Raw genomic sequence first — 64,391 nt, 5'->3', positions numbered from 1 at the left:
GCCCATTGATTTAACCAAAAATTATGCTGTAATTATTTGGGGAAAATTGGAGAGGGTGTCTGTGTGTGCGGGTGTGTGTGTGTGTGAGTGTGTGTGTGTAGAGAGAGAGAGAGGAAAACTAAGTTCTTATTCTCCATTGCTGTAAGTTAATAGAAAAGCCGAAAATTTAAAAATCTTGGAAGTGCTGCCATAAACGGGTTTGAAGAGACGACCACAAAATGAGTTACTGCTTCATGGATGAGACTTGGAGGTGGCATTCTTCTTATAAGCCTTGTCATAGGATCTGGTTTGTAGTACTCACTCTTAACCACTATGTATATTTATTACTTGGATTAAAATCAAAATTAAAAATGAAAGTGGGTGAGGGATTTAGCTACCACTAAGGCAGCCTGTCCTCTTGGTGGCGCTGTTCAGCTTCCGGCTCTGACGCCCACCTGTTGTCCTTTTATTACCTAAAGCATCGCAAGAGCCGCAAGTAGTTAAGTACTCAAATCACCATCCTGGGGACACGGCGCGCTGGAGACATCCGGTCCCCAGCAAGACTCCGCAAAGGTGGCCTCTTGTCTCTTTAACGAGGGTCCAAGTCACAGAAAACAAAGATGCAAGCAGATACCGGCACCCGGTTTCCCAAACTTAATGGATTGTTCTAATTTCATTTGTTCTTCCTATTGGCCTCCAAAAAGGCTCAGGAATTCCAACCTTGCTTCCTCTCCCGTCTGGGAATAGTATAAAACTTCTCCGCCAGGCTATATACCTGAACATTTGCTGCAGAAAATTGGTTGTTAGGTTCTTAGGAGTTGTTGATGGTTTGATAAGGGAGTATAATGCAGAAGTAGCAGGGCGAAGTCCCTGATTCTGTTAACAACCTGGACATTCAAAAGAAACGGTTGGGGAATCTGGCTGAAGTGTATACAGCCACAAGGCAACAAAGTACACTCGCTGATCAAAGTGTAAAGGATACAGCCTTTTAGGAAGGCAGTTTGATAACTCATTGTTTATTCGTATAGTTAAAAATTCATGCACTCGGATCCAGCAGTCCCATTTCTAGAACTTATCCTCTTCCCCAAGGGTGGAGCAATATGTGTGCAATGAGGATTTTTATTGTAGTTATTTGTAATAGTAAAATGTTAGAAATACTCAGGTAGCAGACAGGGATTAGTTACATACGCATTTGAATATAACATAGCCATCAAAAAGAAGGAATTAGCTCTGTATGTACTAGCACGAACCGTCACAACATGCTGTTACATAAAAAAAAAAAAGGAAATGTAAACTAGGATCTATAATGGGACTTCATATTTTGTCTTAATATATATTTGTAAGTTCATAACTGCTAGTCTTCACGGAGTTGTTTCTCTGTGTTTGTCGCTAGCCTAAGTGCTCTGTTTAGACCGCAATAAGCCTAGAGGGAGGGCTTCATCATCTCCATTTTTCCGTAGAATCGGGAGTGTCTGGGTGGCTCAGTTGGGGTTAAGCGTCTGCCTTCCTTTTGGCTGGGGTCATGATCGCAGAGTTCTGTGATCAAGCCCTACGTGGGGCTCCCTGCTCAGCGGGGAGCCAGCTTCTCCCTCTCCCTCTGCAGAGCTCTCTCTCACACAAATAAATAAATAAAAAGAAAAAGAAACTGAGGCACGGAGAGGGGTGATTTTCTCAAGGCCATGCCACTAAATAGGTGGAGCTTGATTTTAAACCCGGGCATATCTGATTTGTGGTCTGAAACCATCACATGATAAGCCCATGTGTACTTACATGTTAGTTTCATGCATCCATAAAGGAATGTTTAGATAAATAATACTCTAGATGCCAAGAAGAATTCCTTCCAGACGATTCTTCTACTTTTAACATTTTTGTATAATTTAAACTTTCAATGTATATTTTTTGGGATTTTTTTTTTTTGAAGATTTTATTTTTTATTTGTCAGAGAGAAGAGAGAACACACAAGCAGGGGGAGCAACAGGCAGAGGGAGAAGCAGGCTCTTGGCCGAGCATGGAGCCTAATGTGGGACTCGATCCCAGGACCCTGGGATCATAACTTGAGCCAAAGGCAGACACTTAACTCAACTGAGCCACCCAGGCATCCCTGGGTTATTGATTTTTAGGCACTTTTTTATCGAGATGAATAAAACAATAAAATTCAGTTAAAAAGCACTGTGCAATAATGCAGAGTGCACCTCATCGCTCATTTGCTCCGGGAGTACTGAGGGACTCCTGCTGTTTGCCAGCGAGGGGGACTGAGATGAACAACAGCCAGTTCCTGTCAGGAAGGAACTCGGTGTGGAGACAGAAAGATCCAGTCTATAGTCTTTTTTAAAATGTTTATTTTTATTTAAGATTTACGTATTTGTTTATTTAATTGACAGAGAGAGAGAGAGAGACAGTGAGAGAGGGAACATAAGCACAGGGAGTGGGAGAGGGAGAAGCAGGCTTCCCGCTGAGCAGGGAGCCTGATGCGGGGCTCGATCCCAGAATTCTGGGATCACGACCTGCGCCGAAGGCAGACAGTAAACGACTGAACCACCCAGGCTCCCCATAGTCTTCTTTTTTTTAATTGAGATCTAACTGACATACAATATTAGCTTCATGTATGTATGGATTTGTTATTTGTATGTGTAATGAAATGATCACTGCAATAAGTCTAATTCACATCTATCATCATACATAGTTACAAAATTATTTTTAATGAGAACTTTCAAGATTAACTCTTACGAACTTCCAAATATGTAATACAGTATTATTAACTATAGTCACCGTGCTGTACTTGACCTCCCCATGACTTACTTCTTTTCTAACAGAAAATTTGTGCTTTTGTCACCCTTCACTCAGGTCACCTACCCACCCAATTCTGGCAACCATTTATTTGTTCTCTGTATCTGTGAGCTTGGGTTGTTGGGGTGTTTTGTTTTTTCTTTTTTTAGGTTCCCACATATAAGTGAGATCATACAGTATTTGCCTTTCTTTTTCTGATTTATTTCACTTAGCATTAAGGCTTTCAGATTCCGTCCATGTTGTCACAAATGGCAAGATCTCATTCTTTTTATGGCTGAGTAATATTCCTATCTATAGATCTAGAAAAATATATCTATAATACATAAATATAATATATAAAATATATATAAATATATATTCATATATATTTTCTTTATCCATTCATCCATTGATGGACATGACACTTAGGTTGTTTCTATATCTTGACTATTATTAATAACACTACCATAAACATGGAGGTGCGTGTATCTTTTTGAGTTCGTGTTTTAGTTTTCTTTGGATAAATACTCAAAAGTGGACTTCCCAGATCCTATGGTAGGTCTATATTGAATTTATTGAGGACCCTTCCTACTGTTTTCCATAGTGGTGGCACCAATCCCAGTCTACAGTTTTGCCCAGCTGTGTTGCACTGTAATTTTATTTTCAATTTTAGTTGGCCAGTGAGGAATGAGGCTGCACTCTAGGTATCCAACTCCAAGGGTTGTTCGTTGCAATGACCTGTGAGCCACGTGCTGAGCTGGGCCCCCAACATTGCACATCGCCTTCCTCTCTCTATAGAACTCATTATTGGTTCAGCCAACATTTACTGGGCACTCGGCCCTCTGTGTGAGTTGGGGGTCTGGATGAGCAAGACAAGTTCCCTGCTGATAAAATCTCACCACATTGTGAGGAAAACTGCCATGTTTATAAATACAGTTCTCTGTTGGTGAATATAATGGTAATAACATTTAAGAAGCACTTAGCAGGCACTGGTTCAAACATTTCTTACATATTTACTAATTTATTGAGAAGTACTACTATTATTTCTATCTTAAAGAAATAAAAATTTTTAAAAAATAATAATATTGAATAATAATAGAAATAATATCTGGGGCCCAGAGAGGTTAGGCAACTTGCCCAAGATCACACAGCTAGGAAGTAGAAGATCAGGGAACTCTAATCCAGGTAAGTACTTTGAGGAGCACAACCAAAGAGCCCAGCTTGTGGCGGAACAATCATAATAAAAATAGTATTAACAACCATAACAGCACCTGTCACAAATCACACTGAACTATCTTGAGTTTTAAGTGCCTGCACACACTTCTCTCAGTATTTGGAAGTCAGAAATATAAAGCAACCCTCTCATTTTTCACAATAAGAAGATTGCAGAAAGGAAAGTATTGGGGGGGGCACTTGAATATATCAATTCTTAAGGCTGGAGATGAAATAATCAAATATCTATGTGTAATATTATTTTAGGTAGGCAGTACTTTCAAGATTAAGGTATTATTTAAATAAATTTAAATATATATTAATAAATAACATCTTAATTGGGAAATACTGGTTTTTTTCCGCTCTCATATTTCACAAACCAGTTTTATTCCATCTCTTCCTGTGTGTCTTTGATTTTAGCTTCGTTATTATTGCCAGGGATGGTTTCTGAATCACCCAACTCACTTTCTAGAACAATAAATTCCACTCCTATTGAAATTGTGTGTGATGCAAGACTTTTTGAGCCTGTATTGATTCTCTTGCTGAAAGATTTTAACCTCAAAGTCCTGATTCACTTAATCTTAGGACACTATTGTTTTTCCATTGGTCCTATCGGTTTATATTTGCGATCACAACATCCTAGCTTCTAATTTATTGCTTTTAAAGTCATCTTTAGAAGGCTGGCTTCATTATACAGGGCGTGAGGCCAACTCCCAGGATAATGACTATGTCTGTATTAGAGATTGTTTGCCTTTTTTTTTTCTTTTTTAAATCACTTCTGTTGGTGACTTCTATAAATTGGTCCTCCTCAAAGGATACTTTGTTGCTTAAAATCAAGTAATTAAGAGTCTAGGGAATATGTTACATTCTGTAAGCCTTTGTCAGAACTTAAATATAAGGCGACTCTCACTTTATAACCTGGGGTAATTTTTTAGGGAAAAACACCCTGCCTTATGTCCAGGTACACACCACAGGTTAACCTCACCTGGTAAACATGGTGCCTCTGTCTGCGAATCCGCATAGTGCCACTGTCCTCACTTGACACGTGTGTAAATTGAGATGCAGAAGGTAAGGTGACTTACCCAAGATGCCTAGCAGGTGGCAGAGCTAGAACGCAGCTCAAATCCAAGTGTATCTGTTCCTCTTGCCCCCACCCCTCCCGTTAAAGCACTGGAAAAGTTTCTAAACCAACTTCCTAATTTAGATGGCTGGCTCTGGTAAGTCTATGGGGCTGTGTTGACAGAATGCTAACACTGATTAATTTATTATTCTTTTATTGCCTTCTGCTTGTATAACTGTGTGCACTATTTCATAAAGAGAATGGCAGAGCAATTTGCAAATATAAAACCCAGATGCTTAATTTTAATTTCTGGGTTTCTGTTTCAAATCCATTGCAGAACAAGGCAGGTTATTTACACTATAAATAAATGCTCCGGCATCTTTGTCTAAAGATCCCCGGAAGCTGCTCTTAAGTCCTGACGTGATCTATTTACTTATATTTGTTTTGCTCTTGAAAGGCGACCCTTTCAGGTTTGAAGTGGGAAGTCTATAGTGCCTTCCTTCCGAGTGCAAGGGACCCTTATAGGTGTGTGCTGGAGCTGGTTCCTCCGGGCCCAGGAGAGCTGATCATGTGCATCTCTTCCCAGCTCTGCTCAGTGACATCACACTGGCAGCGTGAAATTAGCCACAGTGGGAGAAGTTACCCTGTGGGAATTGGCAAACCTTACACATCAAGGCTCCTTCCACTCCCACATCCCTCCCCCAAATGAGTGAATCTCCCCGTGCCTTGGGAATAGTAAGAGTACTCTCTTTCTAGGTTGTTCTGAAGATATAATGAGATAAAGCATGCCCAAGACATTGTATGTTTAGTTAAATAAATAATGCATACTGGGGGTTGAAAACAAACAAATGTTACCATGAGAAGTAAGTTTCCTTCTCAACCTGGACTTCTGTTCCACTTCCTATCCTGAAAGGCAACCTGTTTCTCCAAATCCTTCCAGAGATACATAAGCATATCTACATGGGTATTCGTGTGTGTGTGTGTGTATGATCTTCTTGACACAGGTATATTTTTCTAAATGGCAGCATATCAGGACAGTATTTAGCCCCTAGTCATATATGTATCATACATATGTGTATCATATGAGCTACACACACATATCATATATATGTATATGAGAAAGGGAGATACACAGATACGCATACATCTTTCTCTAGCCATCGTCATCATCTTCATCCTCACATCTATCTATGAGAGATAAATTGGCTCATAGATCTAGCTTATTTTTTGTTGCTTTTTTCTTTTTATTTTTTTAAAAGATTTTATTTATTTGAGAGAGAGAGAATGAGCAGGGAGAGGGGTTGAGGGAGAGGGAGAAGCAGACTCCCCACCAAGCAGGGAACCCTGTGTGGGGCTCGATCCCAGGACCCTGGGATCATCACTTGAACCAAAGGCAAACACTTAACTGACTGAACCAATCTGGTGCCCCTAGATCTAGCTTATTTTTAAGGTCTGCCCATTATTCCTTTTGTGCATTCCCCATGGTTTATTTAATGAGCGTTCTGTGTGTGACTTTTAGGTTGTTTCCCACCTCTTGCCGTAACAAACAATGGGCATTGAACAACTTGTCTTTTGCACATAAACATGAGTGTATCTATAGGCTTATTTCCTGGAAATGGAGCTCTTGGGTCAAAGGGCATGGGCATCTCAAATTCTGATTTGATTGTCAAATTGGCCTTTGTGGGGAGTCCAATTTACTCTCCAACCCACGGCGAAAGTTGGCCTTCGTGGGGAGTCCACTTTATTCTCCAACCCACGGCGTAGTGGGTCTGTGAGTCCCCACAGCCTTGGGACATTGTTCAGCTTTTCGATCTGTGCCATCTAACAGTCTTTGGCACCTGGATTGGTAAATTACCCTCATGATTATTACTGGTGGAGAAACCCAAGTCCAGGGAGGAAAAGGACTTGGCTCACCTTTATCCAGGTTTCTGCACACAATGCAAAGAACTGGGGGTCCGGGGTGATGCTGACGCCATGAGCTCCACCAGGAAGGAGGAAGCGACCCTTGAGTGTTGGAGTTCTGTGAACTCTGCTTTGCAGGTTCTTTATTATCCCCGTTTTTCTTGAGTGAGATTTCGCAGGAACGCTAAGGATCAAGAGGGTGAGAAGCCCTAGTGCTCTGGGAGGCTTCGGTACAGCTCGTTCCCTATTGCTGAACAGAATCAGTTTTCTGAAATACAGACCTTGACATCTCTTCTCTTTAAAACTTTCTGTGACCCCACCTTTCTCAGAGTTCCTGATCAGCAGCACGGGAGGGGGGGCGTGCGGGGGAGGTGGCATCTGGAAACTGATTAGCAATGTGCATTTTCAGGTCCCACCATTGACCTGCTGAATCAGACTTCCTGGGGGTGGGGCTCAGCATTTGGGCTTCAACAAAGCCATCCGGTGCCCTTTGGGCACCCCTGACTTACAGAACAAAGCGGCTGTTCTTCATCATAGCCCCCCACTCACCTTTCCCTTTCCTTCCCACAACTTCTAAACACATCTAGCTACAGGCTTCAAACCTCCCTGCACTTTTTTTTCACCTCCGTGCTGGGGGGCAGAAACCCCTAGCCGTCGCCCAATTTCTATATAGCAACGGAAGCTTGCAGCTGGAAATCCCATTTCCCAGCCTCCCTTGCAACTGTGTTCTGACCCATGGGGTGTGAGCAGGAAGTGAGTGTGTAACTTCCTGCTGGTGCCCCCAGAAGGAAAGAACACGTCTGCCCTTCCACTTGCCCATTTCCACTGGCTGGAATATAGGCATGATGGTTTGGAACCATTAAAACAGAGGAGGCTGAGCCTCGAGTATGGGGAAGCATCAGGAGGGAAGGGGCCTGGGTCCCTGACATGGTGGGGTTGCCACAGGACCCTAGACCACTAAAGCCTGGACTGTGATAAAAGAAAGAAACTTCCATTTTGTTAAGCCATGGTTACTTGAGGTCTGTGTGAACACAACTATCTTCCCTAATCTGCTACCTTCCGGTGTGCCCTCCTCCATCTGCCTGGCAACAGCCCTCTCCTGCCTTTGAAGGACAAAATCAAATGTACCCCCTTTCCCTGATCCTATGAGAGATGATTTCTTTCTCCACCTCAGAGCCATGGTTGCTGGCTAGTGTAGAGTCAAGTCCTCTCTCCACCAGAGCAGGAGCTCCTTGGTGGGTGGGAGGGTGGGGGTGGGGGAGTGGGATGGGGGGGCATGGGGGGCGCTTGGGGAGCATGAGTTTTGTCATGGTGGAACATTACACAGGTCTGGCTCAGTGTCTGACGCAGAATGGATTCTAACGAACATTTTTCCGTGGCAACTCTAAGTCAGCTTCAGCGGTTTTTGTGTGCTCCCTGCTAAATTGTGCTTTGGTGAATTCTTTGGATGAGAAACAAGAACCAATTTGTAATCTGGAATGGTGGGTAGAACTGTTTTTCTCTTCCCAGAATGGCTTTGGACCAAGTGGACCGAGACTAGCCAGCAGTGGGTGCTTTGGGGGATGATCTGGGGGTTAGGTGTAGGAAGATGATAAAGCAAGAGAAAGAATTCATTATGTCTCCACACAACCCACGAAACCCCCATCTCCCCAGGTTTGTTCTGAATGGTGTGGAGAGGCCTCAAGGTCAAGACTTGTGAGAAATGGTGACACAGTGAGACCTTTCTCAAAAGGCCACGCAGTCTTTGCAAACCCATGTTTCATGCCCCAGGAGCCTCCTAGTTTCTCAGAACGATGTTTGTTCTTTGGGACCAAGCTATGCCAGAACACTCTGACCTTTATTCTGACTCAGAACTAAAAATTCTAAAGCCTATATTGTCAATCAGATGGGTGATCTCTCTCACTTTCTCTTGCTCTCTCCAAGGGCTAACAAGTTGTTAATATTCCGTTGGTTCATCAAATATTTATTGGGTATCAGCTTTTTGCCAGGCACTGTATAAGGTGCTTGGAATACAAAGATGAAAAAGATGTTCTCCTTGTCCTCACTCACTAAGTGCAGGCACAAATGTATGAAGGAATGATCACAATAATGCAAGAATTTCCAAAGTGTGATCCCAGGACTGCCCGGGGGCCCTGAGACCCTTTGAGGGGATCCACGAAGCCAAACTATTTCCATAATAACACTAAGACATTATTTGCCCTTTTCACTCTTAGGTTTTCATGTGTGTACAGTGGAATTTTCCAGAAACTGCACGTTATCACAACATATTATAATGCAGCAGCAGACAGGAGAGTCAGTTGTCTGTGAAGCCAGACATTAAAGAGAACTTGTAAATGTGTACAACAGTGACACTCTTCTTGCTACTTTTCAAAAAATATATTTCATAAAAAATAAAAAATGATTTGTCTATATTAACACAAGATGGGCTTATTATTGTTTTAAAGGTAATAGATACTTAAAAGATATCTCCGATTTAATTTCTCATATAGCAGATACCAATTAATGTGACCCACAGCAACAAAATTTCTGTGTAGTCTTCAATATATTTTTTTTAACTTTTCACTTTGCAATCACGGTAGATTCACATGGGGTTGTAAGAAAGACGGCACAGAGAGCCCGTGTACTCTTCACCCAGTTTCCCCTGATGGCGAACGTCCTGTGTCACTTCAGTACAACCAGGAGACCGGCGGTGATATAATCCCACTCCCTTATCCAGATTCCACCAGTTGTGCGTGTGTGTGTGTGTGTGTGTGTGTGCGTGCGCCTGTTTAATGTACACCACTTTCTTGCATGCATTGATTTGTGTGTCCACCACCACACTCAAGATGTATAACACTTCCATCAAAGGGATCTCTCCCACTACCCTCTTGTCCCCACAGCCACCTCCCTCCCCATCCCCTCCCAGACCCCTGTTCTCCCTATTATTAATTTTGTCATCAAGAAAGTTCTATAAATGGAATCATACATTACGTAACCTCTTGAGATGAGATTTTTCACTCTGTATAATTCCCTTGAGATCCACCCCGGGTCTTGTGTGTATCCAGAATGCACCCCTAGCTTTGGCTGACTGGTGTTCATGGTGTGGACTGTGGTTTACTGAATCACGCCCCTGGGGAAGGACATTTGGATTTTTTCTGATTCTTGGCTATCACAAATACTGTCACTATGAGCACTTATGTACAGGGTTTGTGTGTTGTTTTTTTTATTTATTTTAAGGATTTTATTTATTTATTTGACAGAGAGAGAGATCACAGGGAGGCAGAGAGGCAGGCAGAGAGAGAGGGGGAAGCAGGCTCCGTGCTGAGCAGAGAGCCCGATGTGGGGCTTGATCCCTGGACCCCGAGACCATGGCCCGAGCCGAAGGCAGAGGCTTAACCCACTGAGCCACCCAGGAGTTTGGGTGAACAGAAGTTTTTACTGGTCTGGGGTGAATGCTCCCAAATACAATTGTTGGGTAGTACAGTAAGCATATTTCATTTTGTAAGAAGTTATAATTTTTTTTTCTTAGTGGCTATATAATTTTACATTCCAATCTATGAGTGATCTAGTTTCTCTGCATCTCCACCAGCATTTGGTGTTATCACCGTGTTTTATCTTAGCCATTCTGATAGTTGTGTAGTGATAGCTCATTATGATTTGAATTTGCATTTCCTGATAGCTAATGATGTTGAAAATATTTTTATGTGCTTACTTGCCATCTGTATATCCTTCTCAGTGCAATGTCTGTTCATGTTCTTTGCCCATTTTCTAATTGGATTGTTTGCTCTCACTCTTAGGTTTGGAGAGTTCTTTATGCATTCTCAATGCCAGTCCTTTGTCAGATATGTGATTTGCAGATATTTTCTTCCAGTGCTTTTGTCCTTTTTGTCCTTTTTTTTTTTCTTTTAAATATTTTGTTTATTTGACAGAGACACAGCAAGAGAGGGAACATAAGCAGGGGGAGCAGAAGAGGGAGAAGCAGGCTTCCTGCCGAGCAGAGAGCCTGATACGGGGCTCGATCCTAGGACCCTGGGATCATGACCTGAGCCAAAGGCAGATGCTTAACAACTGAGCTACCCTGGCACCACAGCTTTTGTCCTCTTTTTTTTTTTTTTTTTAAAGATTTTATTTATTTATTTGATAGAGAGACAGATCACAAGTAGGCAGAGAGGCAGACAGAGAGAAAGAAGGAAGCAGGCTCTCTGCTAAGCAGAGAGCCCGATTCGGACATTGATCCCAGGACCCTGGGATCATGACCTGAGCCGAAGGCAAACCCACTGAGTCACCCAGGCGCCCCAGCTTTTGTCCTCTTTACAGGGTCTTTCTTGGAGCAAAAGAGTTTCATTTTGCATGATCCAACTTTTTTTTTTTTTTTTTAATGGATCATGCTTTTACTAAGGACTTTTCTCCCAGCCTTCGGTTGTGAAGCTTTTTTTTTTTTAGTTTCTTTTCCCCCCAGAAGTTGTATAGTGTTGGGGTGTCTGGCTGGCTCAGTCAGTTGAGTGGCTGACTCTTGATGTTGGCTGGAGTTCTGATCTCAGGGTCCTGAGATCAAGCCCTGCATCATGCTCTACACTCAGTGAGGAATCTGCTTAAGGATTCTCTCTCTCTCCCTCTCCTTTTGCCCCTCCCCCTGCTCGCTCTGTCTCTCTCTCAAATAAATAAATAGATCTTTTTTAAAAAGTTGTGTAAGTTTTCATTCTACCACTAGTCCTTTTTTGATGAAAAATTTTGAGTTAATTTTTATATAAACTGTGAAGTTTAGGTCAAGGTTCATTTGCCTCTGAATGTCAATAATTTCTAGGGGATCCTGGCACCAAAGATTTGAGAACTTCTCTAATAAGGTATATGAAGTACTCCAAGGTATGTGCAAAGTGCTATGAGAAGGTTAAGTTTGGGGGCACCTGGGTGGCTCAGTGGGTTAAGCCTCTGCCTTCGGCTCAGGTCATGATCCCAGGGTCCTGGGATCGAGCCCCACATCGGGCTCTCTGCGCTTCAGGGAGCCTGCTTCCTCCTCTCTCTCTGCCTGCCTCTCTGCCTACTTGTGATCTCTGTCAGATAAATAAAGAAAAAATCTTTAAAAAAAAAAAAAGAAGGTTAAGTTTGAGCAAGCCAGCTCTCTTGAAGACTTCCCAAAGGAGGTGACAGAGGAAAAGAAAGCTTTAGCAAGCAGAGAAAAAAACCTTGTTTTCTTTATTGTCCTTATAGCCAATGGGAACAAGAAAGAAAAGGACCTAAGGAATTAATAGACTGAGGTTGAAATCCTTCTTAATTAGCTAAGTTGCTTACTTTTCCTAAGCCTCAGTTTTCTTATCTGTAGAATGGGTGGAATAATTCTTTCTTTTCAAGCTAACTGTGAGGGATAACTGAGTACCTAACTTGGCAGCCATGGTGCCTGCTGCATGGAAGGCAACAATGAATTATCTTCTCTCCTCATTTGACTATTTCCTTTACATTTTATCCATGTTACAGAGTTAGACCATTGCTTTGATGGTCAGCCTATATTGGCTTCATTCTTTTCTCCCCCCACATTGCTCTGGGTGAGTGGTTCTCAGACTCAGCTGCGTATCAGCTGTCACAAAGCTGATATGCACTATGAAGTCATGGAAGGCTTTAAAACACACATTGCAGAACTTCTGCTTCACTAGGTCTGGGTTAGGGCCTGGGAGTTTGCATTTCTTTTTTTGGTGGTCAGGGGTGGGGGTGGGTGTTGCATTTCTTACAAGTTTCCAAGTGATGCTGATACTGCTGGTCTGGAAAACACACTTTGAGAACAACTGCTCTAGGTACTCCCAGTAATGGTTTCGATAAGTTGTATCAAAATATTCATGTTCTGGGTTTTCAAGGAAATAGCTTTTTGTGTTTGGTTCTCCAAATCTATAGAAAACTCAATGGGGAGACTTCTGCTTTTAAGATGGCTAAGTTTCGGTTTTTAAAGATTTTATTTATTTATTTGACAGAGATCACAAGTAGGCAGAGAGGCAGGCAGAGAGAGGGGCAGAAGCAGGCTCCCTGCCGAGCTGAGAGCCTGATGTGGGCTCAATCTCAGGACCCTGAGATCATGACCTGAGCTGAAGGAAGAGGCTTAACCCACTGAGCCACCCAGGTGCCCCTAAGTTTCGTTTTTAATTGTGGTAAAAAACCAAACCAAACCAAACCAAACAAAACAAAAAAAACACCTCACATTACGTGTGCTGTCTTTGCCACGCTTGAGTGCACAATTCAGTAGGGTTAAGTATATTCAAGGATGGCTGGGTTTTCTTTCTATCTTGTTCTCTCCTCGTTGAATCCCCTTCATACGATAAGGAGAACACGCACACACCCCTTCCATCTTCGACGAGACCAGGAGACATCGCTAACTGAAACACAAGAAATGAAGACAGAAACTGGGTTGGGGAAATGACAAAAGCTTTGGCAGAATGGAGGAGTGTCTGCCATCTTGCCCAAGAAGGGACATATACTGATGGACAGCCAATTCACCCCAGAATCCCGAAAGGCTCTGGAATGGAAGAACCAGGTTTTTCAGGAAGTAGAGGTAAGGGAGGGTGCCCCAAACAAGAGCACTGACTGAAATTCTTTGTCATGGGGCACTTAGACCCCTTAAACTCCTCAGGGGTTTGATCTCTGGAAAACTTTAACAGTGAGGTTCCAGATTTGGGGACCATACTCCTGAAGCTTACGGGAATGGGGGAGAGGGTGCTGAACTAGACATAGGGGGTATCTAAAAAGCTGCATTCTGAATGATGACACCCTCAGTCCTTCCTAGCTGAGCTCCAAAATATTTGCGTGAAGGCTCATTTGGCAACATCCCCTGCTCCTCTCCTGCCCCAAGCAGTTGCCCAGAGCTTCCTTTTATGAAAAAACCCAAGTGCCCCAGAGACAACACCTGCCATCGTGCCATCTGGGGCGTCTAAAGTCTAGCTGGACACTCAGTTGTTCTACAGGGAAGCATATCCGTCGTCAAACGTTCTGCATACTTGCAAAGCTTCCAGTCAGCTTTTACTTGCCTCCCTTTGAAATGAAGACATTAGTCACTAAGTTTTCCAATGAATGAGAGAGAGGGAAGAAAAGTGTTGAAGAGCCATTGCTTTGCGGCGGTTGTCACTGGCCTTTTCTGGGCTTGTTTGGGTATCTGCTGCTGAAGGGTTGACTTACGGAAAGGATCCTTAACCTGGGATCCCCGCTGTCCTTGACAGTGGGTGGCAGATTCTCCATAGGTGTCTAGACAAGCTCATGACTGGATTAGAAGGAACACATCATATTCTCTGGGGGGGAGTCTGAGATGCGCTAAGGACTGGGCCACTCACGGACTAGATTTCTAAGCTCTCACCCCGGGCTTGTTCCCTGCATATATTTTGCTTTCTCACCTCTGGGCTCTGTACACACAGGTACTTTGACTGGGAGCACCTTTCCCTTGTGGGGGGAGTTGATTCCCAGCCCTCCTTCCAGACTCATCTGAAATACTGATTTTCTAGGAAGTCTTCCCAGACTCCCAGCCTCCTGTCTGGGTCGGGTGACCCCCTGGGTGCTTCGCCAAACTTCTGCACACCTCCCTCATCTCCTTCAGAGGGATTTGTCTTCTGCCTCTGGAGGAAAAAGCCCCCTTTCTCCCAACAGCCTCGTTGGAGAGCTGAGTAATAATCTCCCAGCAGCTCCTGCTTGCCCAGTCTCAGGATAAAGTGCTTGTTAATTGGGCTGAGAGCTGGACTGGGTAGCTGTTTGGGAGTAAATCACCTCACGCCTTTGAATTACACTTCAAAGCTCGGTGGAAGGCAGAGTGAGCTGACTGGAAGAAGAAAAAGGGGAAGACAGGGCAATCACTAAAACTCTTTTTGCTTCTGTCCTTAGGTTACCTACTAGGGCTGGGTTTACTGAGGCTCTTCTGAATCCTGTGAACTTGAACCTGAACTTGGTAAAGGGAAAGTGAGGTCAGGGCAGTACCTTCCATCTGAGTCAGCACCAGATGCTAGCACCTGCCAGGAGAAGGGTACCAACGAAGTACTTAAGTTGGTCCAGCCCTAACCCACATGATATGTGGAATAGACATTATTATTTGGAAGCCACTCTGCATCTGAACCCCTATGCTCAGTTTCAAAGAATTCCTCACGTTATGTGTCTTGCTGGGAGACAGACACCACTTCATTTCCGTTTTCCACCTCTAACATTTCTTTTTTATTCTTCCTTAGAAGGCCTGTCTCTCTGTTTACATTGCCCATTTGTTCTTGCATGTGGTCTACTTTTTCCATGACTGCCTTTAGCATAATAGTCATAGTTATTTGAAATTTCCAGTCTGATCATTTCAACATCCTACTATATCTGAATCCGGTTCTGATGTCTTCTCTGTCTCTTCAAACTGTGTTTTTTCCTTTGAGTATGCCTTGCGATTTTTTTTGTTGAAATCCAGACCAGATAAAAGAAACTTCGGTAAATAGGCCTTTAGTGATGTGGTGATAAAGTGTAGGGGAGGGCAAGCCAGCTATCATCCTGCAATTAGGTCTCAGTCTTCTAATGAGGCTGTGTGTCTGGGCTGTGGACTTCACAAGCATTTCTCAGTTTCTCCTTCCCGCAAGTAGGACAAGATGGCTAGAGAGCTCTGAAGTTGGGTATTTTCTTCCCCTAGGTCAGTTAGACTCTGATAAGACCCCAGTAGGTCAAGCTTTAGTAACATAGTTTCTCCTTAGGATAGGCATTGGTAAGAACAGAGTAGTTCTGTGTATTTCCTCTTGCCTTGGGAGAGGCAGGAAGGGATTTTCCACCCATATTCACTGAAATTCCAGTATTCACTGTGAGAATCTGGTCAGGCTCCTAGAAGAAAAACTCATAAAAGTCTGGGGGTTCCCCATGACTGGGGTCCCCGAGAGGATATATCCCTCAAATCTTATTCACACTGAGTCTCCTGCCACTTGTCAATTGTCATTCAGATATTCCTGCCTTGGCACTGGTTCCCAGGGAGGTTTCTGCTCCTGAGAACTGTGATTCTTTGTATCCGCCTGTCTGTCCAATTTTGGGGGCAGCTCTCTGCCCTGGGACCTCATTTCTCTTACAGATCCAAGAAGAGCTGTCGATTTTTCAGTTTCTTCAGCATCTCTCCTTGTTGTCAGGACAGAGTGATGACTTCCAAGTTCCTTACATGCTGGACTGGAAACTGGAAGCCAGGATTTTTTTTTTTTTTTTTTTTTTACTTTTTTTTTTTCCATTGTAGTAAAATATCCATAACATAAAATTGATCGTTTTAACCATCCTTAAGGGTCCAAAGCATTAAGTACATGCTCAGTGTTGTGCAACCATCACTGCCATCCATCTGCAGAACTTTCTAATCACCCCAAAGTGAAACTTCATACCCCTTAAACAGTAATTCCCCATTATGTAAGTGCTAACTTTTATACCATTGTTGATGTCCTCATCATTAGGGCATAGCGAACACCTGCAATTGTTCGATTAGGAGGCTGGGCATCATGCTCAAGAACACATTTTGGGCGGGGCATCATGATGTACTTTTAAGAGGGGGCTAATGGGCTCGGCGTGTATGTTTTAGGGAGGAAGTGTCACTCATGGGGAGCAGCCGGGGACTGAGTTTGCTGTGGATATTCCTTCAAGTCAGTGCGCAAGCACGCCCTGGAAATCTGTCCTAAATGAAAACATTTATCAGGGTAAACGTCCTGGCTCTGCATTGACTTCATTTCCCCAGTTTTGTTTTATTATTTCATCTGCCCAGGAATGGAACCCTGAAACTCCCAGAGAGATGAATGGGAAGATTCCCTGTGCTAACCTCATTTCCAAATGTAATTGGTACCTGAATTAAGAAGCTCTCTGCTTCCAAATGCTGTGTTAACAAAGCCATCCATTCTCCTCTCCATCTAGGTGGGCCAGTGTCCGCTGTGATGCATGTTCAATGCTCAGCAGTGGGGAAGTTGTGAAGTCGCTACCACCTTTCTGGAGGGAATGTGTCTGTATGTATCAAACTTTTAAATTTGTAGAATCTTCAGCCCAGCAATTTCATTTCAAGGATTTTATTTATCTCAAAGAGGTAATTGGACGAAAGGATGTTTGTACAAAGATGTTTAATGCAGCTTTGTTTACAGTTATGCAAAACTGGAAACATTCTAAATGTCCAACAATAGAGGACAGTTTACGTCAATTACGACACACAATGGTGTGTTTACTACCTGACTCTTGCCAGAGACAGAGTCAGGGTTGAGCTGTAAGGAGACACCTCCCAAGTATTCAGGCATATCCTGCAGAATATTTCCCTCCTTAATGTTCTCCCACTAGAATGATTCCTAGTTATACTACCCAAACTGATAGTGTAGATGTGTCTGTCAATAACAATGCTTTTAAGGGGGGCAATTTTTTATATAGAAAACATTTATATTTAGGTCCTAAAACTCATTAGGACATTTTAAACAAAATTATTTAGAAGAAAAAGTTTCACACATTGTATCCCAATCAAAATGGATAGGTTAGAAATACATGGAGAGGGCGCCTGGGTGGCTCAGAGGGTTAAGCCTCTGCCTTCGGCTCGGGTCATGATCTCAGGGTCCTGGGATCGAGTCCCGCATCGGGCTCTCTGCTCAGCAGGGAGCCTGCTTCCTCCTCTCTCTCTCTCTGCCTGCCTCTCTGCCTGCTTGTGATCTCTGTCTGTCAAATAAATAAATAAAATCTTAAAAAAAAAAAAAAAAAAAAGAAATACATGGAGAAGTGTTGAAAAGTCAACCAAGTGACCCAGACTGTTCAGCTCCTAACAGGATAGTTTTTTTTTTTAAAGATTTTATTTATTTATTTTTGAGAGGAAGGGAGAGTACATGTGCACATGAGCGGGGGAGAGGCAGAGGGAGACACAGACTCCCTGCAGAGCAGGGAGCCTGATGTAGGACTCGATCCCAGTACCCTGGGATCATGACCTGAACTGAAGGCAGACGCTTAACCAACTGAGCCACCTAGGTTCCCCTAACATGATAGTTTAAAAAATTATACATGTATGTATGTATGTGTGTGTATATGAATGTATACGGATATACACACATACATACATTTTACAGAGTTTACCTCAGTAAAATTTCAGGAAATCTGTTGAGGGTGTTGAGTTTTTCCCGTTTAATATAATGGGAATAGGTTTCCTGTTGATATTTTTTAAAAAGATTTTATTTATTTATTTCAGAGAAAGAGAGAGTAAGAGCATGAGAAGGTCAGAGGGAGAAGCAGACTCCTCGTGGAGCTGGGAGCCCTATGTGGGACTCTATCCCAGGACTCTGGGATAATGAACTGAACTGAAGGCAGTTGCTTAACCAACTGAGCCACCCAGGCGCCCCTCCTTTTGATTTTTCTTTTTTAAGAGTTCTTTTTTTTTTTTTTTTAATTTATTTGACAGACACAAATCACAAGTAGGCAGAGAGGCAGGCAGAGAGGCGGAAGCAGGCTCCCTGCTGAGCAGAGAACCCAATGCGGGACTCGATCCCAGGACCCTGAGATCATGATATGAGCTGAAGGCAGAGGCTTAACCCACTGAGCCACCCAGGTGCCCTCCTTTTGATATTTTTATTAAGGACATCTGTTTTTTAGGACCTGTTTAGTGAGATGAAATGGGATATGCCCGAACTGGGAGGGACCCTCTTACCCTAAGGCTGATTTCTATCTCCATGGCTTCCCTGGCCCCCAATTCCAGTTCTGCCCGTTCTGTCCCCCAGGGCTCAGGATCTCCCCACCTGCTGACCCTTGCAGGGGCTCCTGACCTTGACTGACCACATTTGGCACAACCCCTAGACCCCTCACTCCTGGAGCTGAGCTGGGTCTCCCCAATTTTAGCATCTCCCCTTTTTGCTCTGCGACACTCCCAGTCTGGGGAGAGTAGCTACTTTCCATGCGTCTCAAGTCCTTCTCTCCAACAAGTGATTCTCCTCAGCACCTGTCGGGGGTGCTGAGAGTAAACAAGCAACAAATCCACAACTGTAATAAGAACCCAAACCCACAACAATGAAGTAGATAAGCAGATTGTTACCCTAGTCAGGAAGCTTCTGGCTGTATGTAAATCAAAGGGGTGAAAGGGTGAATGAAATCTTATTATCTCACTCAAGAAGTTCAGATTTGGCGGCACGATGACATCACCAGGGGCTCAAGCTCTTTCCACAGTTATGCTCTGCCGTCTCCAGGCATTGGCTCATTTTCTTCGTCTCCTCCCCTCCCGGTCCCAGGTGACTGCCATCATTCCAAGAGTGGCATGCTGCGGGCGGTGTGTAGAGACAGAAACGATCTTAAGATGTCTGTCTTTGAAATAGGAAACTTGCTTCAGAATGTCCATCAATTTCCCCTCATTGCCCATGGCAAGAACTGGGTCATGTGCCTCATTCTTAAACCAATCAGCACCCATGGGGGAATGGGTACTTGCCAAGAGCTGATACTGGCAGATCTCAATCCCAGCTGCCTGGGGTATCTTCCGAAATACCTCTGAGCTCTGGGCATCTCTCTGAGGGTGGGACCTAGGAATTCACATAGGATTTTTTTTTTTTTTAAGATTTTATTTATTTGAGAAAGAGAGAGAGAGAGCATGAGAGCAGGGAAGCAGGGAAGCAGGGTAGAGGGAGACAGAGAAGCAGACTCCCGGCTGAGCAGGGAGCCCAATGTGGGACTCAATCCCAGGACCCTGAGCTGAAGGCAGAGGGTTAACAGACTAAGCCACCCAGGTGTCCCCATCACATAGATCTTTTAATTCCCTAGGTATTTTTGATGGGCAGCATGGATCAGAACCACTCTTTCACACTAATCATAATTCACTCCTGGATCCAGGGAGGGGGCTATCTTCCCTGAAGCACTTGGCCACTAGACACCTGAAGAATAATGAGGGTTGCAGCAGAGAAAATGATAAAAAGGGTTCAATGTGTAGGCGAGTGATAGTATTTGACAAATACGATGTGCTTCTATTTCTTCGGGTGGAGAATCATTTAAATACATAAAATGACATGTACGTCAAGAAAAAATTCTGGAAGACCACAGATCAAACTTTTACTAGTGCTTATCATGGTATGGGGTAGGGGAGAATTAATTACAGGGGGTTTTCACATACTCGTTGAACTTTTGCAGTGAATATTAATTACCTAAACAGGAAAACAATGAAGATAGATCCATTAAGGAAAAAAGATGAAAAAAAAGACAAAACAAGAGGTTGTAAGGGGTGAAATTCTGCTTTATCCCTGTGAGGTATCGTCTGTGGGGTGAGCCCAGTTCCTTGTTCAAGAACCAATTTCTACAAGCTTAGCATTTATCACTGACCCAGCAAGTCTTCCTCTCTTTCCCATGTGACCAGGAGGGAGGTAAGCTCCGATCAGGACACTCCCACTTCCCTTGCACTCTCACTTCCCTTGCCCGTGGTTGGGTTAAGCCAGCACATGTGACCAGACTGTGGTCAATGAGAGGCGAAGAGGTCTCTGCGGAATGTTTCTTTACTTTTCAAAGAGGCACAGGAACAGAGGGTCTCCCTTGTCCCCAAATTCTTGACGCTATGCGATCCCTTGATATGGAAGCCGCCTGTCCTGTGATTATGGTGGGAACAAAGCCCACGCACGAAGGATGGCAGAGTGAACATGCTCGGTAGCAGGTTTTCAAACCGGAAGCATAATTTCCATACAATAAAATACTCAAACCTCAAGTGTACAGAGCGTGGCAAATTTTTATGCATGTATACCCTCGAGTAACCACTGCTAGGTCGAGATGCAGATCATATCAAGCCGTCCAGAGAGTTCTCTCGTGCTCCCTCCCAGGCAATATCTAGCCTCTACTGTTCTGATTCCTAGCTCTGTAAATTATTGTGCCTGAAATAAATATAAATGGATTCAAGCAGTACTTAACTGTTTTGTGTTTGTTTTCTCTTGTTCAGCATGTTTCTTTGACATTCACTTGTGTTTTTATGTACACCAGTAGTTTATCTTAAAAAAAAAAATCCCTGTGTAGTGTTCCAGTGGTACCACAATTTTGTTGATTCATTTTTTACTGATGGACATTTCAGCTCTTTCCAGCTTTGGGCTATTATAGGGGGTGGGGGGAAAGGTGCAATAAACATTCCATGTACCCATCTTTGCGTGGAAGGGTGTCCTCCTTTCTCTTGAATGTACACCTAGGAGTGAAATTGCTGAGTTATAGGATAAGTAACAATTAATTAGTAGAGACTGCCAGTTTCCAAAGTGGTTTAACCAACCTATACTCCTACCAGAAGTGTGTGACATTTCCCATTGTTCTAAGTGCTCATCCACAGGTGCTATCACCAGTCTTTAATTTTGTCCATTCCGGGGTGCCTGGGTGGCTCAGTTGGTTAACCGACTGCCTTCGGCTCAGGTCATGATCCCAGACTCCTGGGATCAAGTCCGGGATGGGGCTTCCAGCTCCATGGGGAGTCTGCTTCTCCCTCTGACCTTCTCCCCTCTCATGCTCTCTCTCACTCTCTTTCTCTCTCAAATAAATAAATAAATAAATAATCTTAAAAAAATTTTTTGTCCCTTCTGGTGGGTGAGTAGTGGTACCCTGTTATAGTTTTATTTTGTATTTCTCTGATGAGTTTTTCAAGTGCATTTTTGTCATTTCCTCTTCTAAGAGGTGCCTGTTTATGTCTCTTTCCCCTCTTAAAAGTGAGTTGTTTTGTTTTTTATTTACTGATTTGTAGGAGTTCATTTATAGTCTGGATATAAGTTCTATATAAGATATGTGGAATGCAAATATTGTCTCCCAGTCGATAGATTGCTTCTTTACTTCCTTAGTGATGTCTTTTGGTGAACATAAGTTCTTATATTTAATGAAGTCCAAATTATCAATGTTTTCCATGTAGGGTTTTTTGTTTTGTTTTGCTCCGGTTTTATTTGTTTGTTTGTTTGTTTTTGTGCTCAGTTTCAGAGATATTTACCTACCCCTAAGATGACGGAGATATTTTTCTATATTTTCCTTGAGAAGCCTGATTCTTTTTAACCTTTACATTTAGGTCTGTGATCTGTATATCACATTCATTTTTATATATGGTGTGAGGTAAAGATTCATTTTTTCCCCCAAGCCTGTGTTCTATATGAATATCACATTTTTCCAGTGCCACTGAATCCTTGTTGGAAATAAAATGAATGTACATGTTTGGTTCCATTTCTGGAACCTCGGTTCTGTTCCACTGGTCTATTTATTTATCCTTGTACCAATACCACACTGACTTAATTACTATAGCTTGATATTAAGTGTTGATATCTGGTAGTGTATGTTCTTCTTCAATATAGTCTAGGCTGCTCTTGTGTATTTCCATGTAAATTGTAGAATTAGCTGGATGATTTCCACACATAAACTGTGGGAATTTGACTGTGATTGTATTAAATCTATAAGTCAATTTAAGGAGGATTGATTTAACAATATTCAGTCTTCTAATCCATGGCATAGTCCTCTATTTAGATCTTTTGGATGACTTTGTTGAACATTTGATTTCATTTAAATAGCCCTGGAGTTACCTTACCTTCGTCTTCTTGTTATTGTATAACAAGATTATATAAATGTATTGTATAAATATTTTCCTCAATGCTTAAGTAATTTTCCCCCTGGTTGTTTGCAGCCAAAAACATCTCAACTGATATAACTAATATAAACTTTTCCCATAGTGTGAAGGATTAAGCAGATGGCTTGAGTCTATGCTACATCCTATGTGGCCACAAGTAAGTCACCTAACCTCTCTTGGCCTGTTTCCTTATCCATGGAAACTTCATGAGGTTGGGACATTCTTCTCTTTTTCACAAACTAGTGAACCCTGGTTTATCTTTTTTTTGACTCAATTTAAGGATCATTTTCTTTGAGAAGACTTCTCTGACTCTTCTCTTTGAAACCTAGATCTTTGGGGTGTCTGGGTGGTTCAGTAGTTAAGCCTCTGCCTTCAGCTCAGGTCATGATCTCAGGGTCCTGGGATTGAGCCCTGCATCGGGCTCTCTGCTCAACGGGGAGCCTGCTTCCCCCTCTCTCTCTGCCTGCCTCTCTGCCTACTTATGATCTCTCTCTCTCTCTGTCAAGTAAATAAATAAAAAAATTTTAATTAATTTTTAATTTTTTATTAACATATAATGTATTACTAGCCCCAGGGGTACAGGTCTGTGAATCACCAGGTTTACACACTTCACAGAACTCACCATCGCACATACTTTCCCCAATGTCCATAACCCAACCACCCTTTCCCTACCCACCTCCCCCGCCCCCGCAACCTTGTTTGTTTTGTGAGATTAGGAGTCTCTTACGGTTTGTCTCCCTCCCAATCCCACCTTGTTTCATTTTTCCCTTCCCTTCCCCCAGACCCCTCACATTGCCTCTCAACTTCCTCATATCAGGGAGATCATATGATAATTGTCTTTTTCTGATTGACTTATTTTGCTCAGCGTGATACCCTCTAGTTCCATCCACATCGCAAATGGCAAGATTTCAAATAGATAAAACCTTAAAAAAAAATTAAAAAAATTAAACCTAAATCTTCTTTTACTGGGGTGCCAGATGTCTTGGTCAGTTGAGCGTCTGACTCTTGATTTTGATTTGGGTCATAGTCTTGGGGTCATGGGGTTAAGCCCCACGTTGTGCTGCATTCTGGGCATGGAGCCTGCTTAGGATCCTCTCTCTCCCTCTCCCCTGCTCATGCTCTCCGTCTCTCCCTCAAAAAAATTTTAAAAAAATATTCTTTTCCTATACATGCTTTCAAAGCAGTCAGTACACTGTAATGTCATTGTTTGCATGTTTGTCTCCATCAGTGTCTTACTGGATCAGTCAGGGACTGGGGCTTGGTAGGGAGCAGAGAGCACACTTAAAGGGCTTAACTGAAGAGAGTTTAATGAAGAGACAATTATAGAGGAATAGAGAGGATTAAGGAAACCCATAAGGGATGATGAAGTGATCCAGGGACTAGCCACAGAGGCAAGCCATTATCTCTGAAAAATGGAGATGAAGGAAATATTACTGGAATCCAGTGAGACCTGCAGCTGTGGAAGACCCAACGTATGTCCTGGCCTATAGGGAAGTGTGGCCATCAGGAGAACCATTGGCAGGTAGGGAGGGGAGAATAGATACCCACCTCTCTCTCCCCTCACCCTCTGACTTCAGCTCCCATAGGATCACCCCAACCAGAAGACAGAGGGGAAAGGAATCCAGGCAATACCATCCATAGAGGTCATCTCTTGAGGCATAAACTAGAGCAGCAGGAGGCAGAAAATGGATATAGAAGAAGAATGAGCCAACAGTCAGTATCTATACTCACCTTCAGCATCAGCTTCTAGAGATTGGACGCTAGACTTTGAAGAATGTGTTGCCCTAGTGTACTACACACGGCTTATAAGAATCCAAGCAGCAGGGACGCCTGGGTGGCTCAGTTGGTTAAGCAGCTGCCTTCGGCTCAGGTCATGATCCCAGCGTCCTGGGATGGAGTCCCACATCGGGCTCCTTGCCCCGCAGGGAGCCTGCCTCTCCCTCTGACTCTGCCTGCCACTCTGCCTGTGCTCTCTCTCTCTCTGACAAATAAATAAATAAAATCTTTAAAAAAAAAAAAAAAAAAAGAATCCAAGCAGCATATAAGTTAAAAAAAAAAAAAAAGTACCCTAATTGCTCCAGAATAACCTTAGCTAACTATTTGTTATATAATATTTCAGGTTTTATATGCATGCACACTACGTATGTGGGTCTGTGGAACATTGTGTTTCCAAAAATGACCACATCAATATTTCTGGTCCCATATGCTCTTCCAGACTTTGCCACTCCCCATCCGCAGGTGGGTCTCTTTCCCCTCCCCGGGATCTGGAGAGGGCTCTGTGATTGCCTTGACGGATAGAATGCAGCAGAAGGGACGCTGCCTGACTTCCAAGGCAAGGTTATGAAAGGCAATACGGCTGTACCTGGAAATCTCTTTTCCTAGGATGCTCTCTCTGGGAAGCCAGCCACCACATTATGCAGAAGCCCTGGTCACAGGAAGAGGCCTCATGCAAGTGTGATGGCTAATTGCCCAGCTGAGGTCGCAGCTGACAGCATTCATTGCCAGATAAGCAAAAGAATGAACTTCCAGATGATTCCAGCTTCCAGCGTCTGAGCCACCTCAGCTGATGCTAGTGGAGTGGAGGCACTTATCTCCCCCAGGCCCAGCCCGAAATGAAGATCCATAAGCAAAATCAAAAAATGTTTAAGCTGGGGTGCTTGGGTGGCTCAGTGGGTTAAAGCCTCCGCCTTCGGCTCGGGTCGAGATCCCGGGGTCCTGGTATTGAGCCCCGCCATCAGGCTCTCTGCTCTGCAGGGAACCTGCCTACCCCTCTCTCTGTGCCTGCCTTTCTGCCTACTTGTGATTTCTGTCTGTCAAATAAATAAATAAAATCTTTTAAAAAATAGAAAAGAAAAGAAAAACAAAAGAAAAAAATGTTTAAGCCACTGGGATTTTGAGCAACTTGTTCTATAGTCATAATGTTGGGTCCGTTATCAAAGGAACGAGACTGAGACAGAGTGAAAGTTATGTAGAGCTTTATTCTATGCCAAGTATCAGAAGTCAGACTGACTGGCCAGGGCCGTCTCCGAAGAGAGTGACTCCCCCCACCATCTTACAGGCTACCTTTTATTGGGTAAAACTGCAACCCATATTTTGGTATCTCAACCCACGGGGTTGGCTAGTTTCATCCGGTCTGGTGACTTGTTATTCAAGATTACCCCATACCAGGAAACGTTACAAACAGTATTTTCTGAGAAGGCTTAGTCAGTTGACATATTCAGTGTGAATAATAAGATGGTCATCCTTCCCACGATGGAGTCACTTTGGTTTGGGCAAGACCTCTCACTGTTACAAACAGTACTGATTAGATGTCTCCATCTGGCCTGACTCGTCCTTGAATTCTGGGCTCTGTTATCAGGAACTAGCCGACTACATTTTACTGGTTTCTTGGACTATGCTTCTAAGTAAGTTTCTCTGGGGGGCAGGGGGGCAGGGTCAATTTAAGTTTACTGCACAAACAACAAAATGGCTATTTACCCAAGACGGAGTCGCTCTGGCTAAATAGGTCCACCTAGAACAGAGGTCATAGCAGGGGGTTCGACTCTCAGGCTCTTGCATCCGACATCTTGAGTTTGTCTCTGCCACTTGTTCCCCATGTAACATGGGGTAAGTTGTTCAAATTCTAATTCTTACTTTTTTGCCTGTAAAATGTGAACATGTGAGACTAAACATCGCACAGAATAAGATTACTCTATAAAACCATCAGCTCAACCCCTAGCACATAGTAATTATAATTCTTGATCACTGATTCCCTAAAAGACTACCAGGAAAACTTGTTGATCAGGCAAAGCTAAGTGTATCCAACTTCCTGCAGGAAGGGAGAACACCACCCAGAACAAGTCTTAATGGTGTTAGAAAGTGAAGACTTCAAGGAAGGACACTGTCAGGGCATTAAAGGCTGCGCTGATCATATAAGTGGGGAATTCATTAAGGTGGGTCATATAAGGCAGGTAGCTTGTTGAAACGGAGCAAAATTTATGACCTAAGAGCTTTGGATTGTGGACCCAGAGAGGCAGGGGACTTGAAATGAGTCCCAATGAGCAAATTTTGTTTCGTTAAGTAAGGCATATGTCTGATTCTGTCTTATCTTCTGAGAGCAGGTATTTCCTAGAGCAAGCAACTAAATTATGACTCGGTCGCAGTATTATTTAATGCAGGGACAGAAAGAGGGTTGCTTTCAGTTCTTATTATTATACTTTTTTTTTTTTTCCATGGAAAACCGCTCCAAGTCTACCGCACCTATTACATTGAAACTTGCCTTTCCTTTGAACAACATTGCTTGGATATCTTTCCTTATCAGTACATATCAATTCCTTTTATTCTTTGTAACAGCTGCTCGATATTCACGGGTATGGCTGCAGCAGGATCTGTTTGCCTTTTCACATATCAAAAGACACCCGGTGTGTAGATGCTGTCGGGTGGGGAGCCCAGACTCTTAGCACAGTGCCCAGCGCAATGTAGGCACTCAGAAAGGTGTGTGACTGAAGGGAGCGTGTACGTGAAATCTATAAAATGCCCTGTATGAGGAAGGTATGGGTGGATGGTTGGGCTCCCCCGTTACAACCTCTTATGCCATTCCGGTATTGTCCCCAGGTTAGGAATCATTTCAGGGTGGGTACGGCACGGGAGAGCCCCAGAGGTCCCTCTGTGCCCCCAGGGAAGAATGGATGAGCCTGGAATGGCCAGGTGGCATGTTGAGGCAGGGGTGCATGGAGGGTGCTGCTGAGTCTCTGAGCCACACATGTGCCCAGGAGAGAGGTGGAGGCATCGAGTCTGTGACAGTGGGAACAGATCACAAGTTTCAGCTCATACCATCAGGACGCCACTAGCCAGGCAGGTTGGGGAACACCTCATGGAACCAGCAAGGCCCCAGCAGACTGGACAAGGGCCCCTTCTTTCTGTTACCATGAGGACAGTCCCCCTACCTCCAGAGGCCATCGAGGAAACATTTGAAGACCAAAGAAGCACCACTGTAGGAGTTTTCGACTTATAACCGGACTCACCATCTATGAAAAAGAGGCTGGTACAAAACGTGGCCAGAGGTTTTTCAGCAAGGGGTCGTACCACACCCATCGGGGGCATTTGGAAAATGGGGAGTGGGGGCGTTTCCTCCCACTTTTTGACTGTGAAAATGTTCAAGCAGAAAAGTAAGAAGAGTAATTGAACCCATGCCCGTATATCCGTGGCCTAGATTTCTCAATTGTTATGTTTGTTCCACATAATTGTTTTATCCATTTTTTTTGAAGTAGTTGAAACTAAATTACAAACATCCTGACATTTCACCCCAAATGCATCTCTGCAAAGCAAGAACAATTTTTTTGGCATGACGTGGGGGTGTTCTTAGTTGACACTGGGGAGCGCTACTGACAGTTCGGTGGGCGAGGGGCAGGGAGGCTCAGTGTCCCCCGATGCCTGGTCTATTCCAGCTCAAGGAAGACTTGTCGGCCCAAAGGTCCAATAGCATCATCCTGGGCAAAGCCTGCTCTGTAGAAAGACAAGTTTGTGTGGGAGGATGTGAGGGGGTGCGTGGGAAGGGCGCCATCACATATCTATTCATCTCATATGAATGTCTTTATTAAAAAGTAACACGGAGACTGCTACGATATGGGGATGCACACAAAAAAGTTATAAAGGAGAAGCAGGGCAAAAAATCAGCCATAGTCTCAGCCTCCAGAATCAACCACCGTTAACATCTCGCACATTTCCTCTAGTCTCTATCTTTTCACATAGTCGAGATCATACTGTCTCTACGTACTATACTATCTATCAATAGCTGTACTTATATCTATACTCATTATCTATCTTAGGAAGGCTTACTTTTAATGGGTTCTTTAAAGTCTCCTGACTCCTGCCTCCTTGTCATAACCTAGTAGGAAATAGGATGGGGAGCCAGAGGGAAAGAGGAAATCTGTTTCTGAAATGAAAAATACTCCACACTAAAAAATTAGCCCAATGGGTCACTTGTTAATTTCCTTGCACCCTACATACTCATGACCTCAGTTAAGCCTCAGAATGACCTTGTGATGTAGGGCATCTCATGCCCATTTTCTGAATGAGATACGTAAGGCTGACAGAGCTTAGGAAGCTACCCAAAGGTTCCACAGCCTGTATGCTTCACCATCGTGACTTGAAACTCTGAATACAACCACGGGCTCCCCGACCAGCTCCAGGGAGAGGGAAGCAGGATTCGGGGGAGGCAAGGCAGGCACTTGACCCAGGGATCTTGGGAGATGAGAGACTCACAAACTCTCTTCTACTGAAACTGGAATAACAAATAGGACTTGTCCAATTTGGAGGGGGTCCCTCTTACCTGCTTTGATCATCTACTTCTCGGTTGGGGTGTGGTTTGGGAACAAAGAGCTTACTCACCTCCGTCTGTGTATTTGGACCCAGAGCTAGTACCTGGAGTGAGTACACAAATTACCTCCATTAAAGATGGCTGCAAATTCTTCGACATTCTTTCCATTCAAGAGGAGGAATCTGTCTCCCTCCCCTTGAGAATGGACAGGCTCAGTGAGTGCTTGACTAACAGAATACAGCAGAAGTGAAGTTGGGCCCATCTTCATGCTAACACCTTTAGAGACTGGAAGCTCCACCTTCCGTCTCTGGCAACACTTGCTCTGACAATCCAGCTGCCATGCTGTGAGGAAGCCCAAGCAGCCATGATGTGGCCATGGAGCGATTACATAGGCCATTGGTCTATAGACCCAGCTGAACTCTTTGCCATCAGCTAGCACCAACGGGCTACCCATGGGAGTGAGCTATCTTGGAAGGTGAATCCCTCAGCCCCCCTCTAACCTTCCCAGCTGATGTTACACAGAGCAGAGATGAGCCAACCCTGCTAAGACCTGCCCAGATTGCAGATTTGTGAGCAAGGTACTTGATCATTGTTATTGGTTTTGGAATGGTTTTTAAGGCAGTATTAGATAACCAGAATACCACTTTCTGAGCTGATCATCAAAGGCAAAGTATATATGAGACCTTACATACATACTGTCTCTCTCTTTTTTTTTTAAGATTTTATTTATTGATTGGATAGAGAGAGAGAGAGAGAAAGCACAAGCAGGGGGAGCTGCAGGCAGAGGGAGAGGAGAAGAAGGCTGAGCAGGGAGCCTGATGCAGGGCTCAGTCCCCAGACTCTGAGATCAGAACCTGAGCCAAAGGCAGACGAGCCCCATAGGTACCCCTATACTGTCTCCTTTAATCCTCACACTTCCTTCTTAGGTAAGAAAAACAACAGCTAACATGTATTTGGTGTTTGCTATATGCCTGGTGCAGTGCAAAATCCTCTTCCTATGCCAATTCATTGAATTGTCCCAGTGATGCTGTTTCATTGGTAGTTTCATCCTCATTTCACAGATGTGGAAACAGGCACAAAGAAACCACGCAACAAGTGACAAAGCCAAGGACTCAGCTGTCGGATTGGAAAGCCAGCAGTCCTAACCCCTGTAATGCTCTGCCTCTCGGGCAGAGGGCTGATGAGAAGGCTGAGTCTCAGGGAGGTGAAGTCACTTCCCCAAGGGTGCACAGCTAATGAGTGTCTTCGGAACACTCATCCTCTGGGTTCCTCCCTTGAAGCTGCCATGGTCCTGACAATGTTGACTGCCCCCTGGGGCCTGTCTCTGTGTGATGCCACCTGGCTCTGACTTCTGATGGTGCCCCCTTCTTGACATGCTTCCTTACTCTGCAGCTGGGCTACCCAATGTCCTTGGGCCGTTCCCACGTGTTCAATTCCAGCCTCACAGCACCAGATTTTTCCAATCAAGGAAGTACTTTAAAAGAATTTGCCTCAGGCTGAGAAGGACTTTCCAAGAGAACTTTCTAACATTCCAAGGATAGTTTGTGCTTTGACCACTGCCTGGCTCCCGGAGATCTCTCTCCATCCTTCCTGCCCAGCCCTCTCCTCTCCTTTGCCAATGAGGAGTGGAGGTGAGCAGAGGAGGATGCTGGCTGGGGAGAGGAGAAAGTGAAGAGGAGCTCTGCTGTCACACAGATCTGTGGCCTAGAGTGATTATTTAACCTCTACTTATTTATCTGTAAGGTGGGATTATGAACAGCCTCCTCTTCATGGGGTTGCTGTGAAAATCAAACGAAGTCAGGTATGTGTTTTCTGGAGCCTCTTTCAGTATGAGATGGGTGGCCTGGAGCTCCACAATTGCCTGTAGGCCCCACAATTGTCAGAGAATGTCTAGAGGCTTCTGTGGCCATCTGCTGAAGACCATGTGTGTGCCCTTGGGTGCCAGAGAAGCAAGATGTACCGTCTGCCTCCCAGATGTAGGCAGAACCTCCAGGAATGTCTCCCAGAATGTGCCGACGGGATTGCTCCACCAAAGGAGCTTCTATGATGAGGAAGATGAAGATTCAGGAAGTCTGTGTCTCAGTCACTGGCTGGCTCCAAGGCCACATTGCCTCAGCTGAGATGCATAGGTCTGGAAACCGTGACCACTCTTGGCTCCAGGGCCACAGGGCCTCTGCCTTGCTTGAAGGCAAGCAAACGGATATCCCAGGACCTTCGTCTTAGTAAAACAAAATGAGGCCCCCGTCCCTGGACCTCTGCTGTCACTGCTGCAAAGGAACAAAGAATGCTCCAAAAACACGCTTGTTAATGCAGAGGGAGGAAGTACATTCTCTACTTCACTTCGCGCTTCCACACAGCACGGCCATTTTTTGGAAATCAAGTTCTTCAAGGACCCGGTCTGTAGACTTGTGTCCACCAGTCTCTAGCATGTGGTGAAGTAGGCACAGGGGTGGGGTACGGAGTTGAAGGAGCCAGTCCTTGATGTCAGAAGCACACCCCAAATGGAGGAGCCATTTTCCTGGTCACTACATTGGTTTGCACCTATCACCATTCCTTTCTGGTGCCTTTCTGTGCGGGTACCCTAAAAACATGCCTAGTCTGCCTCCGCGAGACTACGAGCTCAGTGAGGAAGAGGTGAGCAGCGACAGCCTGGGCCTTCCCAGGCAGAAGGTAAAAAACAGGCAGAATGTCCATGTCTTCTGTGCTCAGATTGACAGAACAAAGAGCCTGGCCTAGACTCAAAATTAATCCCCTGAAGGAAGCCCTCAGAAGGTGAGGCTATGTGACACCTCGGAGGCATGTGTGGGCAGAAGAGGACAAAGCCTGGGGGCAGGTAGAAAGGAGAGTTTCTTCCACCCACATGAGCTATGTTGCTGGGACACCAATTACGAAGGAAGAGAAGCAGAAGACAGGCCCGTTCCTTGCAGCAGCTTCTCCCAAAGCTAATCTGGGTCACATCTGGCAAGGGCGGATGCTTCCCAGGCATCTGGTACCTGAGCTCCTCGATGGGCACTGTTGGCGAGCATGTCAGAAGCCAGCCCTTGCTGGTGTGGTGCTACATGGAGGCCAAGCACCAGGGCTCTGGAGTCAGGCAGTCAGTGACCTGGGGGAGGCGACTTAAACCCTCCCAGCCTCTGTTTTCTCTTCTGGATAGAATGATTAACACCTGTACCGCTCGGGCACCGAGTAGGTTCTGGATTTAGGCAAGCAGTTACTAAAAGGGCGAGGAAAGGGATTCACATTGAGGCTGGACTCTTTGTCAGCTGCTCTCTCTACACCATTTCCCTTAGTTCTCCTGGCAATTCAGGGCCCCCAAGTGATGAATAGTTAACTCTTGGAGCTCGCAAGATCAGCAGCACAGAAACAACCGTAGGAAGTAGGAATTCTCCTCCCTGTTTTATACACTTTTTTTAAATTTATTTTTTAAATTTAATTTTTATTTTAATCAGAGAGAGAGTGCATGCAAGTGGTGGGGGGGTGCGGGGCGGGGTGTGGCAGGCTGAGGGAGAAGGAGGCTCCCTGCTGAGCAAGAAGCTTGATGTGGGACTTGATCCCAGGAACTTAGGATCAGGACCTGAGCCAAAGGCAGCTGCTTAACTGGCTTGGGCACCCAGGTGTCACTGTTTTATACATATTTTTGAGAGGGGTAGGGGCAGAGGGAAAGAGAAAGACTCTCAAGCACGCTCCCTGCTGAGGGCAGAGCCCAATGCGGAGCTCAATCTCAGGATCCTGAGATCATGACCTGAGCTGAAATCAGTTAGCCACCCAGGCACCCCTCTCCTCCTTGGTTTAGAGAGAAGGCAACTGCAGAGGAGCAGACCCTGTCAGGGCCTCACGTGCATCCTCTTGCCCTTGCCACCCTTTCCAAAAGCGGGCCCCTGCCTTTCTCTGCCCAGGCACTTCCTGTTGCCATTGGCCTGGCAGGCTAGAAGTGCTGGAACATCAGCAATCCCAGGAGCCTTCAGCCACCGACTGGTGCGAGTTCGCACATAAATAGTCTATCTGTGTCGACCCACGGCGGGTAGAGCCCTGAGGTGTGGGTTCTACACTGTGTCCCAGAAATCCCCAATGGGATTAGACTTCCCATCTAATAAGATAGAGTTCTCCTGATTACACATGAAGAAGTTCTCAGCCTGTCTCCCAAAAGAGAAGCACCATCCCCAACAGGCATTGTGTCCCTTGCTAGCTATATTCATTGTCCCCTGGTTCTGTCACAGTCCCATTGAATATTGTAATCGGAAGACCAAATTGTAAGATTGAGTTTCAAAAACTTGCATATAAAACAAAAATATGGGGGCGCCTGGGTGGTTCAGTGGGTTAAAGCCTCTGCCTTCAGCTCGGGTCATGATCCTGGGGTCCTGGGATCGAGCCCCGCATCGGGCTCTCTGCTCGGCAGGGAGCCTGCTCCCTCCTCTCTCTCTGCCTGCCTCTCTGCCTACTTGTGATCTCTGTCTGTCAAATAAATAAACAGAATCTTTAAAAAAAATATGAAATGAATAAAAAAGCTCAGATGCAATTAGCAAAATGTCACCAATGCAGTGAATCGGTATGACATTTTATGGACTATCACGATAATTAAAATCTCTACAGATCATTGTTTATGGCAGTGAACAGAACTGATATATTCATGGGGAACAACTGGGAAGGTAGACTGTTGTCCCTGTTAAGTAAAGCAAACTGTTTTTAGCTGTCTGTACACGTTGATCTGGAGTGTGGGGAGGTCTTAGACAATCCAACAGCTGCCTACCAAGTGCCTGGGGCCATGTTGATGTGTTCCAGTTAAAGATACTAAATCTGGAACAGCAATTGCCATGGGAAGCGTCACTGGTTATGTTTATAAGAGTTCACATTTTTCAAGATCTGTCTGATTTCCTCATAGGTCAAACTGGTGAGTTCATTGGGATATGTGATAGGTATCACTATCCCTACTATTTTCAAGTCTTTGAAAGTGACATCAGTCTTTGCAATTTTCCCAGTGAGGTGGTATTACTTCTGGTTTGGCACAGCAACAAAAGGGGACATTTTGAAGGTTTCCACTCAGTCTTTCCTACCATAACGATCCTCCTCATTGGTCCGAGAGCCAGTATGAGGACTCTGCCTATTGTCAAGTATGTCTATTTCAATGATAAATTTAGAAGCTGGAAAAATAACGTACAAGATGGATTTGTGGATGAACTGGGTCTACTGTGACTCTGACTTGAGCTAAGATTCTACCATTTGACCACTATAACCCCCACTCTGGGCTGCATTGGGGTTTTGTGTCTCTGAATAAGCACCAGCTCAAACCCAGTATCTAGTTATCTCTGAAATTTTCTTTTTCCTCCTAAAAAAGTCACTCTAGCAAATGACTGCCAGTCCTTTTGGGGAACTCTTACAGGATGATTTACTGTGTATATTTGAGGCAATGGTGCAGAGCCATTCTTCAAGGGTACCCCATCGCTCCTTCAATCAAAGGGCTCTTACTCTGTGAATTGACCTAGGTTTCAAAATTGGATGAGAGCCATGACTCTTTACTGTGAACACTGGGTTAGATTTTTTGACTACCAGACCGAGAGTCTTTTCCTGTTATAGAAGTCAGGCAGTTCCCTACTAGGGTGTCCATCTGTTTCATCCCCAGGATTCCATGATCGATTAGCTATTTCCAAAGATCTTTGTGTACCAGGACATCTAGTTATTGGTACATTCCTGCCACCATTAGATATACCCACCTGATCTTCAGGAGTTAAGTAATGCCTTTTGTCCTCTTCTACTTCAGGATCCCATGATTTTCACTGAAATCAGGGAGCCCATATCACTGGTGACATTCCCTATAGTTTAACCTATCATTCAAAAAGGGCAACCACAGAGCTTCCAAGAACAATTCAAATGTATTTCTCAATGCCTTAATCAAGGGAGTATCTTCTGGGTGTTCTCATGGAACATAGTTGGTGGGCGAGTATGCAGGTTGTACATGACAAATCCAATCAAACCTTCTCATATCCCCACATCTTTTAATTTCTTCTTTCATATAATTCTATCTGTGTAAATCCAGGCTGTGGCCTCTCAATTTCATTAAATGTAAGTCACCGTTGAGTTCAAGTTTCAGTCAATCACCAAGTGAGCAGTTAGAGATACCTCCAGGGGTATGAGATAACGTAATAACTCTGGATTCTCTATTAGGTTCATCTACATCAATGAATTTGCTCACTGTAGTGTCACAGTCCACCATCCTTGGTCTAACACTCTTCAAATCCAGACCCGTGCATGATCCCAGATTCACGCTGATAAATATTGCCACAATTTTATAATTCTTGGATATTTAAGACGTTTCCTCCAAGGTCATCATGTGTACCTGTCTCCATAAAGCACGCTAATATTTAACCCTAGTAATGGTTTAGTGGCAACTAGGGGTGGTCATGGTGGGTGTTGAGGAGAGTGAGCCTATCCTCTCAAGACATTTGCCTTAGATGAAATTATTACAGGGTTCAAGAAAAAAAGTGCTAGTGTCCTAATACACCAGGGGGAAAGCTCCTGCCATTGATAATGCGTACTCAGAATGACACAGGGGTTCAAGATTGTCAGTTTCAAATGGATTTGATCAGATGTTTTCCTTTCACATTTTATGATCCCCTTTTTTCCCAATCCAATTTCACACGAACAACTCAATGAAGCCGTAAATTCAATTGTTATTGACATTCAGCCACTCACAAAATTAAATTCTCTATTTTCAGTCATATCAACCTTATTTTCTTTAGGAAATAAAGCATCTTTTAACTTCTATTATTTTGTCTTGTTGTTGCTGTTGTTTTTAGAGAGGGTAGGGGCAGAGGAGAGAGAGAGAGAATCTCAAGCCTAGTGTAGAGTGTGACATGGGGCCGGACTCCATGACGCTAAGATCATGACCTAAGCTGAAATCAAGAGTCCGACACTCAATCCACTTAAATTCTATCCTTTTAATTCTCAGACCATGGTTTGAACTGAACTTGGCAATTTTTCCCTCTGTAAGCATTCCAGTCCACTTGAAAGAATATATCCCACACTATAGTCATTCTTGTCATGATTATGGCCATAGAGTCAAGTGAAGCGTCTCACGGGGCTCCCCGGGCGCTTGTCTCAATGGGTTCTTCATCACAGTCAACCATAGGTGATCACTTATTTAATCAGCACTGCTTGCAGTGGACCACTAGCATCCCATTTCCCAGTGGTGAGGAGCTCATTATTGCTCTCAAGCCCAAGGGCATGACCACATCAACACCCAAATCCCATTTCTACAGGTCTGTCTCCAGAGACTACTCCTATCTCAGCCAGAGTCCAATCAAGAGATAAAAACTACATGGAAATTGGAACAGAGAAAGTTTAATATAAAATTAACTGTAAGAGAAGATTGGAGTAACAAAGAATTGGCTAGTGAGACAGAAAGAACCGTGAAGAATACTGGAAGAATGGATACAAGGCTCTGAGGGTAGTGCTGCCTTGGGGACTAAGAGAGTGCTCTAGGAAAGGCTCCCAGCCCTATGGCTCTGATTCAGACCTTGGAGAGGGCCAAGGAGATAGTGGATGAGTCTCTGAGTCCTGCACCTGCAGGATTTGTTGGACATTTGCCCCTGGGGTTCCTAGTGGGGAGCCATCTGCCGGGAGATGCCATGCCTTAGAACTTGCTATAAAGTTGCCCAAGGGAGGTTGCTAGGGGAGGCTGTTCACAGGGAGGTCCTTAGTCTGTGGCCTTCCACTCTGAAGTCGCTTGAAGAGGTCCTGGGGAAAGCTGCTTGTCTCCGGGAGCCCTGCAGGGACTGGTGCTTGCTCTCCATAGCCGAGTGTTGGAGAAGCTGCCAGACACTGGAGAAGCCATGTGTGTTGGGGGAGCTGGCACCTGCAGAAGCTGCAGGTGTTGCAAGATCCTGGCTGCAGAAACCAGGCGAGCTGTGGAAGCCTACCCTGGAGAGTGGGCTGGAAACAAGAAGAGAAGCCCCTTCCTCCTTCAGGGTCCTGCTCTTGCCGCTAGTGACAAAACATAACATTGTACCAGCTGACAAAGGGGAAATAATGACAAGGTCTGCCTTCAGTATGGCAGACCAGGCAATGAGGGGTGAAACTGAGACAGTAAATTTAGAATTGGCATGCTGAGAAAACACCATAAATTATCTAAAGCTGCACTCTCTGATATAACAGCAGTGTGAAACCTGTGGCTAGAGGCTTCTGCAATTTATACTAATTAAAATTAAGTAATGGTTTAAAACTCCCATCCTCAGTCACACTAGCCACATTTTAAGTTCCCAATGGCCACGTGTTTGAATGGGCCAGGTATAGAATACTCTATCACAGACTTCATCACAGAAATTTCTACCAAACAGTTCTCATCTAATGTGACTCTTTAAAAAGATTTGATTTATTTATTCAAGAGGGAGGGAGGAGAGAGCATGTGCAAGCGAGCAGGAGGAGAAGAGGGAGACGGACAAACAGACTCCAAGCTGAGTGCAGAGCCTGACATGGGGCTTGATCTCAGGACCCTGAGATCATGACCTGAGCCAAAACCAAGAGTCTAACACTCACCCGACTGAGCCACCCAGGTGCCCCTAATCTAATGAATCTTGATTGGTTCTTTGCTTTGGCTGCTAGAAATCTTGGAGATAAATTCAATCTCCAAGGTCAAGGATAAGGTTAATCTCTAGCAAAGTACAAGCCTTTAATCCTACCCTCGGCCTCCTTCATCTCAATTTCCTAATCAGTTCATTCTATCTTGCTCTGTTTATTCTGGTAAGATATTTTAACACACATTTTGGAATTAGGGATGGGCAAAACAAAAACATTTGGGGGTAGAATTTGCTTATTCTAAAGGCTGGGTGAGTCCTTAGAGATCAACCAGCTCATTTTCCAAACAAAGACGTCAAAGCCCAGAGAATGAAAATAAGTCACTCCGAGTCAGAGGGTCAGAGCTGGATAATGATTCAGGTCTCATGACTCCCACCCCAGGTCTTACTGCTCAAGACTCACTCTGTGTCCACGATTTGAGGGACAGGGTAATGTCATCCAAGGAAATAATTAGACCTGAGAATTGAACCGTGATTCACGGCTCTGCTTTGAGGCTCAAATACTCAGAGGAGAGGGATATATAAGCAGATACAGGGAGGGGTCATCACAGCCCGGGACAGACCTGTCAGGATCACCTGTTACCCTTACATAGGTCTCTTTATTCACGGACAGGCCTGGTTGTGCCTCTGCTGCCATTGCTCAGGATCCTGTTCACACCATAGATATGTCTCGACTCCAACCTGCCCCACTGTCCTCTTGTGAATCTCTGTTCCACTCTGCCCCCAGTGATGCCTCTGTCCCTGCACCTGACCATTGCCCCTGGTGAAACTGCAAGGCCATAACATGCTGCGATTGGCGGGAGTTTGAGATATGTATGTGAAAGTTATATATACATACGGCTCATGTAAATGACATGGAGAGAGGTAAGGTGCCCGTCCGTATGCTGCCGGGCACTTTGTGTATATACTCACCTCTGGGCCAGTTCTCCGATCTGCCTGCTTCTCTATTCCTATCGCCCCATCCTGAGCACAAGCTTGTCATCTCTTATCTCTGACACCTGACACCTGACAGGTGTCAGGTCCCTTTTAATGGTCCCCCAGCCCTAACTATTCTCCTTTCTGTAACAAATAATTTTTTTTTTTTAAGAAAAAGCATAATTCACGCACAGTAGAATTCCCTCTTTTTCATGTACGGTCCCATAACCATCACTTTAATCAAGGCATATAGAACAGTTCCATGACAGCCCCCCCACAAAGTCTCCCTATGCCTCTCCATCCCCCTCTCCTTTAGCAACCACTGATCTGTTTTCTATCTGGAGCTCTGACTTGTCTCAAATAGCATGTGACTATGATAATACAGTGGATGCTGGCTAGTCTGCTCTCACATGGCCTCCTCAGGAGACTCAGCCATGTTTCTGCATGGACTTGTGATTTGTTTCTTTTTACTCTTTAGCAGTGGCCTTTGGTTTCTCCGTTGAGCAGTCAGGCGACATCTGGATTGTTTCTGGGTTTTTGTGATTTTGTACAAAGCTTCTATGGACATCGGCCTCCAGTGTGTGTGTGTGTGTGTGTGTGTGTGTGCGCGCGCGCGTATGTGTGAACATACGGCCCATTTCACCTGGGTAAATACCTAAAAATGGGACTGCTGGATTAGATGGTAATAAAAGTACTTTTAATTTTATATGAAACTGCCAAACCTTCCCAAAGTTGTCGTACCATTTCCCGTTCCTGCCAGAGAGTTCTAGGGGCTTCACTTCCTCATCAGAACTTGGTATAGTCTGTTATTTATTTATTTATTTTTTAAATAAGAGGGTTTTTCAAAAAAGCTCAGATTTACTATCACTTCATGCCCCTGCTGAAAATCCTTTATAGCTTCTTAGTGCTCAGCATTCTCAAGGCGGACTTCAGGGTTCTGGAATTTTGCCTGCGGAGTTCCTGCTCTCAGACCAAATATTACCATTTCCTCACCTGTCTCAAAGTTCACGCATCAGAGTGAGTCCCTCTTCTGCCACCATGTTTGGATCACCGCCGAAGTAAGGTAATTAGCTTGGTAACTGGATGCTGAATATCTCTCTCCCTCATTGGAACATCTGCTTCACAGGGGCAGGTGTCCCTCTGTCTTGTCACCTTTCTGTCTGCAAAGCAGGCACACAGTATGTGCTCGAGAAGGGCCTCTTGGTCAGAGATCTCATTTCCTTGTCTCCACCACCTGAATGGAGGGATGATAATTTTTGTCTTACAGAAAGGCTCAGGGAGGTGCAGCAAGTTGCCCATGTCACTCAGCTGGAACCAGGATTTGAGTCTTGATCATTTAGAAACCATTCCTCTTCCCCCAGTCATCTGGATGGAAGGCCCTTGGCCGCCATGTTTATTAATGGCTGGGAGGAACTGGATCTCAGAGATGAGGAAGCTGCCTGCTGAGAGCCACCCAGTCACTCGTCTCCCTTGGTTTTTCTCTTCACTTTCTCTTTTCCGCATGTTTCCAAAGCCAGTGAACCAAGCTGGAATCAGGTGGGGCTGCCTTTTGTCCCAGGGACATTTTCCTCAGGTAACATGGGAAGACAAAAGAGAGGTGGGAGAGGCCATTGAGGCTTGTCATAGTCTTAATATCACCTACTCCCCACGCGAGCCCTGTATTTTCACCCATTTCATCATGGAGACAAGGGCCCAGGCAAAGGAAAAGGCCCACCCTAAGTCACACAGGGAATGTTGCCATTTTCATTCATCTTGGGGGATGACCAGTTAGGACAAAGGGAGGAAGGGATGTCATCCAGATGTCATTGTGTATTAATGTCACAAGTGTCACACAGAGGGTTTCTTTTTTTTTTTTTTAAAGATTTTATTTATTTATTTGACTGACGGAGATCACAAGTAGGCAGAGAGAGAGGAGGAAGCAGGCTCCCTGCTGAGCAGAGAGCCTGATGCGGGGCTCGATCCCAGGACTCTGGGATCATAACCTGAGCCCCGAAGGCAGAGGCTTTAAGCCACTGAGCCACCTAGGCGCCCCTCACACAGAGGGTTTCTTAAAACCCAGATTTATGGCTCCACCCTGAGAGAGTCTGATTCAGCGGGTCGGGGTAGGGTCTGAGAATTTGCATTTCTAACAAGGTCTCTCATAAAGCTGGGGACCACTCTTTAAGGACCACTGCTTTGTGGTCTCCTTATTTCTTCAGGCCAGTGGGGGCCAGCTGAGCTTTGAACCCAGGCAGTCTGGTTCCAAGCCCATACCTCTGGATACCACAAAATCCGGCTCATCAGAACTTGCCCTTCCATCAAGGACTGAGAGTGCCAGGCCTACCTGAATACGCCTCAGGGCACAGGCCAGTGGCAGTGTTCACCATTTGGTTTACAATCCCTGCCACTACCTCCATTGAGTTTAAATGGAAAATAGACCTTCCCCAGAGTCTCAACAAAGTGACAGTTGACACATCTGCTGGCATTGAGAAAGCCAGTCTCCAGCGGAAGGCTACTTGTTGACAACCCCTCAGCCAGACACAATCAGCAATTATGCACCGTCAGAGGCTTATAAATAACTTCCCCTTGGAGTTAGTGGCTCCGGAAGGCAAAGGTGTCTTGAAGGGGATTCTGTAGCGACAAGCTGGTGATGACACACAAGGGCTGGGAGAACAAAGCTTTATATTGAACCATGGCCCAAAATAACTCTTCTATGTTGGGAGGAAAAGCCATTGGAATTTCACGGTGGTGGGGAAAAATGCAGATGTCAACTTTCCCAAGGCTGTTATGAGTGGCTAAAAGTGACACATTGAGTGGACTAGCCCCAGAGGACATCCGAGGGAAGTATAATGTTAGAGCTGGAGAGATTTTTTTTTAAACCAGGTATTATTTATTTATTTATTTTTTATTTTAAAGATTTTATTTATTTATTTGACAGGAGAGAGATCACAAGTAGGCAGAGAGGCAAACAGAGAGAGGGGTGAAGCAGGCTTCCCACTGAGCAGAAAGCGTGATGCAGGGTTCGATCCCAGGACCCTGAGATCATGACCTGAGCCGAAGGCAGAAGCTTAACCCACTGAGCCACCCAGGTGCACCTGGAGAGATATTTTTTTAAGATGGAGGAGATACCCCCTTCCCATCAGGAATTTGAGGCCCAGTGAGGGTCAGGTCCTGCTTACGGGCCCATAGAGAAGCTGTTGTTTTGGCCTCTGACCCAATGAGTGGGGACCGAGGGCTAGGAGGTGAGCTCCAAGTTGTCTAGGCAGAATGAGGCACTTAGGAGAGGCCAATCAAAGGTGGGCTTACAGTAGAGGCCAGTTTTGTCTTTCTCTGTCCAACTTGCATCGTTGGGGATGTTTCAAAGACATGTGTTTTATCAGGTTATTCCCTGTTCCAAAATTTCCAATGGCTTCCCATTGGACAGGAGGAAGCCCAAACCCTTGTGGAATGGATTAAGTTCAAGCTCACACAGGGCAGTCCAGCATCATGGTTAAGACACGGATCGTGGAGTCAGAGAGATGTGGGTTCGAGGCTTGGTTCTGCCACTTCTCAGCTGTGTGACCTTCACACAGCTCAGTGACTCAGTCTTTCAGATGTTCAGCTGCAGATTGGGCAAAGAGTAGCAACTGAGCTCACATATTTAAGAAGATCAGATGAGCTAATACAAGGAAGATACTTAGCAGAATGCTTGACTCATAGTACTCTGCTATTAATATTACTATTAATTATTCTAGATATGGCACTTGAGGCCCGCCTTGACGTGGTCCCAGCCTACATCTCCAGCCTCATCTCTTTTCCTGCTTTGCTCTCCCATGGGGTGGGATTTGTCATGGCTCCTTGGTGCTGGGCTTTCTGCACTTTCTGCCTCGACAGCTCTTCCTTCTCCTGGCTTTTCAGACTCAGCCCTGGTGTATTCTTCCCTGGGAAAATGTCTTGACCCTTAGCTGGTGCTCTGATGCTTCTTCTGAGAAGAAGGTCCATCACAGTGGGTAAGCACAGGAGTTTGGGGTTTTCAACAGCCTGAGTCCAAGTCCTGATTCTGCCAACTTGTTTACTTGCTGTGCAACCTGGAGACAGACGTACCTCTGAACTCCCAATTCTGTAGGAGTATGATAGCAACGACCTCAGCATTTTTGTGACATAATCCCTCTCAAGGGCTTAGCACAGGCTCTGGCACATAGTAAGTACTCAGTTATAGGACTTACGAACTACCATGGAGTCATTATGTTGACAAAGAGTAACTGAGCTCTTAAGTACCTGACTATACCTTGTCGCTCTGTCGTTCGAACTTCACTCCAGGCTAGTGTCTCATCTGTATCATGAGGCAACAGAAGGTTGGCCGAGCTGACAATCCTGACAACCCAAGCTGACACCGTGTGCAACCTTCCCCCACCCCCACTCCTGGGTGGGACATATGTGACATTCCTTAGGAATCTCCCAACTATCTTAATGTTAATACCTTGCTAAGAAGGGGAAAAAAACCTGACCTTGATAATGGCAAGGCCTCTGGTATCTGGTATCCTGCAGGTCTTTAGCATACGAAAGTTTTATTGAAACCTCCCTTTTTCCTTACCTTCCCCAACACCATCATACATAACCTGCCAGCCCTCACAGCCCCGGGCAGTGGCTCTTTCCGTCCACGGGTCTTGTTCCCGTGCTTTACTAAACCACCATTTTGCACCAAAGATGTCTAAAGAATTCTTTCTTGGTTGTCAGCTCCAGATTCCACCCCCCTGAACCTCACCTATATTCTAAAACTTCTTTATATAGTGTACATCTCCTGAGCTTTTATGTATAAAGCAAGTCTGTGTCTTTGTCCATCTATCTGTTGTTCCTCCATCCCCCCCACCCATTCAACCCCCTGCCTTTCCTCCCATCAGCCACCCATCCAATCACGGCACATCTGACCACCACCCACCTCTTCTTCCTCCCACCATCCTTCTCTTTATCCCCCATCATCCATTCAAGCACCATCTACCCTCTCTCCTCCATCCACCTGCCATATGCCATCCACCTATCCTTCCAACCTCTCCACCCACCATGCTTCAGAACCGTGGAGATGTAGGCAGAAATCAGTGAAGGCAGTGGGATGTCACAGATAGATTGGGAGCTTTGGCGTCAGACAGACCTGAATTCTAAGCCAGGCTAACTTCATGGCATGTCTTCCCCGTGAGAATTTGGCAAGGCACTTCTCAAATCACATCTGTCTGTAACAAATGTCCTCACTCTGAACACTCGAACGTGTATATGTATATATGTGTTCACTCGAGCATCTCCTGGGGCTCGATTCTCTGCTGATGAGTTCCTATCTGACCCTGTGGAGCTCACGCCAGTGCCTACACTGTGCGCCTGTGTGTTGATGCCTCCTTGAAACATCTTTGATAGGAGACCCCTTTCTAATTGTTGGCATTATTATTTGCCTGCTCCTGATTTTTTTCCCCTTTCCTAACCTAGTTCTGTGGTCCTGGAGAGCAGGGACAATTTTCTTGGCCCTTGTATCTACCTCCATGTCTAATATTATGCTTCTGCCTGAAAGCCATCCATGATTGCTTATCTACCTCTGTCATCCCTGGACTGTCTGCAGTGACAGTAACAACCACAATAACAATAATAATAATAGCTAATACTTATTGACCACTTACTATGTGCCAGGCTTTGCCCCTGCATTCATGATTTCCTTTTAGCATTACCACAATGCCACACAGCAGGTACTTTTTTAACCCTTATTTCACAGGAGAGAGAACTGAGGCTCAAAAAAAGCCGAGTCACTGGCCCAGGATTACAAAGCTGCTAATTGGCAGAGCCAAGAGTGACTGCAGCGGTCTGACGCCAGAGCCCGCATTCTTCTCTACGACACCGCACCACCTCCTCTGCTCTTGCAGGGACGGATAGGACTATATTTGTCCCACTTGCGTCAAAGGATGGCCTGAACACAATAAAATGAAATAGCTGGAGAATGCTTTTTAAAAAAAAAAAAGAAGAAGTTTGGAGTTCAAAGGAAAAGCATTGTCATTAAGCCTCGGGGATTTCCAGAAGTTACTTAATAGTGCAGATCCCCTGACATTATCAGCCAGCACCATCGCCCCTCTATAAAGCCTCCCAAGGGAACAGCGTTGAGAAACTAGTGGTAATTGGGAGGAAATTGCTCCTCGCAGGTCTTTCTGAGGCAAACTTAAAACCTCTCTCTTGCAGATAAAGTAGGTTTCTGAGTTCAGTTTTGGTGCCTTGTTTGCAGGAATGACAGAGAAGTGAAAAGTAGCGATCTTTGGGGGACTTGGGGTACTAGGGAGCTGGATCTCCATATTGTCTGTCTCCCCTTCTAGACCTGAGGATTGCCTCTATCCGGGGCTGGGCTACATCTATGTCTATGCTTCCGGTTCACTGTAGGTATTCCTGATGGTGCTGGCAAATGACTCCTAGGGAGGACCCTGTCTGAGATGATGCTTACAGTAACCACCGCAGCCAGGAAGAAAGGGCGTTTGTTATCCAGGACTGGGTGGGCGGCTGCCTCAGCAGAAGTAGAAAGAGCAAAGTTATCCCAAATCACACCACTCTGGATGGGTGCTCCTTTGAAAAGAGAGCTCTCACCCAAAGGAGGTAGGGAAAGGGAAGCAGTCCACTGGTCAGGCATCCAAATTCAACCGTCGGGGCAAGACCTCTTTCTGCTCCAATCCCTTGTAGACGGCATCGTCTGTGGCCACGCTATCTGGAGCTGACAAGAAAATAGCACAGCTCATTAGCTGGGCGATGACTTCCCTGCCAAATCAAGAGAAACTCAAGACAATGGAATTATGCATCCATTAAAGAGAACGAGGCTGATGATTGTGACAGTTACCATTTGGTATGTCAGGAACTCTGATACGCACTTTGCAGGCATTATCTCATTTAATTCAACAGGCTTGTGAGGTAGGCTCTATTATTATCCCCCTTGACAGAGGACACGCTCGTGAAGTTGAGTCGCCCGCCCAAATGGATCGATCACGTATAGTCTCCAGAAGCCAATCCCTCATCCCCTAGCTTTTGATTGTGAAAAATTTTAGACCTATAGCAAACTTGCAAGATTTGGGCCACCAACACCCACATATCCTTTACCTGGTCTCATCAATAGCCAACAATTTGCCATGTCTGTGCCATACTCAAGAATGACAACAGTACTACTTTCATACATTCCATCCATTCTGTATTCAGATTTACATCCTATATGCCAATTTCCCAAACTCTCTCTGAACTGTCCTTTCCAGCTAGCTTCCTTCCCATCTAGGATCCCTCTCATAACACTGACATTTTTGAAGCGTCTAGGAGACTATGTCACATTCTAGATTTGTCTGTTCCTTCCTGGCTAGATTCTGGATGTGCATTTTTGGTGGGAACATCTTGCAAGTCATTGCGTGCTTGCTAGTACATCACAAAAGAAGCGTGTGGTGTTAGAGCATCCCTCACAGATGAGACCAAATTCGATCCTTTGACGAAAGCAGCAGTCCTCGGATTTTTCATTGGAAAAGAACACTCCTCGCCCTGTAAATAAGTAACCTGTGGCGTGATTCTTGGAGACTGCATGGATATCTTGTTCTTCATACGGATCTGTCTGCTGCACAAAGAGACTTACACGTACAGACGCGGGATATGTCCACTGCACATTATTAAATTAAAAAAGCACAAGGCAGCATTGTGTGGGTAATTACAGTCTTCCTTCCTTTGTAACTGATTATGCACGTGAGTAAATGCATTGGAGAAGGGTGTTGCCTGGAAAAGGACTGGTCTGGCTGGGCTGTTTCTTTGAGCAAAGCTGTTGAGTATTGATATGCATTTTCTCATCCGCTGCTCCTTTGTCCACAGTAGAATCTTCCAATGGCCTAGTGGGGGAAAGCCTGACTTGTTCAGAGTAGAAAGGAGAGCGGGGCCTCAGCCTTCAGATTATACCTCTCATTGAACTTGGCTCCTGCCTGGCTTCCGGATGGAGACTCCCACAGCCAAAGTCTCTTGCCTTAACCCACAAAGACACCCTTTAATCTTCTGCTGGGGTGAGGGGTCCTCAGGCAGAGGCCTCTAACAGCTGTTTTTTACAGACTTCTAACACTCCGGCCATTTCCTGACCTGTCTACACCCTGTTTTAGAAAGCGTAGGACACCTGGCATTTCTGAGCCTTTCAGGGGATCGGGGCACAAATTAGATGACTCGCCTGCTCTCTGCTGCTTTGTACAGGTTTTAGCTGTCCGCTCTGCTGTGTCGCTCACTATTTGTCCATTGCGGCAGAGCGTCTGTGTTCGATAGCCCTTGTCGCCTCTCTCCTTCACTTTACCCTTGTGGCTGTGGCTGAAGTGGGAATCTGCAAGGGGGCATGCCCACGTTTAACCCCAAATCCATACCTTAGATGGATGGTTTCAATTTTTAACATGAGCCCTTAGTTTGTAAGATAAACTGAAATATATTAGTAAAAATGTATATAGTTCCTATTTTATTTTTTTGCAACATATATATATTTTTAGAAGATTTTATTTATTTATTTGACAGAGAGATAGAGAGTACAAGTAGGCAGAACAGCAGGCAGAGGGAGAGGGAGAAGCAGACTCCCTGCCGGCCAGGGAGCCGGATACGTGGCTTGATCCCAGGACCCTGGGATCATGATACGAGTTGAAGGCAGCCGCTCAACCGACTGAGCCACCCAGGTATCCCTATAATATATTTTTCATTTTATTTTTAAAAATATTTTATTTATTTATTTGACAGAGAGAGAGAGAGAGAGATCACAAGTGGGCAGAGAGAGGGGGAAGCAGGCTCACCTCTGAGCAGAGAGCCTGATGTGGGGCTCGATTCCAGGACCCTGAGATCATGACCTGAGCCAAAGGCAGAGGCTTAACCCACTGAGCCACCCAGGTGCCCCTATAATATATATTTTATTTTTTTTTTTTAAAGACACCACATATAAGAGGCATAACAAGGAGCCTGTTGATTACAAGTGAAAGAAATTCACCTGGAACCATTTCAGTGAGAGGATTTATTGGCTCACGTAACTGAGATGTCCAGGGTGAAGGCTTGGGAACTCCATGGACACCCGTAGCGTCTTCCAGGCCTTCTTCCATCTTCGGTTTTCTGTTACAGCCTTTTCCCCTTGCTCCCTGCATCGGCACATTTTTCCACCTGCAAAATGGGGCTGTCAGGAAGCATGAGTGATGGAAAGGGTTGGCAATTAATGCACTCAGCAAACAGAGAAGGTTTCTGAAATCCTAACCAGTAATAAGCATAATTGCTTTTCAGAGATCTACCCAAAGCCCCCGCCCCCAAGAACAGGCACACAAGGAGGCAGAGGAGAGCATTAGCTTTGCATCAGGAGCTGTTTGAGCTGAGAAGAGAAGGGATCTGGGTGAATGAGTCAGTTGCCAGCCCTAGTACAGGTTGCTCTCACCTCTGTCCGGAGGAGCTGTGAGCCACTCTTGAGTTCCTTAGGTTGTTCTTGTTCTCCAGGCTGAGCGCCGGGGAGTGCTGGACAGAGAGCCCTCGGGGTCCCAAGCAGCTCAACTTTTGGACCCATGGGGACTTGTGTCTGTGACTGATCCTTCCAGCTGTTAGGGGCTGGGCTCTGTTTGGCCAGCAGCAGGATGCAGATGTGGCCTTTTGGCACAGCAGATACTGGGATAATGGGAGGGTGTGGGATGGTGAATGAGAAACGGGGGTTGGGGGGACTGCAGGAGGGAAGGCCTGGGGGCAAGAAGACGTGCTGTAAGTTTAGGGTGAGTAGATGGTTCTTGTGGCTCTGGGAGCAGCATCCCTGAGAGTTTATTAGCCCATGTAACTGGAAGACCGCAGGCAAATGATGGTATTTCTTTTAACCTCAGTTTTCTCATCTATAAAGTAGGGCAACATCATCTGCCTACCTTATAGATGTTGAAAGCCTAGAGAACATTTTATTTTCCACTTCTTTCCTGTTCTGTGTATGGAAATAAATACCTTCATAACCTTGGCAGGATGAGAGTCACCTCCCCTAACTAAGGCGTGTTGAAACCACACAGGGCGATCCATGTGTTGCTGTGTGGACAGAGAGGGGTGATTCTGCTCCTGGGAGGAGGAGAGAAAACAAGAGACAGTGAAGCTGGCCAGACTGTCTGTGTGGTAAGACACCTGCCTCCTTTCTGCGACTGTCTGGTTTGGAAGTGAAGGGGCTGAGTAGGGAGGGGATGAAATGGAGACTTTTCTGCAGAGGGCGCAGTAAAGAAACACCTTGGCGGAAATCCCGAGAGGATTTCATAGCCATGAAACCCAGGTCTGAGCAAAGCTCCCCGTCTACCAGAGGGGGCCCCAGTGGAAGGGGCTACCCATGATGTCCCAGGAGGTCAGACGCTATGGCCAACGTACGGTGTTGGGCACAACGCTTGATAATTTTGGAGGCTCTATTACTGTGGCCACTATTATTTAAAATTGTCACCACAGATAGCACTCTTGTTACTTCCCGCTGCCGCTGAGGGATTGGGCGCTGTGGGCCTTGAGCTGGGTTACCTTCACAGGTGTTTTGCTTCTCTCCTGGGAAATGCAATTGATGGAAGGAAGTGAAATTCACTGAGCCTCCCTAGCAATAAGGGAAAAAAAAAAAAAACAAGTGAAAACCACAAAATAGGGGCACCTGGGTGGTTCAGTGGGTTAAAGCCTCTGCCTTGGGCTCAGGTCATGAACTCAGGGTCCTGGAATTGAGCCCCGCATTGGGCTCTCTCTCAGAGGGGGAGTCTGCTTTCTCCTCTCTCTCTCTGCCTCTCTGTCTACTTGTGATCTCTCTCAAATAAATAAAATCTTAAAGAAAAAGAAAAGAAAAGAAAACCACAAAATAACATTTTATCTGTTTGGTAAAGATTTTGTTTTTAAAGTTTTAGTATCCAGTATGGGTCTGGGCAGGGTGATATCAACAGTCTTAAATCATGGAGGTGGGAGCAGAAGTTGCTACAACTTGTCATAAAGGGAATCTGACAAATAAAAAAAAAAAATTCATCAAGAGCATTGAAAACATGTGTGTCCTTGGACTCAGCAATTCCACATCCAGATATAATATTTAGTGGATTCTTGCAACGATTTAATTAAAAGGCAAGCTAGACTGATAGTTGTAGTGAAAAACTGAAAATAGCTTACGTCCAGCAACAAATTCGTAAATAAATAAGGATGCATCTGCTGATAGGGCTAAGCGGTTGTTCTAAATGATGTTTCTGGAAGTTTTTTCATTGGTGTAAATATAAAGTAAATTTGAGAAAACCAGGGAACAAAAACTGCATGTATTATATGGTCCCTGGAGTGGATGTGAGCTTTTCATCTCCTCAGGATATTCGGGGCAGGCCATGTCATGCCAGGATGCCCTGTGCTCCTGACTCAAGCTTGACCAGTGAAGACCATCCCTAGATGATGCTAAAACCCTCAGGAGAGAAGTGACTCTCTTTCAATTGGCCTAAGGCCCGAGAACCATGCTTGCCAAGAGCTGTGGTATCCCTTTCTTGCCTCCATGTGGGAGAGCCTGTCTGGGATGAAATCCATCAAGGGAAAGTAGAACCAGGAGATATGGGAAGACAGATTCAGATGACATTCACTGAGCTCTGGATCCATCCGCTCCTGAAGTCAGCCCCTACGATTTTCAATTCTATGAGCCAGCGCATTTCTTTTATTGCTTACATTAGACTGAATTGGATTTCTCTGACTTTAAAGTAAAAGAGCCTTGACTAAAACGAGCCCAGTTTTATAAAAATCAGTAACAAAAAAAGATTCATTAAAAAAAAAAAAAGTATTAGGTGCTTGGGTGGCTCAGTTGGTTAAATATCTGCTTCCACTCGGGTCATGGTCCTGGGGTCCTGGGATGGAGCCCTACATCGGGCTCCTTGCTCAACGGGGAGTCTGCTTTCCCTTCTTGTGCTCTCCCTCTCTCTCTCTCACTCTCGCTCTATCTCAAATAAATAAAGCCTTTAAAAAGTACTATAAAAGTAGACACCAAGATGTGGATTGTGATTTTCTCTGGGTGGCGAGAGCTATGTTGTTGCTTTTTGTCTTCTTTTTGATTGAATAGTGTAGTAAATTAAAAACATGCCCAAGGCCCCCCTCCAACCAAACCCCAAACATTCCACAAATTCTTCGATACCTCTGCCAGCAAAAGATGGGGTCTATTTTCTCTCCCATTGAATCTGGAGGACCTTAGTGACTGAATGTCCTCTAAAGTATGGTGAAAGTTATGTTATGTGACTTCCTAAGCTTAGTCATAAAATGCTATGGAGCTTGAGTCCAGTTCTTTTGGGGCACAAGCCTTGGAGCCCAGAGCTTTCATGTAAGAAGTCTGAGGCAGCCATGCTAGGAGGAAGCCCAGGCCACACGGACAGTCCCTGTGTATGTGTTCTAGCTGACAGCCCCTGCTGAGGTCCCAGCTAATAGCCAGGCAGCATCAAGGACCAGCCAGCATCAAGGACCAGACATCAAGTTCAGCATCAAGTTCAGACACCTCCAGATAATTTGGCCCCCAGCAGTCAAGTCAGTCCCAGCCTTTGGGTCTTCCCAACTGATGGCTCATGGTGGTACTAATATATACCATATGCCCACAGTATCCTTTCCAGATTGTTGACCCACAGAATCTGGGAGCATAATAAAATTATTTTAAGCTGTGAAATTTTGGAATGGTTTGTTAACATCAATAGATAGTTGAAACACAGATATTTCTGATTATCCTGCAATGAACAGGTTTGTTTTATATTTAAGAATTGAAAAAGAAAAACCAACAGGAAAGGTTATTCTTAAAAGTCACAGGCATAAAAACAAACAAATAATAATAATAAAAAAAACCCACAGCACCATCTGGGAACAGAAATTGGTCTCACATCTACCTGTTTCTCTAGGTCACGGTGACAGATATTGTCTGACCTTCTATTCTACCACTCGCTGGGGTGGGGAGCAATACGAATGAGTCAATGTCCTAGAGTCTTTGTGACCCCGATCTCCTGAAATATTGAGTTCTTCGAAGCAGCTGTCTTATCAAACAGGTTAAAACAATTTCCGCTTAATTGCCAACGTGGAAAAATCCTTGAAAAACAATCTGGCAGTCTGTAGTATATGCATTCGGTTGCTTATGTTTGAAAGTAAAAAACAAAATGCAACTCAGGGACGCCTGGCTGGCTCAGTCAGTAGAGTGTGTGACGCTTGGTTTTAGGGTTGTGAGATCGAGCCCCCTGTTGCGGGGGGTGGAGAATACTTTAAAAAAATCTTTTTTAAAAAAGCAACTTAACATGGTTTGAACAAGAAAGGGAATTTATTGACTAACAAAAGTCAAAAGCTGAGAGGTGGAGAAGTTTCAGGTGAGGCTTAATCCAGCAGCAGTGTGACCAGGGTCAATTTCCTTTTGTGCATTTCCCACCTTTGCTTCCTTGCGGGGGACTGGGGGTGGTGGGTGGTGATAATCCTTACTAAGCAATGGGACTTCCCATTATGGCCACAAAATTGATGTCACCAGCACTGGAGCTCTCTGCTTTCTTGGGTCTGGTCATGGTCATGCATTTTCCTGACAGTGAAAAAAAGAAGTGTTGAATCTGAGTCTAGTTGGCCCCTTGGGTCTAGCTTGGATCACGTAATTCTCCTTAAATCCATTGCTGTCTGTGGCAGGGGGTGGGTGTGGGGAGTGATAGGATATCCTGATTGGATTAAACAGAAAATTTACTCAAGGGATTAAAGGCAAGTCAGTCCTACCCAAATGCTATGGGTGGCATATCCCAGGTCTTAATAAAGAAGAGGGAACAGAAAAGTATGGAGCAAGACACATGTATCTATCTATAGCAAGAGACACATGAATCTTTATGTCCTTGTCCTGGTAGCCCTACTTCTGGGGGAATGTTCTAAAACCCAAGAAAAGGCTTATTTATGGAGATGCTCACTGTTATTTACAGGAGTAAAATTCTAGAAGCATCCTCAATGTGCAATTCACCCATTTATTTCCATTATTAAGGCCTTTTACAATGAGGTAGACATTTGTATTAGACTCTGGGGACACGTGCAAGTAATAAGACACAATCTGGATATAACACTCAAGGTTCAGAGGCGGAAATAAAGTAAATGTACAGTTTTACCAGCACGCTGTAAGTGTGAATATAGTAATGTTCAGTGCTGTGGGAGCTCAGGGGAGGCACACCCAGCTTGGGTTTTGAGAATGATAATAGGAGGGCTTCCTGGAGGAAGAGAAACCTAAAAGACCAGGGAGAGGTAATCACACAAGGGGAGTGGAAATGGTGCAGGGGTGGTGGGGGGGATGGAAGGGAAACATTTTCAAACTACCAATGCCTTGGTCCTATCCTGCAGATTTGTTTTCTGTTGGTCTGGGGTAGGACCTGGGCATAGTTTGCCTTTGGGAGCCCTGTCATTATTTAAAATAAACAGCTGGATGGGCTTTCTCAGGGGGATAAGATATGAGACCCTCAAGACCATCACTTAACCATGGAGAGGTGATTGCTCTAATGTGGGAACTGAGCAAAGCGGGGCATCTCTTCTGGTTCTCAGATGAATTAGGAATGGTGATGGCGTAAGGGACTATCCATGGGCTCCCCACTCCCCTTTTTAAAAAAAATTTTTTTTTAAATTTGTCAGAGAGACAGAGAGAGAGTGAGTATGCTCAAGCAGGTAGAGAAGCAGAGGGACAAGCAGGCTCCCCACTGAGCAAGGAGCCCAATGATATGGGACTTGATCCCAGGATCCTGTGATCGTCACCTGACAACACCTGAGCCACCCAGAGGTTCCTTCCTGCCTTCTTTCCCACCCTGTTCCCTTGTTCTCTCCCTCCTCAATCCCCACCCTTTCCACTCCCGCTCTCCCTCCTTCTGTCCTTACAGAGCATCTAGCAGGGTCAGGCTGTTTCCAGCTAGCAGAAAACCCTTCAGGACATGTGGGTGTGCCTCTGGATTTGGTGGTGGTCGTAGTGGGGGCTGCCTGTGGAGTTTGCTGAGATATCAGAGACAGTGGCCCAGATACAGCCAACGGAGGCGACCAGGCACAGCCCCATGGAAGTCACGGGGACTTGGTGGGGGTGGGGCACTTCTGTTTCCATAGGGTGTGGAGTGGGAGGTTCCAGGCTCTGTGGGGGCAGCAGAGCAGGATACCAGCTGAACTGGGACAGAGGGTCTGGCACCCTTGGGAGGTGCCTGTCATTCCTTTGACCCCGTGGTGCCAGAATGGTGAGTGACCGGGTAGGAGCGCACTGGTCATCAGGTCAACCCAAGTAGCAAGGTTGGACTTCATCCTGAGGGCGGCAAGGAGCCAATGCCTATATCTTTTCGGCAAGTGGCCTGATCAGATTTGTGCCCCAGGAAGATCCCAGTGCAGCTGTGTGGAGAACACCTCACTACGGCAGACCTGGCCTCTATCTTGGGGCACCGCCCACTCATGACCCAGAGGTCTCAGGTCAGTGGTGTTACCTCTCTGAGCATCAGCATCCTCATCTGTAAAACAGAGATGAAAATGTTTACCCACTGTGGGTTGTTGGGAGGATATGTAGAATGTGATAAGGCGAGTAAAGACAGGGAACATCATGCGTAAGAGGACTGATGACCATGAAGCCAGGTGGCCTGGTTTGAATCCTGGTTCTGTCCTTACCAGCTGTCTGACCTTGGCAAGTTTCCTGACCTCTCTGTGTCTCAGTTTTCCCATCCACAGAATGGAGATAAAATCGTTCCTTCCTAGAATTGTTACGAAGATTAATATTAGGAAAATGTTAAAAACAGTGATCAGTCATGGAATGAAAAAAATCCTGGAATAAAAGACACAGCATAAGGAACAGAGTTGATGGTATTATAGTAGCGATGTGTCCATGTACTTTCCGTGAGCATAGCGTCATGTATAAACTTGTCCAATAGCTATGTTGTACTCCCGAAACAAATGTAACATTGTGTGTCAACTATATTCAAAACAATGCAACAACAAAACAAAACAGTGACCAGAGAGGTGTTTGCTAAAGAAGAGGCTGAGAGGGCATTGGAGGGGAAGTGAGTGGTCCAAACCCAATGGCAGGAGAGTGACATCAGAGCCTGATTGGAGTTCAAGCCTTTCCTTGCATGATGCTTTTTGAGTTAGACTGTTCATTTCATCACTATTTCTATGAATCTTTTCTCTACGAGCACATATTCAAACCGTGAACACCACATAGTACGGCTCCTAGGAAACACTGGGCTCTTAGCAATGATAATGATCAAAGAAGCAATGTCCCCAGAAGGATCACCGCAGTTAAGAAAAGGGTGCTGGAAGGGTGCTAAAGAAATCCTGGGGTGGTTCTCTGACCCCCACCCCAGATCTGCATTTGTATTCTGAGTTCAAAGCTTTTCCCACTCTTTAGTAGAAGTGTAACCTTGAGCACCAAGTCACTTAATGTCTCTGTGTCCCACTTTCTTCATCTGAAAAATGGAGGTGAGGTAAGAGTATCTTCCCTAGGGCCATTGTGAGGAATAAGCAAGCTAGCCCAGGCACCTGGCACATAAGGAACCCTAGAAAAAGTATTAGCTATGATCATGACGGGCCGATAATGGAAATTCTTGAGTGCTTACTCTGTGCTGGGCTCTACTGTCATTGTATCATTCCAGACTCACACAAACTCCGGAAGGCAGAGTTTATAACTCTTTTTACCCATAGACGTGAGAGCCTGGGCTCAGAGACTTGACACACCTTGCCAAGGTCACACAGCAAGTACAAGGTGAAGCTGGAATTTGAATCTCCATCTACCTGATTACAAGAGTCTAAATCCTCAACCACCCACCATCCTTCCTCCTGTCAGTCAGCAGCACCTGCAGACTTTAATGGGGGCAAAAAGTATGTCTTATTAATTTCATACCCTCTGCCTCCCACTCCCACTCCCAAGGGCTTGTCCCAGAGTGGGTACCAGGAAGTGTTTGCCGAGTGAATCAATGATCTACCACACCTTCCACTCCTGGCCTTTCAAAGCTCTCCATCTCTACATCCTTGAACCAGCTTCTACTGAAAGGAAGAGTGACAAAAGAAGTCTTGCTCCCCAAGGATACAATTAATCAGAATGCTTCAGTTGCGCCCATACCCCTGTCTGTGTAAATACATGTTTTTATATCCGTATAAATAGTAGCACTCACAAAGGTTGTTGGCTCAGTGATGTGGTTGAATGGGAGCCTGACAGCGTGATTCATGGCTCAGGTCAAATTTAACTCTAACCTGTTGTGCAAGACAGATTGACTTCGAGAACCCTTTCTGCTGCATAATTGCCATGGGCCCACCTTCTCCCCAGGGAGAGGATATTTCCACACCAGCCCACAGTTTCTTGCTGCTGCACACCCAAGTCAGATTTGGAATCTTTTGGCTACTTTCCCAGAAGTGTGGGCTCAGGTGAGATCCAATCAGGCAGTCTTTGTCAGCAAAGGAAGAAGGAGCCATCAAAACCCGCAGCCCAAGGAATCTGGATGGTGAGATAGAGACCCTTCTGGGATAGCTGGTCTAGGAAATCTTTCCATCCATCCATCCATCCATCCATCCATCCATCCATCCATCCATCTGTCCACCCATCTATCCTGCTGTCTTTCTGTCCATACATAGCATCTGGTATTTACCTAGAGCATCCATCCAGAGTGTTCCTCCAGCCATTTGTTCATTCATTCATTATATCCATCCATCCATCCATCATACCCACCATCCATCCATCATATCCACAAGTCCATCAGAGTCTATCCCTTCAGGCATCTGCTGTGTGCCACACACTGTGCTGAACACTAGAAATACAGTAAACATTCTAGCCTGAGTTCAGAAAATGAGCAGGTAATCATGCCTGTATCTTTTTAGTTACAGGCCCCGAGAAGTGCTGTAGAAAAGGGGTAGGTGGTGTATGGAGATCCTATCCCTGGGGAACTTGACTTAGTCTTGGGGCCAGGGATGGCTTCTGAGAGTTGATGGGTGAGAAAGAGCCATCCATCCACCTGGGAGCCAAATGGAGCTTTCAGGGCAGCAAGAGGAAACCAAGGACTGCTTTGAGGTTGAGAAGACCTCAGAGTGAGCAAAGAGTGACTGGAGTGCATTAAGGATGTTAGAATGACAAACGACTGGGTGGGGGAGACACTGGGAAGTCTGATCTGGAAGCTATGAAAGGATTTGGTATCTGGAAAGCTTCCAATTTCCCTGTGGTTGCACTGTCTCCGAAGTGGGAGTTTCACATCTTAGTTTAACAGGAAGGTGGTAAACCATGATGGAAAATCACAGAGCTAAACTGAGCTCTTGACTCCACCAGTCTACAGGTATGTGACCTTGTGAGGCAGCTCTTTAACCTCCCTGAATCTCACGGACGCTTGGGTGGCTCCATCGGTTGAGTGTCTGACTCTCGATTTTTTGTTCAGGTCATGATATTAAGCTGTGAGTGGGGCTCCGAGCTCAGCTTGGAGCCTGCTTGGGATTCACTCTCTCCCTCTCCCTCTAGCCTCCCTCCAACTCTAAAATAAATAAGCCTTTGAAAAAATTTCTCTGAGCCTTCGATTTTTCACCTATTAAATAATGATAATCCAGTTGGTCTTTTATCCCTTATTTAATATTTTAAGAGTACTCTATGTTCTAGGTGCTTTCCTGGACACTAGTGATATTCCAATGACTAAAACAGGCCAAATGCACTGAGTCGTTAGTTGTTACAAAGATTAAATGAGATAATGCAAATAAAACAGTTAATACCATACCTGGCCCATTTTATATGCTTATTAGATGGTGGTTATTATTTTAAAAATTCACCAAGGGGGACGCCTGAGTGGCTCAGTTGGTTGGATGACTGCCTTCGGCTCAGGTCATGATCCCGGAGTCCCAGGATCGAGTCCCGCATGAGGCGCCCAGCTCCATGGGGAGTCTGCTTCTCCCTCTGACTTTCTCCTCGCTCATGCTCTTTCTCACTGTCTCTCTCTCAAATAAATAAATAAAAAAAAATTCACCAAGGAACACATTCCTATACTGGAATCAGTATAGGACTCATCCAGTATACTCATTCAGTATACTGGAATCCCCAAGGAGGAAGCAGGTGACATCTTCCCCTGGAGTCCTAACACTGCCATTCACCTGTTCTGCCAACTCAGAAGCAGGAGAGGCATCTTTCATTCCTCTCTCCTCCTCATCCCTGAGAGCCAGTCGGTCACCAAGTTCTGCCCTTCCTGTCTTCTAAATATCTCATATGTAAAACCCACTCATCTCCAGCTCCCATTCATTGACATAGCTTGGGGCTCTTGATGTCACACCTGTCTGACAGACATTGTTAATTGCTTACCCCAAATGTACATCTTTCCTTCTTCTACACTGGAAGTGTCATTGTGTCTCTAATGTCCATTATAACTCAGGCTACTCATGTTCCCAGCCTCTTTTGCACTTAGTGAGCAAAGAGCGGCAGTTGTGACCAAGAAGAGGGAAACAAAAGTCTCATGGGGGCTTGCCTTTTACCCTGCCTGAATTTTTCTTTCTTTAAACATAGTTATGATGTCTGGAGCTGTGGTAGCTATCTTGGAACCATGAAGTAATAAGATAGAACAGAAAGAAAGAACCGCCCCACCACAAAAAAAAAAAAAAAAAAAAAAAGAATCCTGGATTCTTGGGGGAAATAGCTAACTGCTGACCTCTAAATTTCTTGTGAGAAGAGGAAACCCCTCCTTTGGGTAAGCCACTGACACTTGGAGTTTCTGTTACTGAGAACCAGATGGATTCCTACATGGTCTTCATGTTGTGTTATCAGCCTCCCAGCTTACCAACTTGCCTCCCTCCTGGGTGAACCCCCTAATTCATTCCCTGCATAGCTGCCACAGGTATGTTTTGAAGCAAACAAATCACTTCCCTTCTGTGCTTGATAACTTTTCAAAGGTTTCTCATTGCCTACAATCGTTCCCAGGCATGGTGTTATTTTCTGGCTAAATAAGGGTTTTCAAAGAGCATCTCAGAACCTTGATTAGTTTTTTCTGAAGAATATTGAGATATTAATCTCTTACTCAACTCACATGACGCTGGTGTTATTGCAATAGCATTTCAAATAGAGTATTAAATTTAACTTTACCTGACTTTAAAGAAAAAGAAGAAACTGAAGTGAAATTGAAGTAATTGCTGATTTTCAAATGCTTTTTTTTCCCACACAAGGGATATGATGTCTTAACAACTCTCTCTTAGGAAATTACTGAGGAGAAGTGACAACAGAGTGCAATGTGGCATCCTGGATCGGATTCTGGACCAGAAAAAGGACAAGCTTGGGAAAACTGGCAATACTTTAATGAGGTCTGTAGTTTTGTTAATAATATTATATCAGGGTTGATTTCCTGGTTTTGATAACTCTATATGAATGATCATATAAAATGTTAACATTAGGAGAAACCTGTGAAGGACACACATAATCTTCTGTGTTATTTTTTCAGCTTCTCCCTAATTCTAGAATTACTTCAAAATTTAATGTTTTTCAAAAATCACTTTCGGTTTAAGAAAAAAAATTATAAAAACACAAATGATTAGGGTAGGTTTTTTTATTGAATTACAACTGACATACAAGATTAGAGTGGTTTCTAATTATGTTTTTATTCAAGAGGGTATGAAGCACTCCCTGTTGAGAAATATGATGGCATTAGCCCCTCCCTAAAAATCCTTTCATTTTCTCCTGGTAAACTTGCAAATTTTTGTTAATTATTTTTCTGTTGTCAAGATTTTAGAACATTGACTTCCTCATTACTGGAGCTGTTTCATCTTGATTATGTATTTAAATAATTCTGTGCTCACCACTGTCTGTTTCCTGAATTCTTTACTTTGGTTTATCTCTTTATTGTCTGGGTTTCATAAATAAATACTTCAAAGGAAAAAAAAAAACAAAACACTGTCTCTTTGACTCTTAATATAGAGAGCAAACTGAGGGTGGAAGGAGGGGGATGGGTGGGGGAGGGGCTAGGTGGGGGAGGGGCATTAAGGCGCACTGGGTGCGATGAGCACTGGGTGCGATATGTAAGTGATGAGTCCCTGAATTCTCCTGAAACCAATGTTGCACTGTGTTAACTGACTAGAATTTAAATAAAAATCTGAAGGAAAAAAACCCCACAATGTGTCTTGGCTCCTAAGTTCACACACATTTGAAAATGTCTACATGCTGCCATTTCCTTTATACAAATGAAAGTTTGACTGGGTATAAAATTATGGGGTTTTGGTTGTCCCTATAATTTTGGCCTATAGTGTCATATAATGGAATCAGACAATATGTAACCTTTTTTAAAAAAAAGATTTATTCATTTATTTGAGAAAAGAGAGTGAACATGGAAGGGGGAGGAGCAGAGGGAGTGGGAGAGGGAGAGAATCCTCCTGTAGACTCCATACTGAGCATGGGGAGGACTTGATCTCAGGACCCTGAGATCATAATCTGAGCCAAAATCAAGAGTCAGAAGCTCAACTCACTGAACCACCCAGGTTCCCCACAGAACCTTTTGATTCTGATTTCTTTCATTCAACTTAATGCTTCTGAATTACATCTCCATTGTTATATGTGGCAATACTTCACTTTTATTTTTTCTTTTCTTTTTTTTTTTAAAATATTTTATTTATTTATCAGAGAGAGGGGGGAGAGAGCGAGCACAGGCAGACAGAATGGCAGGCAGAGGCAGAGGGAGAAGCAGGCTCCCTGCTGAGCAAGGAGCCCGACGTGGGACTCGATCCCAGGACGCTGGGATCATGACCTGAGCCGAAAGCAGCTGCTTAACCAACTGAGCCACCCAAGCGTCCCCACTTTTATTTTTTCTTATTAGTATTAAATTGTGTTGATGATCTATGGTTTCTTTATCACTTGCTGAAGGGCAGAGTGGCTGGACCATTCTTCTTCCCAACAGTGGATGAGAGTTCTAGTTGCTCTGAATCCTTGTCAGCACGTAGTATTGTTAGGTGGGTCCCCATCCCTTAATTGTAGCCATTCTATTAGGTGCATAATGGTGATGTTTCAGTTTGCATTTCCATAAGCAAATGATGGTTGAGCATCTTTTCATGCACTTACTTACTTCTCATATATCTTCTTTGGGAAAGTTGCTGTTGAAATACTTGACCCATTTTTTTGTCTTATCACTGCTGAATTTGGAGCCTTCTTTATATATTCTGAATAAAAGTCCCTTACAGAATATGTGATTTGCAACTATTTTCTCCCCATATGTAGCCTGTTTTTTCATTCTCATAGCAGAAAAAAAGTTTTAAATTTTCATGAAGTCCAATTTATCAATAATTTTTAATGGGCTATGTTTTTGGTGTCATATCTGTGAACTCTGCCTAAATAAAGGTCATGGAGAGCTCTCCTGTCTTGTAAAACCATGTAAAACCATGTTACCATGTAAAATATGGTCTATGTTTTACAGTTTATCTATTATCATGTTGTGTTAATTTTTGTATAAGGCGTGAGGTGTAAGTTGAGATTCATTTTTTTTGCATATGAATGTCTAATTGTTCCACCATCATTTGTTGAAAAGGCTATCTTTCTTCCATTGAATTGCTTTCACGCCTTTGTTGAAAAACAATCAATTATGTTTATGTGGGTCCCTGTCTGTACTCTTTATTCTCTTCCATTGATCTATGTATCTGTCCTTTGTTAATACCTCACCTCAATGTCTTTATTACTGTGGCTTTATAATAAATGTTAAAAATGGTTCGTGTGAGCCCTCCAACTCTGGTTTTTTTCATCAAAACTGTTTTGGCTGTTTTTTTTACATACCTATATAAATTTCATAATTATCTTTTTTTTCTTTTTTAAAGATTTTATTTATTTATTTGACTGAGAGAGACAGTGAGAGATGGAACACAAGCTGGGAGAGAGGGAGAGGGAGAAGCAGGCTCCACTGAGCGGGGAGCCTGATGCAGGACTCTATCCCAGGACACTGGAGATCATGAACTAAGCCAAAGGCAGATGTTTAACCAGTGAGCCACCCAGGCACCCTAGAATTATCTTTTTTATTTCTAGATCTTTTCTATTTCTACAGAAAAGCTCTTGCTACAGTTGGTTTGGGGATAATGGACATCTGAACTATGTTGTCTCACAATCAGTGAGCATGATGTGTCTTTTTGTTTAAGTTTTTTTCATCTGTGTTTATGTATTTTCAGCATACAGATCCCATACATGTTCTGTTAGGCTTACACTTAAATATTTTATTTTTTAAGGACTTATCACAAAGGTACTGTTTTTAAAACTTCAGCTCCTAATTCTTCATTGATAGTATATATAGATACGATTAATAATTGCATTTAAAAATAACAGTTTATATACCAACCTTCTATTTTACAAACTTGCTAAACTCACCTATTAGTTTTGGAAATTTTTTCTTTTTTGTAGATTGTTTGGAATTTCCTGTATAGACAATCATAGCCTCTGTGAATACAGTTTTTCTTTCTTTTCAATCTGTATAGCTTTTATTTCTTTTACTTGCCTTTTTCCAGTGTCGGGACTTAACAGCACAATGTTGAGTCGATAATGAGAGTGGGCATCCTTGCTTTGTTCCCAGTCTTAGGGAAAGCATTTAACCTTTCACCATTATGTGTGATGTTAGCTTTCAGTGTTCTGTAGAGGCCCTTTATCAGGTTAAGGAGGATCCCTTCTAAGTTTGCTGAGAGCCTTAAAAAAAATGACAAATGGATACTGGGTGCTGTTTAAGTGCTTTTTCTGCATTAGATAGTATGATCATGTGGTTTTCTTCTTTATTATATTAATGTGGTAGGTTATATTGATTTTCAAATGTTGACCCAGACTGTACTCCCCAGATAACCCTCACTTGGGTGGTTGGGATGGGTAAAGCCACACACAAATATATACGGTTTGCTAATATTTTGATGAAGCCATACGGTCCTGGAGTTATATTGTTCAGAATATACTAAACTACTTATTTTATTTCTTAGACATTGGAATATTAAGGTCATCTATTTCTTCTTGGGTGAGATTTGTTTGTTGCTTTTGATAAATCAGTTCATTTCAACTAAGTTATCAAATTTGTGTGTAAAGTTGTTCATAGTATTTTTTCTTCATTTCCACTTACGTCTGTGGGGTCTGTAGTAATAGTCTCTATTTCACTCTGGATATTGGTAACACAAGTCTTTTCTTTTCTTTGTTAGTCTGGCTAGAGATTTATCAATTTTATTGATATTTTCACAGAAGCAGTTTTTGGTTTGGTCAATTTCCTCTACTATTCATTGATTTCTGACCTTTATTATATATATCTTTAGTATTTCTTTCCTTCTGATTGTTTCTGGTGTATTTTATTCCTTTTTCCCCTCATAAGATTCATAAGGTAGAATCTTAGATTGTGGATTGTGACACCTATAGGACACCTTTCCACATACTTGCATTTAATGAACTACATTTCTCCCTACACACTGCTTTAGCTTTATCCCACACATGTGGAGATATGTTTTCATTTTCCTTCATTTCAAACTGTCCTAATATCCCTTGACACTTCCTCTTTAATGCATGGATTATTTACAAATTTGTTTTGTTTTGTTTTTTAGTTTTCTAAGTATTTGCGGGATTTTCCAGATCACTTCTTGTTGTGAATTTCTAATTTAAGTCTGCTATCTTCAGGGATATCTTTTAGGAGTTTTCAATTTTTCAAATTTATTTTGTGACCCAGAATATGGTCTATTTTGGTGACTGTTCCTTGGCATTTGAAAAGAATGTGAATTCTGCTGTTCTTGGATGAAGTATTCTGTGAAAGTAGATTTGATCCTGCTCCTTGATGGGGAGTTGGTTCTTCTCTATCCTTGCTGACTCTCTCTGTGCTTGTCCTGTCAGTTAGTAAGAGAGTAATATTCACATCTCCAAACATAATTATGGATGCGTTCATTTCTCCTTCCAGCTCAGTAGTTTTTTTACTTATTTTGAAACTCTGTTGTTAGATACAAGCATTTAAGAATGCTGTGTCTTAGGGTACCTAGGTGGCTCAGTTGATTAATTGTTCAACTCTTGATTTTGGCTCATGTCGTGATGTCAGTGTCATGAAATTGAGCCCCATGTCGTCGTTGGTCTCCATGCTCAGCGGGGAGACTGCTTGGGAATTCTCTCTCTCCCTCTCCTTCTGCCTCTACCCCCTGCTTATGCATGCTCTCTCTCTCTCTGTTTCTCTCCCTCTCTCTCTTTCTCAAAAAAAAAAAAAAAAAGAAGACAGTTGTATCTTTTTTGTGGATTGACCCTTTTATCACTATTCAGTGGTAGTTTTCTTTTCTCTGAGGTGCGCTTCAATATTTATAGAGGCACCCCAGTTTTCTTCTTGGTATTCACATGGTATATTATTTTTCATCCTTTTAATTCTAACCTACCTATGTCATGAATTTAAGATGGGATTCTTGTATGCAGCTTATAATTAAGTCTTTTTTAACTTTAAATCTGATCATCTTTGTCTTTACTTGGTGTGTTTATGTTATTTTCATTTACTGTAATTATTGGGATGTTTGACTTTACGTCTCCTATTTTATTTTATTTTTTTCATTTTTGACTTCTGTTTTTATTTGCTTTTCCTTTTCTTGACTTCTTTTGGAGTTTTTGAATTTTTTTTATTATTCTATTTAAATTTTTCTCTTTTATTTACCATATCTCTTTGTGTGTAGTTTTTAGTGGTTGCTGTATTACAGTATATATGTTTGATATAGGGAATACAAGATGCATATATCTTGACTTTTAGCAGTTTACTGGACTCAAGAGGATGTGGCAATTGATTTAATCTGAGGATAGGATAAAAGAAAGGATTAAGTATGACACTGAAGTTTCTGGATCAGGAAATGGGTGTAAGGTGATGTCATCCATTATGAGGGTGAATTTAAACGCAAGAGTAGCTCTCATGGAAATGAGTTATGTTTAGAAAATACAGAGTTTGGGATACTTGTGGATCATTCAGGTGGAGACATCAGAAGGCAATTAAAAAATATATATTTTTTCATTTATTTATTTCAGAGAGACAGAGTGCATACGTGAGTAAGGGAAAGGGCAAAGGGAGAAAGGGGGAGTGAATTCCCAAGCTGGCTCCCCACTGAGCATGGAGCCTGACGCAGGGCTCTATCTCAAGACCCTGAGATCATGACCTGAGCCAAAATCAAGAGTCGGACACTTAACTAACTGAGCCACCCTTTTGTCCCATCAGAAGGCAATTTATCACATGGGTCTGAAGTTAGAAGAAAGGTCCTGGGTTGAAGGATAGATTTGGAAGTCTCCATTTGCAGTTGGCATCTTTTTTTTTTTTTTAAATATTTTATTTATCTAATTGCCAGAGGGAGAGAGAGACAGAG

At 44.1% G+C, this 64,391-nt stretch overlaps 1 long non-coding RNA gene across 1 annotated transcript; it reads left to right on the top strand.

Annotated features, from left to right (window-relative positions):
- The first annotated feature begins 39,097 nt into the window (after positions 1 to 39,097).
- Positions 39,098 to 58,932, top strand: LOC116595157. Its single transcript, XR_004287542.1, has 3 exons — positions 39,098 to 39,249; positions 57,604 to 57,784; positions 58,287 to 58,932. It is a non-coding gene; the product is annotated as an uncharacterized LOC116595157 (long non-coding RNA).
- Positions 58,933 to 64,391: the final 5,459 nt, after the last annotated feature.

The sequence above is a fragment of the Mustela erminea genome, chromosome 7, assembly GCF_009829155.1.
Source record: "Mustela erminea isolate mMusErm1 chromosome 7, mMusErm1.Pri, whole genome shotgun sequence".
Lineage (NCBI taxonomy): Eukaryota > Metazoa > Chordata > Mammalia > Carnivora > Mustelidae > Mustela > Mustela erminea.
Note: the sequence above shows the minus strand (reverse complement) of the source record. Positions and strands in the feature narration are given on the sequence as shown.